At 36.6% G+C, this 72089-nt stretch overlaps 3 protein-coding genes and 1 long non-coding RNA gene across 4 annotated transcripts; 2 read left to right on the forward strand and 2 right to left on the reverse strand.

The window, feature by feature from the left end:
* Window positions 1–920: 920 nt before the first annotated feature.
* si:dkey-239i20.4 lies at window positions 921–12024 on the reverse strand. The gene is made up of 9 exons (XM_059513110.1): window positions 11855–12024; window positions 11459–11626; window positions 10534–10722; window positions 10068–10233; window positions 9760–9902; window positions 2902–3101; window positions 1789–2144; window positions 1583–1655; window positions 921–1508 (listed from the first exon to the last, which is right to left on the reverse strand). Exons 2-9 carry the CDS (start codon window positions 11603–11605, stop codon window positions 1136–1138), a joined length of 1647 nt encoding a protein of 548 aa, XP_059369093.1. The 5' UTR covers window positions 11606–11626; window positions 11855–12024; the 3' UTR covers window positions 921–1135.
* A 4357-nt stretch (window positions 12025–16381) lies between these two features.
* On the reverse strand, window positions 16382–21916 carry LOC132106989 (polyisoprenoid diphosphate/phosphate phosphohydrolase PLPP6). Its single transcript, XM_059513112.1, has 2 exons — window positions 21264–21916; window positions 16382–18170 (listed from the first exon to the last, which is right to left on the reverse strand). Exons 1-2 carry the CDS (start codon window positions 21742–21744, stop codon window positions 17803–17805), a joined length of 849 nt encoding a protein of 282 aa, XP_059369095.1. The 5' UTR covers window positions 21745–21916; the 3' UTR covers window positions 16382–17802.
* Window positions 21917–26691: 4775 nt separating this feature from the next.
* prdx6 (peroxiredoxin 6) lies at window positions 26692–32118 on the forward strand. Its single transcript, XM_059513549.1, has 5 exons — window positions 26692–26851; window positions 28615–28771; window positions 29970–30116; window positions 31512–31658; window positions 31801–32118. The coding sequence occupies exons 1-5, from the start codon at window positions 26760–26762 to the stop codon at window positions 31924–31926; spliced, it is 669 nt and encodes a 222-aa protein (XP_059369532.1). The 5' UTR covers window positions 26692–26759; the 3' UTR covers window positions 31927–32118.
* Window positions 32119–38180: 6062 nt separating this feature from the next.
* Window positions 38181–39859, forward strand: LOC132107312 (uncharacterized). The gene is made up of 2 exons (XR_009424269.1): window positions 38181–39526; window positions 39659–39859. It is a non-coding gene; the product is annotated as an uncharacterized LOC132107312 (long non-coding RNA).
* The last annotated feature ends 32230 nt before the right edge of the window (window positions 39860–72089 follow it).

Below are 72089 nucleotides of genomic sequence, written 5' to 3' on the forward strand. Positions count from 1 at the left end.
CAGGTTTGAAACCTTGTAAATGGTGATCTGAAAACTGGTGTGCGAATGTGTGAAGAAAAGTTTTGAAACTCTGAAAGCAGAGCTTTGCAGGCTTGCAAAGTGGTAAAAAAAATTAAATCTCTTCAAACATAATTTTATTTTTGAGTTTTCCTTCTTCAGAAGTGCAACACTCTTTTTAATGGTGTTATGCAATCATTTTTTCAGAGTTTCGAATTTGTCACTGTTCTCCCAGTATACTATAGTTTGTTTTCAAGATTTGAAACCTTGTAAATAGTGATCTGAAAACTGGTGTACGAATAGATGAAAAATAGTTTTGAAACTCTTTTTTTCGAACACTTAGTTTCAACCTTTCAGACCTTTATTTTCAGTTTTGAATCATGGCAGGATTTAAATCCCATAGAGATCATAGTCGTCACTCGCTTTGCAGTAAAGTTGAATTAGTTGAAATATTATAAAAAATGTCAGCAAAGTCCTGTTTTATTTCGCCGCCTACGTCCCAATGCTTAATTTTTATTAAAGTTTTTTTCTTTTTGATTTATGAAGGTCAAGGTCACATTAAAACCGTCTTAGAAAAGTGTTAAAAAAGTGTAAAATGTAGGCCTACTCTGTCCCAGACTTCTGTCCCTGTCTCACAAGCTTAAACTGAAATCTATTATAATAAATAGTATTATTTTACAGCTATTATGTGGAAATCCTGAGAAATATTGATTGAAATATTGTTTCCACTACGATAATTTTATTTTCATAGTCATATTTAAGTCTCTAATTATTTAAATCTAAATTATATGTAGGCATGGTAATAATCATCATCTCATCTCACAATCACAAAATACCAGCCCTGACAGACTCAGGCTTCTTCAATGACTTTTTTTATTTAAAAATACATAGAATTATGAAAAAAATGCTGACTCTTTACTTCGGTGATGATTGTCAAAAGACATACTATATAACCTGGTTGAAAACCAAAACAAAACACACACACAAAATACACTTGTTTGACGATAATTTAAAATATAACTTACATGGATTATAAAAGATAATGAACTCCAAGAATTAGATTAATAAAAACAATTAGGTAAAAGTCTAAACGTAAAGCAGAGGTACCCAAAAATTGAGTGTTGGATATCTATGGAATCTAATCAATATTCAGAAACAGCGGGATCTTCTTTTGCATTGCCATTAAAGCAAAAATCACTGCAGCCCCTCCTGATAGGCCAAGCCAAAAAAACAAACTGAAGGATGAAGATTCTGGAATGGGACGTGTCTTCATGGGTTTGGCCACACGATCCCACTGGGTAAGGATGGCCTGACGGGCACCACACCAGTGCCCCGGTCCGCTCAGTCGAAACTGGTAGGGAGTACAGGGCCCGAAGAAAACCCTCAAACCAACAGCTGGGTCCCTCAGGAGCAGCCAAGCAATGTTAGGACAGACGCCCACTTCCTTTGCTATTGTGTCTAGGTAAGGGATGTAGTCCACCTGAAGGGCAGCCAGTTTGGGACAGGGGTAACTGTGGAGAGATAGCAGATTAACTGTCAAAATAAAATCTATTTGAAATTAACATCCAGGTGAATGAACAATTACCTCTTTAAATAGGCTTTTATGTCTTTCTCAATTATTTTATTCATTTTCTCAGCTGGAGGAAGATGGTTTAGTCCTTGAAGAACAGGAAAATTACTTTTTTTTACCCATAATCACAATATGTTTCATATAGTTCTCTATATTTATTTCACCGTCAAAAAACAAAATTATTATTTTTTTTTTTATGGCTTATTATGGTTACTCATTACCTGCAATGACTCTGGTGGCCCAGCGTGCCTGTAGCTCTACAGCTGGCATGATCGGACCTTTGGTCTGCAGCAGGCCCATGATGGCCAGTGTTGGATGCTCAAGAGATGGAGGGAAGACTCTTCTGTAGAGTTTCATATCTCCATCAGAACCAGATATTAAGGAGGCTGGGAGGAAGGGGAATTTATAATCATATCCTGTGCATAAGATCACTGCATCAATCTTCTCTTCAACAGTCCCATCATCAAAGACAACCGTTGAGCCTTGAAACTTCTGCACATTTGGCTTCATCACCAGTTGTCCTACCAGAATACGACCTGGAATGTCATCGTTTATAATGATACGCTGATCGAGGATCCTGGAATCACAAAACATGGAGATTAATGGTTACAATTTATGTTTAACTCGGTTCCCGAAAATTATAATCCACATGTAAAACTATGTGCAGTGCATTTTGCTGAGGACAGCTTGCTGAGGACCGCTTTCTCAATCTCAATCAGTTTAATGGCGAATTCGCACAAAGATTATTCCTGAAAGATGGAGCAGTTCCCTCTTTGTCTGGAGAAGGCGTTGTTTATGGACCACAACCGGTAAGTGTATTTTATTATTTAAATTGGTGCGTTTAACAGTTTCTGTAACTTATTACAAAAAGGGCAACGCTGTTTAGCTTTGTTAACTAGATGTTAGGTCTGTGCAAAAAAATTTAATACGATTTTCATGCGCATCTCGTCAGTAAAAACGCTCCTGTGATTATAAGTACATCTCCAGCACATGCTCCTACCCACTTGCTTCTCAAAACTAGTCCAAAACTAGCCCAATCGCGTTTACAGGAGGGCAGCGTGAGCTAAGCTGGTGTCGAATCACAACACAGGAACCGCTGGCACAATCAGAACTCGTAACGTATTTCTGAAGTAGGGGCTTTATAGAACAAGGAAGTCATCATCCCGTTTTTATGACAGTGAAAACAGCAGTAGATAGGTGAATTGTGTGAAAAATACTGTGTTTTTTTTACACGCGAAACATGAACACATGTTATATTGCACACTGTGAACACAATCAAAGCTTCAAAAAAGCACAAAAACGGGACCTTTAAGGAGAATATTTTGACCCTTCACCTGTGAGCAGGCTGTAGTCCATACAGCTTGTGGTCGTGTCTCTGATTGAGGCTTCTCTCCCCAAACCAGTTGAGCAGAGCTCGAGGCAGGAGGCTGTAAATCAGATCTCGAACTCGCCTGACCATCGTCATATCTAGAGGAAGCCCTCTACCAACCATGCGACCTATGACCCAAGCACCTTTCCGGGTACTCAGGAATGTCTAAGAGAATGGGGAATAGGAAGAACAAAGCAATTTTAGATATGGAAACAGAATTAGTAGATAGACATGAGAGAATGAAAGCTTGTCAAATAGGAGAATATTAAGGAAAAACAATAGAGTAACCACATATTCAGAACTAATGTGGTAAAATGGAGTTAATCATCAGCCATATGGACACAGAGTTTAGATGGGGGTAGATCTACACTGAACAAAATTATAAAAACAAGTCAGTATCTGGTGTGACCACCATTTGCCTCACGCAGTGCAATACATCTCCTTTGATCAGATTGTTGATTGTGGTCTGTGGGATGATGGTCCACTCCTCTTCAATGGCTGGATATTGGCATGAACTGGAACACGCTGTCGTATACGCAGATCCAAAGCATCCCAAACATGCTCAGTGGGTGACATGTCCGGTGAGTATGCTAGCCATACAAGAACTGGGATGTTTTCAGCGTCCAGGAATTGTGTACAGATCCTTGCAACAATTGGCTGGGCATCATCATTCTGCAACATGAGGTGATGGTCGTGGATGAATGGCACAACAATGGGCCTCAGGATCTCGTCACGGTATCTCTGTGCATTCAAAATGGCATCAATAAAATGCACCTGCGTTCATTATCCATAACATACGCCTGCCCATACCATAACCCCACTGCCACCATGGGTCACTCGATCCACAACGTTGACATCAGTAAACCACTCAACCACACGACGCCATACACGCTGTCTGCCATCTGCCCTGTACAGTTAAAACTGGGATTCATCCGTGAAGAGAACACCTCTCCAAAGTGCCAGATACCATCCAATTTGAGCATTTGCCCACTCAAGTCGGTTACGACGACAAACTGCAGTCAGGTCAAGACCCCGATGAGCATGCAGATGAGCTTCCCTGAGACGGTTTCTGACAGTTTGTGCAGAAATTCTTTGGTTATGCAAAACGATTGTTGCAGCAGCAGGTTATTGTAGATGTTGTTGCAAGGAGGAGGGTAAGTTATTTTGATGCAATATTACAAGGGGATATGAATTAAAAAATAACTATTATGTGCACATATACATTATAACAAACTGCATTACATAAAAAAATTATTTCATTGGAAGTTTAGTGTACATAATTTATATACATAGTATTTCGTTTAAATTTATATTACTTTCCTTTGCTATATTACCCCCCAAATTTTTTACCATTTACAATTATTCATAAAAAAGTCAAATATCTATAGTATAATGAGGACGAATTTTATAATTTTTCTTGTTAGATAGCTAGTTAGTATGCTAAATTAATTAGTCATATACTTATTTTAGTATCATGTTAATATATGCTAATTATGACATTAAGGCCCGGTTTCATAGACGGGGCTTAGCCTAAACCAGGATTAGGCCATAGTTCAATTAGGACATTTAAGTAATTTTTATAAACATTTCTTCGAAAAAAGTATTACTGGTGTGCATCTTAAGACAAAATAAAAGCACTGACATGTTTTAAGATCAGTCGGTGCAAGTTTATTTTCGATAAAACAGCTCAGATTTACATTTTAGTCTAGGACTAGGCTTAAGCCTTGTCTGTGAAACCGGGGATAAATGGATTAATAGTGTCAACAGTAAGTGGTTACATGTTGTACCTTGAAATTCTACCATAATCCATTACTTTGGAAAAGTATTGATTTATTTAGCTGTCGGAAGTTTGCAATTTGATTTCATATTTAATTATTTAATTAAAAAAATAATCAGTTGGATCCTGTCACACCATTATCCTGTTTGGACTATGTTCATTGATCTAGGTTCTGTCTCCCCTTGATTGCCTTAGTTCACCTGTGTCTTGTTAATTTAGTCATTATCTTTGTTTGGTCTGGTATATAAAGAGGACATATGATGTTGCTAAAAAGAACATTATTTTGTATAATGAAATGTTTATGCGGTTTAAGGTTTAAAAAACATCATTTTCCACATATTGTACATTATTGTTTCTAATGTGTTGCATCGAGTTGGGACATAATTACTGATTATAATGACTTATACTGTGTGTTTACATGGTGCGTTTCATTGCGCCTCGTAACAAAAAGGCATGTCTGCATTTGTGATCAGAGAAATGACAAAAAACAAGCTCTACTCTACACTGCTCAAAACTCAGGTTTGAATCATCAGTGGCAAATTCTTTACATATGTAAACGTATTTACGGACTGTGAGTCAGAACAGCCTGCAGTGTAGTCTACTCTCCCAGGAAACAGTCATCCATAAAATGTGCTGCACACATCTGAATATTTGTGTTAAACTTTTCCGGAACAGTGTTCTAAATACAACTTAACCACTAATTTCTAGTTGTCTTTATGCAACAAGAGCTTATCACACTCCAAAGAGAAAGGAAAACTTGAAATCGCATCATATGACCCTTTCAAACGAGGCATTTTAGGAGGCCATGGATGATTCTTAACTTTTATAAAGAATATCTTTTTGGGTTTGAGACTTTAGTATTTGCGACTTTACAGATCTTCTTTACACACCAATATTTTGCCTGTCTCACCGGGCATCACACAGTATGTTAAGAAACAAGGCATCACAGATGTTAAGGGGCGTAACATTTCCGTCACACACTTGAGGTATTCAGCCAATGACAACACACTTGATAGCTGACCAATCAGCATACACCTAGCTTTTCAGAACAATGAGCTTTGTAAAAATCGACACTTTTCAGAAAGGTGGGGCATAGAGGATAGGGGTGCTCCGATCATGATCGGCCGATTGTTAATGTGCATCTCGTCAGTAAAGCCGCACTGTAAAATATTTCCAGGATTTCACAATATATAACTGTAATATTTCACAGGTAATTACATTATTACCACTTCACAGGCTTTAACTGTGATATTTCACAATATAATACCGTATTTAGACTTTTACTGTGAAAATAATGCAGGCGCGGGGCTTTTACAAGAAACTACTGTGAATTCCGTCATTTTCGCGCTGCAACTGCGTCATCTGAGCTCCCCCGGAGCTCCCTGGCCTGATCTCCTCCATGGTCTCACTCGACGGATTCAGAGCGGTAAGTGTTTAATTTCAAACTTTGTCAATTTGATGACTGTTTTTAATATAAAATTTCATGTTATTTAAAAGTATGAACCAAATTAGCGTTAGTTAAGTTCTGTTTCATGTTTTTGTAACTTAGCTGGAGCAGACTCGCGTCTAGGTTTGAGCGCGCAAATTTGAATGATCATACGTTGGTTGTGTTAATAAGTGTATAGCTAGTAGTACCGTATTAAGTTATTAACTGTGAGGCTTCACGTTAACTACACCATCAAAATTGAACTTTAGCTTTGCTTAATGCTTTTCTTAGTTAACGTTCGTTACTCTAACAGCGCTCTCTCTTTTCCCACAGCATTTTTCTACCACCGGGAAATAAAGTTATAAGGTAGGCTGTGGCCTTAATGTGTGTATTATGACAGTTATGATCAACTAGATACATTATAGTGTTGTGGATTTGTGCAAAGGTGGAATAAATTAATCTCAAATTATGTTAGCTAGCTGGGCGTCGTCCATATTTTTCTGTCGTGTGTGTGAAACGGAGCAGCCGTTGTCTGTCTCGTCAACAGAAATAAATAAGTGCATTTTATTATAAAAAAGATATAGGAAAATAAATGTGTTTATCACTGAATTAGTGGAGCTTCGTTAGCTGTGCTAGTAAAACAGGTCGACATCTGGAGATATTAGGAGCCACTTTGTCTGTGAACGGGTAATAATTCTAGGAGGAAGAGTGCAAGCAGAAACAGCCACATGGAGATGGACTGGCAACAGGCTCTTCCTCCATCCTCTGCAAACAGTACGTGTAAATGATGTAAATTGTTGTGTGCAAATGCATTGCCTGGGTAAATCACACACATCTAACTTACTTTGTTGCAGGACTATTCTTGACTGTGTGTTTGTGATGTAAATGTTTTTCAGTTGCTGTTAAGTTATTTAAATGGTTGCTGTTTAATTGAATCCAAGTAATGTCACCTTGTTAAAACTGAGCTAACTTTAGTTTTGCTCAGTACTGCAACAGCAGTGACCCACTGAAGGTGATGACTGGGAACTGAAACCTTTTTAATCCCACTTGAATTAAACTAACATCTTTCTTCTCTGTCTTTTTGTTTATATGTGCTTCTTGGGCATCAACCCAGAGACAGATACAAAATCAAAGAGGCAGAGAGGACACATAAACCAGCAAGTCTGTACACTGATCAGGAAGCTCATTGACTTTGAATGGATGTCAGTCTAATGTAAGTTGTGTTCCAACTTCAGAACAGACTAACGAAACACTGTCTTTGTTTTAAGCTAGAATTAGTTATGCAGTAAGATGTTTACTTAAGCTATTAAAGGGTTAGTTCACTCAAAAATGTAAAGCCTCTCATTGATTACACTCCCTCATGATGTTCCAAACAATTTTGTTCAACACAAATTAAGATAATTTTAAGAAGTCCGAGAGCTTTCTGATCCCGCTTATAGACTGCAATGTTATAACCGCTTTCAAGCCCCAGAAAGGTAGTAAAAACATTGTTAAAATAGTCCATGTGACTACAGTGGTTCAACCTTATTGCTATGATGCGACGAGAATACTTTTTGTGCGTTCCGCACTATTAAGTATTTTTGCTTCATAACATTAAGGTTGAACCACTGTAGTCACATGGACTATTTTAACAATCTTCACTACCTTTCCGGGCCTTGAAAGTGGTAATAAAATTGCTGTCCATGGAGGAGTCAGAAAATGTCTTAATTTGTGTTCCAAAGATGAATGAAGGGCTAACGTGTTTGGAATGAGGGTGGGTTTTTGGGTAAACTATCCCTTTAATCTGTTCTACGAGTTTAGACAGGCTGCAAAATGTGTAAAATTCATTGTTCTTACGTTTATTTGAATTAAACATGCCTTTTCAATGTTATAGGTTATTGATATGTTAGAATAAAAACGTCAAATTTACAGACGTACTTTACAATAGTTTTAAGTGTAAATTTACATCACATTACTGGCTTAATGAGTTGCATTACTATGTACGCATGTCATGTAATTATTGCTTAACCTCAATCATGTTACTTTCAGAGTCCTCTGGTTTGTTGATTTAATATTAATTGATATAGTACTATTCACATGATTTATCTGATTTATCATGAGTTTTACAATTGTAATTTCTTAAATTGTACACATTTTAGGATTAGTTTTACAATGCGAGTACCATACTTGCAGGTACTTGCACCACAAAGTAACTTAAACTTTTTGTCTTTCTTATCTTTTGTAGATAGTGGACAGAACCCATACTATGCAGGTGCCTGCTGCAAGGGAAGGAGTGAGACACCTGCAACCCTCTCTTTTCCCACCTTTTTGTCTTTTCTTCCCTCTCTCACTCTCTCTTCTCGCTCTCCTTCTTTCTCTTTTCAGCTCCTACGTTGTGAAGTACCATTATCACATAGTAAACACATGCACAGTGCACACACATAGACACACATTCCTGTTACCCAGTGTTTATTCCTGTTATTAAATTGTATTTTTCAAGTACCATTATCACATAATGGTAAACACAGTAAACACATTCACACACATATTGACAGACATTCATGTTACCCAGTGTTCATTCATGTTACACAGTGTTTATTCCTGTTATTAAAATGTATTTTTCTTCAAAAAAGAAAAAAAGTTAAACCATTGTTTTTATCAGTTTTGTTTGGTCCATCATTTATGCTAAATCACATTATAGACATGGTTAAATACAGTAATTCTACAGCAGCTTACTGTTAAATTACAGTAATATAATAGACTAACTGTAATTGCACAGTAAAATACTGTAATTATACAGCAGCTTACTGCTAAATCACAGTAATATGACGACATAGTTATTGTGAAGTCACAGTAAACAGCTGTCATTTCACAATTATTTACTGTAAAAATGATACGGTAACTTGCTGTGAAAGTCATGCAATTATTAACCTGCAATTTATTGTAAATTTACAGTGAAATAATTAACAGTGCGGTTCTCTAATCAGAGGTTAATTCCATCAGGTGCGTGATTTCACATAGAGCAGCTGTTACTACACATAGCCGTTGTTAACTGAGAAGGTGTGCAAATAAACGCTGAAAATGAAGTGGATTTGCGCATCTTCTCAGTTAACAATGGCTCTGTGTAGTAACAGCTGCTCTATGTGAAATCACGCACCTGATGGAATTTACCGCTGATTAGAGAACCGCCTTTTCTGACGAGATGCGCATAACGATCGGCAGATCGTGATCGGAGCGCCCCTAATAGAGGAGCAACAATAACGTACAGTATGTGGAAAATAATGTGTTTTTTAAACCTTAAACTGCATAAACCCATTGCATTACACCAAATACACAACATAATGTTCTTTTTAGCAACATCTTAAGAACGTGTTTCTACGTTCTGCTGTTTGTGGACTACCTGTTCTTCAGTTTTTGTGGAATAAATACCCTATTTGGATTTATCTTCTTCTTCGTGCACACTTTACCTTCATCTCGCTGCATAAAAAATGACACCTATCACTCAGTTGCTATTTGTCTATTACTAAGATGCATCCCCCTTCACATCTCCACATGATTTTGACCCTGCTGAGAACTTAAACAAATCTGTACAAAAATATCAGACCTATATATTAGATATTAAACTATTAAATCTCGCTTGCCTTCTCATATGTTCTGCTGAGCTCAACAGCAATGTCTCCACCAGAATTCCCAATCCCAACGACAACAACTCTCTTCCCAAGGTAGGAATCAGGGTCCTTATATTCCCAACTATGAATTATTGTCCCAGGGAATGTGTCAATACCTGCAGAACATAAAATTACAGTTAAAATGATTTAATATACTGATGTTTCCGTATACATATTAAATCCATTATACAGAGTCATGCAGGGAATTATCCTACACACAGTGCTGAATGCTGTACAGTCTGGATATATGATTACAGAGTGCTGTAATATCAGATGAGCACCTGGGAAGTCTGAGAGGGGTTTGATGGGTTGTGTGTAGTGTCCTGCACACACTAGCACACCGTCAAATACATGTGTCTCCTCTTGTCCATCTCTGTCCATGGTCACCAGCTCCCACTGACCAGAGTCAGAGAAATCAGGCCTTTGTCTCACACGGCGAACTGTGGTCTGAAATATACCCAAACACACAGAGCCTGACTGCTCCCTGTCATCTTTACACAGAGAATGCTGTTTCAAACACTCAAAAAATATGATAGATCCTGAAAAAACACAATTATCTGAGAATAATTTTCCCGACCAAGATGTGTTCCTGGAACATCACTGCTGTCAAATAGTCCTAATCCCAAACTCAAACCATAAAATCTGATTAGTTGAAAGGTATATTTGCCGGTACCAATGAGGATGTAAAGCCAGAATATTTCCTACTACGCGAAATCTCAGCAGATGTGATGTCATGGTGTTAATTACCTGAAAGTGAATATGTTTGAGCAGGTTGAAGTGCTCAGCATAGAGTTTGAAGTACTGCATGATCATAGAGTTGTGCATGAAGTTGGGGTAATGATCCGGCACAGGGAAATCACTGTAGCACATCATCTCTTTAGAGGTGTTCACTATGACAGAACGATAAATGCTGCAACGGTCTGCTTCAGGTCTTTCCTGTGAATAAACAGGGATACGGTCAATGACTTCGAAAGGATTAGCTTTGTAGCTTTGTAAAGTTTTGTTTAAAGATAACGCGTGTTATATTGTTTATTGTTAAAATACTATCCCATCATAATATGCAGCAAAAACAAAAAGTTAGCCAACTGAAGGATTATTGTCCCCAAAAGTGTAAACAAAAACCAACTACTGTACTTTAATTCTGATCAAAAGTGACAGTAAAGAGCTGTAAGTTTAAAAAAGATTTATGTTTTAAATAAATGCTGTTATTTGGAACTTTCTATCCATCAAATAATCATGAAAAAATGTACTTGGTTTCCACGGCATGAATATCAGCATGACATGGAAGAGTGGAGTAATGGCTGCTGAAAATTCAGCTTTTCTTTCACAATAACACTTCACAATATTACTATTTTTACTGTATTTTTGATCTAATAAATGCAGCTTTGGTGAGCACAAGAGACTTCTTTCAAAAACATTATCTACCCCAAACTTTTGAATGTTATTGTATTAAAATGGCAGTGTATAAATTAAGGCATGGGCTTTAGGCACCTGATCTTGTATTGCTTAGATTACAATGAGCTAAAAATCATTCTTGTCAATTATCATTATATTAGTAATTTTCCAAATCATTTTGGTACCACTGATGGCACAGAAATTACACACTTCCCCTTTATTGTTCAGCGGTTCAAACTCGAAACATTAAATGTTCAAAACAGAATAAATTTTCAACCTTAAACCTCCAGAGTCCTCCAATATCATCACTGCTCTCAAAGCACACAGGCTCCAGCCTTTCATCCAAGCAGCATTTGATGGAGGTCAGTCCAGAGCTGCCTGCTCCAATCACAGCCACACGCTTAGCCATGCTGCCAGTCTGCATATAGGAGACACGGATCAATCACTTGAAGAAAACAAATGGTGATAATGCACACGTTTATGAAAAACATACTGTTACACTAGTGTCTCTTCAGTTTTGTACCTTTGATGAGGCATTCCAGGATTCATTCACACTGTTTGGCATGGATGTGCATCATTTATTCATTAATCATTAAACCATACACACACACACTCACTCACAAGACAGACACCAGTCTAAAAATATGCTGCAAGTTTAACATATAAATCTTACCTTTAAACTGAAGATGGTGTCAAGCCCTCAGCATTCAAAAATGCCAAAACGATGTTTTTCTGTTCCAAATAGTTAGAGCAGCTTTCCCTGGCAGCCGTGTTATTGAGATCAGCCTGTAAACAATTGAGTGTTTCTGAAGTCTGAAAGAAGAGGGTGGTCTCAGCTGCCACTAGTTTAAGGTGGATCAAACCGGAAATTAAACATTATGGGAAAAACATGTTCAAACACTATCACAGACATGCAAGTCTTTATCTTTGGGTGTTGTCATAAATGTTATCAGAATACCAAAGATGAGTCCACTGGTTTTTTGCAATAGTCTAAAACCTGTAGTTAATGATACAACAAACATTTTATTTGCAGAGGTCGCGTATATTAAAATAACATTAAAAATACATATGTTTTGTCTTTGGTCAATAACGACATGCATCACGTGTTTGTGTTTGTTCACAAGCTAAACTAAAGCTGAAAGCCCATGAGGAATAAGGTGAAAGGGCTTTAGAAGGTGGGGTGATATGTGTCCCAGAGTTAACCCTTTACATCAGTCATATGACTGAAGAAACAAAGCAGTGTTTAACATTGAATATCAGATGTGTGCCAACTGACTAGATTTTTTTATTTCATTTTTTTATTCAATAATTGAGATACTATAACCCGAGATCACATCTAAATGCCTGAAAACCTGAAAGTCATGGAAAAGAACATACGTTATGTTAGTATTATGTAACTTGGAGGAAGTTGCCTCAGTTTTCTCTCTGAGAGTCTCTTTGTGGTAAGAGAAGAAATAATAATAGTAGATAAATTTCGTCATCATCATCATCAAAATCACTGTGGTTTATTTAATTTCATGAGAAATGTTTGTGAAATTGTAAAGGGATAGTTCATAATTTATTTACTCATGTTGCTCCAAACCTGTATGATTTCTGTTGAACATGAAGTGTGCATAAAATGTCAGTGGCCACTATACTTTGATTAAAGTAAGTCATACAGGTTGTCCTTTAATGTGAACAAAGCTATACAATTATTTTACTAATGTTTACTAATAATTGGCAGTGTAATCCTCATCATTTCCAGCAGAGGTCATTGTAGCATTACAGTTTTGTGAACGAAAAACAACATCTTTCAGTTTAGTACTTGTAGCTATCAGTTTAATTAGTAGCAAACAATGTAAGATACATATTTCAAATAATCCTGGTTGCTTTAAAAGATATGTAACAGTAATAAACATTATTAATTACAGTAACTACAGTTGCCACCTTAGAAAGTACACTTAAATTACGTAAATGACTTGATACTGGCTTAAATTCCATAATGTTCATAATCATATCTTTCCGTTATGTTATCAAAAGTTGTGATCATGACAAGTGGACAAACTGAAACCACTAAGCGATGAAGAAGAATTAGTAGATAACTACTGTTAGCACATCTAGTGGTGATCATGTGAAGCTACAGGTTTAAAACTCAAGACTGCCTCAAAGATTTATATTATTTTGTTGTGGCTCGATCCAGAGATTGGCATAAATACACATTTTCAGTATATGATTTTAATAAAGCATGCACAAAAACTGCCTGCCATTGTGTAAGTGTGAATTTAAATAAAAAACAACCACCTTTTAGCTATCAAAACTGATTGGTTAACGCTATTTTCCCTCTTGTTGGTGCGCTATGTTCTTTCAACTTAAGGCAGATATGAATGATGCTTTAATCAACAAGTGCAATTGACCATGACATCCACACCTTTTCTTGTTCCAGAAAAGTGTTTCACCCAATGCCTAATGGAGTTGTACATGAATGTTTGGCTTGGGGTTGAGGGGAGGGGTCATGTGTGAACTAGTTGATGCACAAAATCAGCACCCCAGAGATTAAGAGGTTGTCTGGCACCAGGGCAGTCCTTAGGTGGGGGCAACTGGAGTTGACCCTCTGTCTTGTCACTGTTTAGACAAAAAAAGTGTCAACTTTCTAGACATCTATTTTTAATCACAGATATACTCACAGAAAGGACACAGCCACAATAACCTCAGGTTTTGAATGTATATAACATCTGTGGTGACATCTGTGTTAAAGTAAAAGTTGATACCAAGTAAAAGTTGACCAAGAGGATAGATGTAAATGCTAAAAGGGCCCATAACTGAGCCTTGAGGAACACCAGATTGCACAACACCAATATCAGACCTGCAGCACCGACAGCTACAAACTGCTTTCGATCTAAGAGATAGGACTTAAACCAGCTTACTGCAGTACCAGAAACACCAAAGACAGACTCTAAGTGAGTAAGTAAATTTGAATGATCAACAGTGTCGAAAGCAGCACTGAGATCAAGAAGAATCAAAATAGAAAGGCAGCCAGAATCAGAAGTGATAAACAAATCATTAGTGACCTTAAAATGCTGTTTCAGTGCTGTGGAGTTTCTGAAAACCCGGTTGAAGACTAATCAATTACCAAACATCAGATATCAGCTATTGAGTGTCAATGCTCTGATATGTCTGATATTTATGCTTACACAATAGATCAAATAAGTAGTAAGCTAGCAAATATGAACACTTTTTTTTCTTTTTACTAGTAAAACAATTACAAAGAAACAGCAGGCAACACATTGAAGTGAATATGAAATATGGAAGTATAGAAAAGTTAAATAGTGTGTGAAATAGTGTTTTTTTCTTATCTTTAAAACCTAATATGTTGTTTTATTTACAACTTCTAAAAAATGTTTTGTGTGTATGTGTAATCAGTCCTTTCCTCCTGTACTCAAATGCACCTTCCCATTTACAGTGTGGGCTGATATGTCATAAGTGTCTGATAAACACTTAGGAATATAATTCCAGATACCAAAAAATTTAAAAGAATCATTCTTTAATAAATTAATTTACTCTGTTCAGACCTTAAGACTCATTTTCTGAATTATTCGTTCGCCACAGAGACAGTTTTCTGGTGATAACGTCTAATGCTATAACTGCTTTCAAATTTAATCTTATTGCATAAAGTGTTAAAATTTTTCGAGCTCCTTATTATTGTAAAATGAACAGACCTACTGTATCATTTATCATTTATTCTGCAGGGTGATTTACACCAACACAACTCAAAAGTGTTACGGAAAGCCTTGAAAACCTGAAGTGCACTTCTGTTGGCCAGTCTTTCAAATATTTTCCCATGAACACACTCTGTTATTTGATATGGGACCTGTCAAAGAAATGATGTATGCACTAAAATACAAGGGCAGAAAATAAATATTTTGGTACAAGCTTGAACAAAGTCTCAAAGTAAGGGTTGACAGTTTATATTGAAACATGACAAAAATACATTCTTCAATGGTTTTCCTTATATTTAAATGTCTCAAAACCTGTTAACACTACACAATAGAACAAGATTATGTGTTTTGTTATTTGTTCTAAAACGGGTTTCTTTATTAACCTTTCCCACACCTCCGTATGGAAAAACTTACAGCAATAAAACATCACAGGCTGCAAGTGGTGCAAGATATTGCTGAGCTTCTTATCTTCTGAGACAGAGCTTACTGTAAAACACATATAACGCTGGAGTTTCCTGCTTTAGAGTGTCAAAGATTTACTCACGAGATAAGATGTTCAAAGAAAAAATTATTCAAAGACACAAAGATTAGATGTCTTCATATTTATTTAGAAAATACAATCACATTATGATGGATGTAGAGTATATTTTACATCACACATATAATCAACAATCATAGCAGGCACCACAATAAGCTTATGAATATCCCTTGTTAATTTGACTTTGGTGAATGTAAATTGCCACTTGTCACTGCAAGACTACACAACAATCAAATGTCAGATTGTGAAATAGCTGGTGAAACCATTTAAAATGAATGTACACCCAAAACACCTGAATTAATTAAAAATGTCTTCCTAAAGAAAAAAAATAACATGCATGGTACCTAGCAAACAACCATCACTAAAACAATACCAAGTTATTGCAATTTAAAAATAACATTATTGGTTGCCATATGTCAATTGTGATATTGCACAAAGGATCAAAGAATTCACTTTGAAGAAATAACACAGTTATTGCGAAGGAAAAATATGCATATGGCTCTCTTAAAACAGTCAAAATGTCCACAACCTTCACCAGAAATGTATTACTGTGAATCATTCTGAGTGTGTGTGCTATCAGAAAAGAAATATTTCATATCAAAGAAAGAAGAAAAATCTTTTGATTTTGGGGTGGATTAGTCAAAATATCTTTGATGCCACAGTACTTTAAAAGAGGAAGACTTATGACTGGATAAAGCCGACAGTCAGCTTGACAGTGTTTCAAAAGTCTCTTTCAACTGTTCAACCAGCCTGAAAGGGTTAAACAGAATGTTAGAAATTCTCATTAAAAATACATGCAGACATTCACATGCTGATAAAAATAAAAACCAACCAAAACAAATGGAAATTACAGAATTGACACCTGCCTGAAAAAAAAGTGGAATGAAAATGAAATGGAAAAAAATACACTATTATTATCATCACATTTACAGTATAATGCATAATATGGAGAGACCCTGTAAATCTTTATTTTTCCTATTCAGTTTTTCTGCATAACCAGTGGAATGTGACAACAAGATGTACTATATCTAAAAATATGTAGACACTTAGAAATAATGGGTTTGGCTATTCCAGACATTTCTGCGAGAGCAAATGTTAATTTTCCACAAACTGTTGCTGCAATGTTGGAAGCCAGTTCTCTTTAATGTCAGTGCATGTGTAGTATTAAGACTGTGCTCAGTGGAATTAAAGGAACTGCCAAACCTGGTTATAAGACCATACATACTGTATATTTTTGGCCATATAAACATACATGAAGTAGTAGTAGAGTGACAGTTATTTTCAATTGTCAACAACTAAGTCTATAAATTTTAAAAAGTTCATGCAAAAACGCAAATGGGAAAGTCACCCCCCCCCCCCACTGTCTTATTAAGATAATTATTTGAAAATTTCTTCATCCACAAACACAAAATTGTTGGTGCAATTTACAGCTGCTTAATGCAACCAAATGGTCATTATGACAGGTTCTCCTGTGATATATGGCAACAATTTGCAGCATATCACGTGATTTATGGCTCTGTGGCTTTAACCCAATTAAAAAACAGCTAATTTGAATTATATAGCAAAATACAGCAAACCTCTATAGAATAATAAGATTGACTCAAGTGCAATAAAATTTAACAGTGGTTAACACGGTCACAATAAAAGCACAGAAAAATAAACAATTTCACTCTTTTGAGACACAAACACAGAACAGAGCTTTAAAAACACACACAAAAGACTTTTTCAGAGGATTGATATCAGTGTAATGAACTCTTCAGAGATAACAGAACTACTCCCCTGTGAATGTCTATTGAGGACGCCGCATACCCTAAAGGTATTAGATCTGCGCAAAAATTTACCCCCATTTCAAATCCTCTTCCTTTGTTTAATGAAATATTCATTCATGAAGACCTTTTCATATTAATTAGAGATCTGGCTGGTTTTTAATTAAAATGGAAGCAAAATCTTCAAGATGATGCCTAGTGTTGCAGGTGTTATGAAAATGTAGTATCACAATGCTGAGGTTTTATTCTGTAAACAAGAACACTGATGTTAGAAGCCAGAGGTCGCCCCAACCATCCTCCGTTGATAAGGACCAATCCTCAAAAGAGCAGAACAGGATGGCAGCTGATTCATTAAGACTGACAGTACTGACAGAAGTAGAGAAACAGCTTCTGAAACCGGTTTACACTTCTCTAACTTAAACTCATTTATCTGTTCAATATGATCTAATGTGAACCTAAAACCTTGGATATTACTGGCAGATGATATGTGACTTTACATTCAAGAAAACAAGATAAGCTCAAATAAAGAAACTTGACAGACATTATGGAATTATTACCGGCTTACTGGCAGCAAACGAATGTGTCAAGATCCTCAAATAATGGGGACCTCAGTCTTAGCTTTTCACTGAAGCTGTCCAATCGCGCTTTGCAACACGACTGGAGACAACCAGAGCATCTCAACCAAATTATATTGCCAATAGCCCATGAGGAAACCAAACGCGACGTCCGTCACGTGATGCCGTCCGAGTAGGACTCTAGAAAAACCAACAAATGTGGCCCAGAGCAGGACAAGAACGCGGAGTGGGGCCGCCAGCACCAGATGGGCCAATAGAAAGCGGGCACACATTGCAGCACGTGTGGCATGGCCTGATGGGAAGGAATAGCCATCCACAGAGAACGTGGCAAACATGTCCATACGGTTATGGGCAGGACGTCGCCGCCGTACTATAGCTTTCATCGCGCCGACCAGGACCAGGTCCAGAACCAAGGCTGAAAAATAAATTATGAAAACGTAAGTCAGGCCAACTTGTACCCAACCTAAATATAAAAGGTATAGTTCACCCAAAAATTTTAATTACCCCATGATGTAGTCACCCTCCAGCTAGTGTACATGACTTTTTTCTTTCAGACAAATATAATTGAATTTATATTTAAAAAAAATGTCCTGGCTCATCCAAGCTTTGTAATGGCAGTGAATGGTAGTCAAGATTTTGAAGCAAAATAAAGTGCATTAATCTATTATAAAAAGTGCTCCACACGGCTCTGGGGACTTAATCAAAGCTTTCTGAAGTGAATTGATGTGTTTGTGTAAGAAAACTATCCATATTTATAACTTTATAAACTTTAATGTCTAGCTTTCGCTAACTGTCGTACACATGTTCACAAGAGAGTGAATCTTCAGTGGATAACATAGGACCATAGACTGTAAAAACACATGGACATAGTGTCTGTGACGTCATCCGTAGGTTTCCAAAAAGCATTTCTGAAGCGCGTCACTCCTGGATAATCGAAAATGGGTAAAAAGGTGGGAGCTGGTTTCTGAAACCATGCCCACCTAACTTGATGGCGGTGACAGCAGCGGCAATCCACCTGTCCCTCAAGTGGCCACGCACTTAATTATGCAGAACTTTAAGGCTTAATATAATTTAAATGGATGAGTTAGAAAAAAATGCACCACCCTAACAGTTATCATGAAGAGCAAAATTAGCTATATAGACTAAAATATTTTTTTGGACCAGGCTGTAAACATGTTTTGTTTGGTGTAAAGATGGGCATTTTAACATGGGGAGTCTATGGGATTGACTCCCTTTTACAGGCAGTCTCTAGCGGCCAGTCGATGAATTACAGTTTAAGTCACTTCCATGTTAGTCTCAACCTCAGACGTCACGCCCGCAGATCATTGGCTAAACGTCTGATGCAGATGGGACACAAAAGTGGAAACACTTCAGTAGTGTCGAAGTCTTCATCGGATTGGTTGAATTCTACAGGATTTCCGGGAGACGTGTGTTTTGCGTTCTTTAATGTTCCGCCTGGAAACGAAGATATCGTGGAACCAAACCCCCTCACGAAAGAAGAAAGCCGTAGTGTTTACAACCGTGATAATGAGCGCTTATCAGGATCAGCTAAACAATGTCGGTCAAATGGCCTCATGGGCGGGCCTTGACCAATAAAAGCTGCCATGAATTCCAGACCTTCAGCCATCAGTCTGAAGGTCTGGCTATGCAAGACTACTTCTGTATTGGCTTTACGAGAGAGAGCGGGAAGTGGCTGCTTGTGTCGGACGTAGGTAAGAAGTGACGAATGCAGAGCAAAACAAAACACTGGTCACGAATTCAAAGTACAAAACGAGGATTTGTAAAGGAAAATGTTGGATGATTTTGAAATAAACCAAGAGAAGACAACAACAAAACAAAACTTGGTTCTCGCAATACTAGCTTATGCCACTCTCTCGTGAATGTGCGTAGAACTGTTGGCAGAAGCTAGAGATTACGGTTTATAAAGTTTTAAATAAGGATATTTCTCTTACACAAATGCATCGATTCACTTCAGAAGGCATTTATTAACCCCCTGCAGCCGTGTGGAGCACTTTTTATGATGGATGTATGAACTTTCTTTTGTTTCAAAATCTCGGCTCCTATTCAGTGCCATTATAAAGCTTGAAGAGCTAGGAAATTTTTTAATTACAACTTTGCATTCATCTGAAAGAAGAAAGTCATATCTATAATGGCTTGAGGGTGAGTAAATCATGGGGTAATTTTTATTTTTGGGTGAACGATCCGTTTAAGGCCAGTTTACATTTACACTGCATTGAAAGACACAGACCTATCCAAGAGTCATTAGATTGCAACCAGAAAAAACAAATGCAGATCAACGGCTACAGGCGTTAAAAGAAGCAATGTACTGATCGGAAAAAACCTGATGAACATGTTTGTTGCCGATTGTCTCCATCTGTCATGCAATGTGAACTGGCCTTTATATGATGCCATAAAACGTGTTTGAAAATGTGTTTGTAGAAATGTCACATACATTTGCATAAAGTCCACTTAATAGCTGCTTTGGTCTGTCCTCAAAGAATATTTGGGTAAGCATTGTATGAACCTTCAATACTAATGCCATAGTTAGCATATATAATCCTGTTTACAGCTGTTCATGAAGCCGTGGGAACTGAAACCCGATAATGGTAAGGAACATTACATTTTCTACACACATTCTGAGTGGCTGACCAATCACAATACCAGCTGACCAACCAGAGCAGACTGGGCTTTTCACAAAGGTGGGCTTTAAAGAGACCAAAAGCATTTCAGGCAGTGGGAATATGTCTGGATCTCTCTTCAGCAACAAACAAGAAGCCTGTTGCATTTTAAACAGGTTGCCAATAAGCCACATCGATAATGGAAAGCTAAACTGAATGGAAACATGATTCACCTGCAGGAACACCAGGCACTGAAAACATCTGATTAAAGAGAGGTCTAAAAGAAAAAGTCATATGGAAAGTGGGAGGAGATGAAGGTGGCTATGATATGAGTCTTGCATCATTGAAGAGAATGAGCCTGAACTAGAGCCAGAAAGAGTGGAGAAAATATATAAGAAAACTAAATATGAAGCTAGCCTATAAGTTTGATATAAGTTGACTAAACAAAAGGGCTGATGGAGATTTATGGACAGCAGTGACATAGCTTTAAAGAAATGGTCCAGGTCCTCTTACAAGGGGCCGCAAGAGAGTGCAACGGGTTCTGTGTAAAAATCAATGTTACCAGAAAAAAAAAACCCTTTTTATTTACTACTTTTAATACATCTAACGGTGACATTTTCTACTATTTTACTATGTAACGCAATCAAGACTAAATATTTTATAAATAATATTTTACAATAATGTATTATATATGAAATGTTCAGGTTAATAATAATAATAATAATAATAATAATAATAATATAGCCTTTTACGTTTTAGTATGATGCCTCACATGAAGATGATCGTATTTCGGGCGTCCGTGACATCAACAGATCGACCACCTCTGTTCTATGGTAAACTCATTTGGATGTCGACCAATTCATTAGTAAGCAGCAGTTAAAGCGCATTACCCATGAGCAGGTTCAGCATGACCTCCTGACCGGCGGCGCTGTCGCTTTTGTACAGGGAGTATGCGGCACCGGCCAGCCACGGGATCCCGTGTCCGGAGATCTCGACGAGCTTCATGAGCGGCCGCACGCTGCCGCAGGACGCGTCCTCACATGCGCACACCCCGAGGCGCTTCGACAGCCACAGGTCGATGGCCAGCAGAGAGCTGAGCGCGATCCCAATGATGGACGGGTTCAGTTTCATACAGTCTTCCTCCGGTAACTGCTGCCCGCCGGTGGAGGAGCTGGACGACCCCGAGCCGCGTCGCCGGCTGGGGCTCTCGGAGGCTCGGAGCCGGGCCGCGGTGGGATCAGAGCCCTGCCTCTGCAGCAGGTGCGGCGGGGGAGTCCGGCTCAGAGAGATGAACTCGTAGCGCCCGTTTCCACCGGCGCACGGAACACTGCCGCTGCGCGCCGCGCCGCTCCGCGCTTTAGGAGAAGGCATTTCACTCCACTAACGCTAAGACGGGCTTGTCCGAGAATATTGGAATGTCTTCTGTGTTATAATATAGCTTTTGGATCTATCTTTTTCAGGTCATTGTTTTACAGATGACAACAGAGAACTGGTCTTACTGGACTATCGTGCAGCGCCATCTTTAAAAAAACAGCTCTCTGCGCAATGCACACTGGGGGAAAAATGGTATTCTTTAGCCTAGTGACTATATTACAAAATAGTGGGAATTTCGAGGCTGGTATATCCTGCTCTGTCGTTGTATGTCAATCCTAAAATATGTTCTGATATTAATAGGGCTTTATTTAAGTTTATTTGGAAGAATAGAACTCAATATTTGAAAAGAAAAACTATTGTTAGAACTTTTTCAGAGGGTGGGCTTAATGTCCTTGATTTTAGCACTCTTAATCTTATTTTTAAAATCAATTGGATTAAACATTGTTTGGCCCAGAGTAAATCTATATGGTTTTATATCCCCAATTTGTTTTTTGAAAAGTGTGGTGGATTACGTTTTCTACTATCGTGTGACTTCAAATACAGTAAACTTCCCATAAAATTATCTAACTTTCATAAGTAATCATTAGAAGCATGGAAAATAGCCTTTAAGCATAATTTTTCTCCACATACTTGCATCCTTTGGAATAACCAATTTGTATTGGCTAAAAACAAGAGCATATTTAAAAAAGAATGGTTTGATAAGGGAATTATATTTATTTCAGACTTATTAAATATTGATGGTGAGATTTGTTTCTTTTTCAGGGATTGAATCTTCCTGTAGAGATTATAATTTGGTTGTGAAAAGCATTTCCCCTAAATTGCTTTACCTTGTGAAAGTACATCTCAGGTATAATTCAGCTGTCCGACAAATTCCAAATCTTGTTATTGGAGGTATTAATATTATGGATATTAAGTGTAATAACTCACATATTAGGAAATGTCTTACTCGTGATGTCAGCTGTTACCAAAAAGCACTCATAAAGTGCAAACAATCTTTTTTTATACCTTCCACTGAGAAAATATGGTTGGCTACTAATACATTTTTACTGCCAAAAAAGGCAAAGGAAGTAAATTTTAAGATACTGCATAGGTACTATCCTTGTAACACATTTATTAACAAGTTTAGAAAGATGTCTCACCAAAATGTTCTTTTTGTAATTTAGAAAATGAAACACTTACACATTTATTTTGTAACTGTAAATATTCTGAAGACTTTTGGAAACAGGTATCTAGGCTGGTTTTTGATATATTTTATAAAATAATTAAAATAGTCGAATCTATTATCCTTTTTTTAAATTGTAATACTGGATCAGATGTAGCTGATAACACTTTGAAGGTGATAATTATTTTTTGGGAAGTTTCATGTACATAAAGCAAGAATAATGTCCATTACTAGTCAAATGTCAAAAGTATTATAATAAACGCAAGGTAAAAATCAACATGATGGAAGCTGTCTGATATTTTAACTAAACTATATATATATATATATATATTGGATTAATAAATAAACTGATATGCAGATGGCGAGATTTGTCATTGCTAAGGTTCTACTACATAAGTAGTGGTTTCTGTCATATGCAATGAATATTTAATAAAGCAGAAAACACATAATTGCATTTGTCTACATTCTTTTGACTAAAAAGTCTTGAAGAAAAATGCAGTTGCCTCTTATCTGCTCAATGCAATATTTTATTAATGATGTCGAAACAATAATAGTAAAACATTTATTTAAAAAAACGCAGTTTTCTCAAGTTCCGAGATATATGGTAACCTAACATGTCTATATGGCGATTATAAGAGATAAAATACGTAAACTGAATGAAGAAGATAAATTCTTAATTGATGATGAGTTGACTTTAGAAGAAATGGATGTAGCTTTAAAACAGATGAATAATAATAAATCACCAGGTATAGATGGATTAACTACTGAATTCTTAAAACATTTTTGGAAAGATATTCGGAAATTATTATATAATGCATTTTTAGAATGCATTCAGGAAGGAAGCTTATCACCTACTATGAAAACAGGTTTGATAACCTTACCTAAACCCAATAAACCTTTGATATTATTAGATAATTGGAGACCAATAACTTTATGGGAAGTCGTGGCCTAATGGTTAGAGAGTCGGACTCCCAATCGAAAGGTTGTGAGTTCGAGTCCCGGGCCGGCAGGAATTGTGGGTGGGGGGAGTGGATGTACAGTGCTCTCTCCACCCTCAATACCATGACTTAGGTGCCCTTGAGCAAGGCATCGAACCCCCAACTGCTCCCCGGGCGCCGCAGCATAAATGGCTGCTCACTGCTCCGGGTGTGTGTGTGTTCACTGCTCTGTGTGTGTGCACTTCGGATGGGTTAAATGCAGAGCACGAATTCTGAGTATGGGTCACCATACTTGGCTGAATGTCACGTCACTTATTATGTACAGATTATAAATTACTTGCCCTTGTGTATGCTAATCGTCTCAAACAGGTTATTGGGAAACTGGTAGGAGTATCAATCAGCATTCATTAAAGGAAGATATATTCAAAACCATATTAGACTAATCCTGGATATGATCGACTATCAATCATTGATACAATCAGAGAGCTTAATTTTATTTATAGATTTTTTTAAAGCATTCGATACGGTGGAGCATGAATTTATATTTACAACACTTAGAATGTTTGGGTTTGGGGAAGGGTTTTGCAAGGTTATTAAAATGTTTTATATAAATATTTTTAGTTATATATCCCTTAATCCAGGTATGACACCCAGAATTGAAATTCTGCGTGGAATTAGACAAGGATGTCCTATCTCTCCAAAATTGTTTATATTGTGCACTCAAATATTAGCTTATTTAGTTGTCAACCATCCCCAGTTAAAAGGAATAACCATTTCTGATTACGAATATCGAATTAGTCAATTTGCTGATGACACAGTAATATTTTTAAAAGATAAATCTATAGTTAAAAAAGCCCTGAACATTATTTCAGTATTGTCAAGAGCTTCAGGCTTATGCCTAAATTAAAAAAAAAAAGTGAACTTTTTCCTTTGTTTTCATGTAATGAAGATAATATAGAATCCATTCCTGTTAAATCTGAAGTGAAATACTTAGGTTTAATAATGTCTAAGGAAATACAAACGCGAGAATTAGTAAACATTGATGAGAGAATTGACAGTATGAAAAATCCCTTAATCATTGGCTTATGAGAGATCTGTCTATTATGGGCAGAATCCTCTTGACTAAAGCAGAAGGCATATCTAAACTAATTTACCCATGCTACTCCCTTTATGTTTCTCCTCAACTGATAAAAAAGGATAACTCTATTGTGTTTAATTTTATATGGAAAAACAAAACTCATTATATTAAAAAATCTCAGATGATTAAAGAATATAAAAACGAAGGGTCTAAAAGCCACTCAATTTGAATCAACGGTTGGAGTTCTTAAAATGAATTGGATTAAAATGTATTTAGCACAGCCAAACTCAATGTGGTTTCAGATACCAAAGTATGTATTCAAGGAAATTGGAGGGTTAGAATTTTTGTTGAAATGTGATTTTGAGGTTTCCAAATGGCCAATTAAACTTTCAAAATTCCCCAAACAGGTTTTGTTTTATTGGAAAATGTTATTCACACAAAATTTTACTCCGCATGGTTCTACCTTGTGGAATAACAGAACCATTACAATAAATAGAAAGACAGTATTCAAACAAGAGTGGTATGAGAAAAATGTTTTATATGTTATAGACCTTTTAGATGGAACTGGGCAAATTATTCAACATAATTCATTCATGGAGAAGTTTGAAATAAAATGTTCCTTTAGAGAATTTAATACTTTGTGTAAAGCCATCCCTCTTGCTTTAAAACAATTAATACAAAACACTCTTACGTATTCAAGTGTGTCTGTTAAATTGCCTGAGTTAAAGATTGGAGACTTATATATTGGGGACAAAAACTGTAAGAACAAAGTAATAGGGAATGTATTCAAATGTAAATTATTTTCAGACTTCAATACACCTTCAAAATTAAAACAATTTGAAAATGAAATATTTAAAAACAAATTCAGTAATTATCTTAAATGGCCAGTTCTACCTAAAATGAAGGATATTCAGTTTAGGATTATTAATAATGTGTATCCAGCAGCTGAAATATTACGGAAAAGATTCCGTTTTGAGGTAGATCCTTGTGTTTTTTGTTTAAGAGCGTGAAACCATTGAACATTTATTTTTTCTCTTGTCCAGTCACATTAAAGTTCTGGCAGGAACTTTACAGCTGGCTAAATATTAATATCAACACTGGCATTCTATCAATAAATTTGTTTCAGGTTTTGGTTTTTGCCGATGTAGATGGTCTTTCGAAAAATACGTCATTGATGTTGAACATTATTATCACAATGGGTAAATATCATATACATAAAAGTAAGTGGAATAACAGTAAACCCTCTTTAAACTGCTTTAAAAATGAATGTCATAAATACTTAGAATCTTTGAAACTCTTATCCAAAGATAATCAATCCCATGAAGATCTGTATTAAACCATGTATGAGTCTCTTTCCTTTTAAGACTGGTAAAAAATTTGCCTTTTTTTTCTTCTTTTTTTTTTGCAACCCCCTGAAATGTTTAAAGTATTTTTGTTTTGTTTATTGTTATTGTATGTAGTGATATATCTATCTATCTATCTATCTATCTATATATATATATATATATATATATCTGTATATACACAGACATTTATGTATGATGGAGATGTGACTGTAATAGTGTATATTTTGTCATATGCAAGTTATTGTTCCCCATTTGAGTTTGTAAATTGATATTGTTCTAATAAAAAAACAAAACAAAAATAAACATGTCTATATGATGGATACTATTGCAAGTTCCTCGTTTAATCTTTGAGCTCTTGAGAGTTGACAGCGTTTCGTCCAATCAGAAGCATCGCCCCGCCCACTTCTGTCTTCCTGATATATATATAAACCACATCCCTTGTTCACACGTGCCGACTATAACACAAGTCAGTATAAAGGAAAACAGTCATGCCTGGGATTCTGTTGGGAGACGTGCTACCTAACTTTGAAGCAGAGACTACAATCGGCAAGATCAAATTTCATGAATTCTTGGGAAATTCGTAAGTCGCTAAATAGATGAATTTTGTTTCTGAGCGAGCAGGCCTAATCGAACACGATCTATCTGCTTTTATTGCGGTTTGACACATTTACGCATGATTAGGTGGCTGATGTGCGACATAAACATGACCCGATACTTTATTAATACAACTGGTTATGATGTGGCATATGGCGGCTTACATCCGCTTTTCTATGTCGAGCGTTAAACCGAATGCACTCGTCAATCTTATTAGCAATAGTATAAATAACTTATACATATGACTTCTTATTGCAGCAGAGTTAGCTTAAAGGGAGTCTGAAAGACCCTTAATGTCAAGTTTAAGCAATAAAGAATCTGCAGTCAGGAAGCTTTAGGAGTCTATGATAGTGTAAACCCTGGCTTTATTGCATGGACTGACATTGCTGCAGAGGAATGCACTTATTAGCACAAACAAACAAACTGTTGTAGAAGTCTAACTAGTGCAGTATGTTAATGCAACTATTTTAAAAAGGGTTCCACATATGAGGTCAAATCAAGAACCTTAAACAAATTAACAAACAGCAAATTTCTCAAAGTGATGTCAGTGTTCTCTTTAAACCAGCTTTAATGTGTTTACAAAGTGTTTGGGATGGGGTGTAAAATGTGCCTGGTCATCGGCTGCAAGATTAACAAGGTTGGTATTGTTCAGATTTTGGCAAAGTGTTTGGACGTCCACTCATACTGTGCCAACATATTCGGTTTCATTTCATTACATTACATCCAAGCAGCATGAGTTGCTTATTTTCATAGCAGAGTGGAAGAGTTTTGCTAAGCAGACTGAGGTCAATGAACTGACCTGAACAAGTCGCTTTCTTAATATTCAGATTGTGTAACTGTCCTCATTTGTCCCTTAATGTATTATTTAACAGAAGAGCGCCAGAGTCTGGTCCTCATTTCAAACCAAGCGTCCTCCACCATGTGTTTAGGAGGTTGTTCCTTCAGCCGAAGATGCTGAAATTGAAAGCGTGTAGCAGATGTCGTGATGAATAAGAGGGGGTTTGGCAAACCTTCATTCTGCGTTTCCCAACTGTGTAAAAACGGGTTTCCCGAAACCTTCTTGTTTTTGACCATTTTAAATGTCACCTTTTGAACTTCGAATGTTGTGAAGAGTTTGCAAGTGTTTGAGTTTCCTTTCAATGTGGCGATCATGTGACGTGATATCCAAAGAGTTTGGCCTTGTGGCTTTAACAGCAGTCAAAACAGCCGTTGGCCTTTGAATAAGAAGTGCTGCTCTGTGCATTTCTACTAAACAATACTGAAAGTCTGAAATGGAGATAACATTATCTTTATCTAGCTAATGGGAGAGTCCCAGAACTTCCCAGATAGAAAGAGTGTTTTCAGACGTGCTTTAATTCATGTCTCCAGGGAGTGAATGATTCTTTTCTTTATAACTTGAAAAACATGTGACATGGTTACACACTATGACTAACTGTCTCTACAGCCAGATGGTTTCCTGGCACAACTGTTTTGTAATCTGCCACTTGTTACTTTTTATCTAGTATAAAAACAAGCATGAATTTGTAATCGATAACCATTTAATCTGAATCTTCCATTATCTATTGCATTTCTCATTAAATTGCCAATTTAGTGCTGGCAAGAGTCTGCTTTTTATCTGGTGATGCCAGATAAAAAGAAAAAGGGCTGTGCGGTTCCTTTTTGCCTAAAAGGTTGAAAGTCTGTTAACTGTCTGTGAGGTGGGATGCAAAACAGCAGAATTGTGATCTGAGATATATTTTTCTTCTTCAGATGGGGAATCTTGTTCTCACACCCACGTGACTTCACTCCAGTGTGTACGACTGAGCTAGCCCGTGCTGCGAAGCTTCACGATGAGTTTAAGAAACGTGACGTGAAGATGATCGCACTGTCCATTGACAGCGTGGAGGACCACCGCAAATGGAGTGAGGTCTGCAGACTACACACATGCATCCTAAAAAAGAAATCTTGAACCATTACTATAATATTGACAGTTTATTTTATTTGTAAATCTTATTTTTTTCCCCCTAGTATTTTAATATTATTAAAAATTATTAAAATACTATTTAATTAAATTGCAGAAAGCGTCTCAATTTTTATTACTTCATTAGTATTATTATTTTATTTTTTTTATATCCTAACCTCAATTCCATATGCACTACTGCTGGAAAGTTTGAGGTTTGGAATAAAAAAAAAGAAAGAAATGTAACTTTGAAATTAATGGCTGCATTCATTAAGGATGCATGACATTGTTTAACAGTGATAGTAATATATTTAAAATATTTCAAATGTAAGCTTTTCTTTTGAACCTTCTATTCTTCAAAGAATCCGGAATAAAATACATCACTCTTTTCACAAAAATATCAAGCCGCTCAACTGATTTCAATGTTTGAAATGTCTTAAATGGCAAATCATCATATTAGAATGATTTCTGAAGTATCATGTGACAATGAAGACTGGAGTAATGATACTGAAAATTCAGCTTTGCAACAAAGGAATAGATTTTGAAATTAAATTAAATCACTAAATTACATTTAATTTGTAATCCCAATACCATCCCTGAAATTCTCACTGAACAGTTTAACAAAAGGGCTGATTACGTTACAAGACATCTGGCTTTCCAAGGGTCTGAACTTGGCCAAACGTTTCATCAGAACTCTAGAAAATGCATTAAGAACTAGTTTGTGAAGCATTGAGGCACATTATTTTATGGTTGACCGTTTTAACACGAACTCTTGTACTGGATATAAAGACATGCAGTACTTTTACACCCTCATGTGCCTTTGGCTGAACTCTTGTTTAATTCATGTGAATGTTGCATACACCCGGTTCCCACAAGACAATGGGTTTTGTGTGATGTTAGTCACTGGTAAACCATAACACCCTTTACTCATATACGAATATCCAGATGTGTGTATATGCTGTAATGCTATTAATTGTAAAACATTAAAATAAACCAATATTTTAAATTTTTATATATGGCTTTGAATTTAAGGAGTTTTTTGATTTCCTAAAAAAATTTTATTTACCGTTTCGTCCAACAACGCTTTACACGTAAGGATGACTGACTGAAATCTGCAAAAACAGTGAATATGACTTCATAGTTCTGTATCTCTTGTTCTCTCTAGGACATAATGTCGTTTAACCAAGACAAAGCCTGCTGTGCCGTGCCTTTCCCCATCATCGCAGATGACAAGAGGGAGTTATCGGTCTTACTGGGGATGCTGGACCCTGATGAGAGGGATAAAGATGGGATGCCCCTCACTGCCCGCTGTGTGAGTTTCCATCGCAACCATGCTTTAATTGTTCTCAACAGGGTTTTAGACATTAACAAAGACTTAAACCGTTTTTTTTTTTTTTGTTACTTCAAATTAAATTAAAATCTAAAATGTAACTAATTTTATTTCAGCTAATTGCCAAAGCAGCACTTGTAATTTTCATTTAATTGTATACTAAAATAACTAAAAATAAATAATTTATCTAGATATTTTAAAACCAATGTAAATGCATGCAAAAATAAATAACAAAGTGCTGACACATAATCTGCTTGATTTATTTGTAAAGAATTTCAATAAATGTTACATTTTATAATGTTTTTATTTAATATTATTTTAAGGGGATGTATCAAAATTGCTGAAATATTTATTTGCTTTACTTATACTAATAATTTCTTTACCAAAATCTCATATGCACTACTGTTCAAAAATGAGTTAATGTTGTTGAAATGAGAGGGAAAAAAAAGTGAACTGAAATTTTATTTTGGCTAGTTGCCAAAGCAGCATTTCTTATTTCCATGAGGTAGTGTACTAGAATAACTAAAAAAAAAAACCCAAAAAACTAACTATAAAAAGAACAATGTAGACATTTTAAAACTATTAATAATGAAACATTTTCACAACAAAATGACTTTAAAAATGCTTAAAGTAAAAATGGAAAATAAAATAATTAAAAATACAATTCTAGAGCTGTAACAGATCCCAAAGATCCTCAGTGATCCCAAAATAACACTGGCTATTAATAAGGGGGTCCCAATAAGTATTAATGATTTATTTTAATATATTAACTAGTGGTGGGCATAGATTATTTTTTTTTTAATCTAGATAAATCTCACTGTGATCTTGGAATTAATATAGATTAAAATGGCTCATTTGAATTCTGCAAAAGGCATTCAGAATATATGTGCTACATGTTAATTAATCTTTAAATCTAAAGTTTTTTTTTTAAACCATATGGTTTAAAAGGTACTTTATGAGGTACAAGTCTGCTTATAAATGACGTCTAAGTGGGTTTTGGAGTCAAAAAGTTTGCGAACCATTGCTTTAAATGTCTCGGTCGAGGCCAATGCCTGAACAGGACAGGTGATTGTGAAACTGTTGATGTTCTGCTGCATGTAACGCTTCCATTGCTCCATGTGCCCGCAGAAGTAATCTGGTTTTTGCTACAACATGTACTTTAGCAGCTTAACAACAAAAGTTGTCAATACCAGAAAACTAAGAAACCTGCTAAAAGAAAACAGATCTATATCAGTACATCAAGATATTCGATGCTGTTGTTTATACTGTTATACGGTCACTGAATAGGATTAGTATGGTGTTTTTTTCATTAAGCCACCAATTATGAAACTAAAAGTTTTATTTCTATCTGCACTTACCATCTTCATTATATTTCAGGTGTTTGTCGTTGGCCCTGATAAGAGGCTGAAGCTGTCCATTCTCTATCCAGCCACTACAGGGCGCAATTTCGATGAGATTCTCCGTGTCATAGACTCTCTACAGCTGACTGCAACAAAGAAGGTGGCCACACCTGTGGACTGGAAGGTAAGATGCAGCCTTTCTTCCTTTACTGTATGTAAGAGTCCCTAATTTCATTTTTTTTTTCTTATGTGGTCAGAGAAAAAAAATTAGTAAAGTGAAACTTATTTGTATTTTTTTTTTTCTCCTGTATCTCTTTTTGTTTAAGCCTGGTCAAGAAGTCATGGTCATCCCTTCTTTGTCAGATGAAGAAGCCAACAAACTTTTCCCAGCAGGTTTTACCCTCAAAGAGGTGCCTTCTGGGAAGAAATACATACGCTACACTAAACCGTAACTGATATATTGGGGAAATACTGTAGAAATAGCCTTTACCAGTAGCCTAGAGTTTGACTACATGACCCATCACCTGCTACAATCCAGAGAGAGAAATCAATAGAAATTTGAATCTTAAGGTCACTGCATACAATTTAAGTACTGTACTGTGCCTTAATCTCAATAAAACTATGGTCCTTTTATAATTTAAAAAGATGTTGATGAGTATTCATTTGGACTGTTATTTTGAGATGGATATGAATAATGTATTTTCATTTTAGTTATAACATGGTTTATGATGGATTTATTGCAAATGCAATTTAAACATATATTTGGTTTGACCTAAACTGGTTGTGTGAGCTCCTTTATGTGACAAAGCTGAATTTTCAGCAGCAATCACTCAAGACTTCTTAAATTTATTTTTTTTAAGGATCATTTGATACTGCAGACTAGAGTAATGACTGCTGAATGTTCACATTTGCAGCAGAAACAAGTTTACATAATATAGTATTAACATTTAGTAATTTAGCAGACACTTTTATCCAAAGCGAGGACAATGGAAGCTATCAAAATCAACTAAAGAGCAGTGATCTGCAAGTGCTATAACAAGTCTCCGTTAGCTTAATGCAGTACATGTAGCAAGTTTTTTTAAATTATATAATTAAAAAAAGATAGAATAAGAAAAGAGCAAGCTATTGTTGGAGGCCTTTTTTGATTTGTTAATTGTAGTAATAAATTTATATTAGTGCTGTCAATCGATTAAAAACTTTAACTAGATTAATCACACTTTTTCTGGAATTAATCGCAATAAAAAAAGAAATGTTTTTAATATATTTTTTAATGTAGTAATTTCACAGTTAAATTTAAATACTTGTTTAAATGACATCTTTTTATGAATGAAGGCCAGTATTACTGATATTAATACAGCTACTGAATTTTTTTTATTTTTTATTTTTTTTACATTTAGTAAAAGTAAACATAAACCCATAATAAATGTCATGTTTACTCCTGCCCTTCCTGTCTTAACAGTTAGGAAATATACAAAAATTTAATAAAGTTATCAAAGTTATATGCAGTCTGCACTGCATAAACTAAATTAAATAGTTAATCCTTATTAAAGCTACAAAAGTTATTTAGTCAAGAGCAGAGAGTCATTTTCTCTGTTCCCTTTGTTCTTTAACTTTACTGACAGGAAGCTTTATTGGCTGCTGTCCCTTTAAGAGCAGACAGACACGCGGATCTCACCGTTTATACACTGTCTATGGATCTCGCCTCATTCTCTCACAACTCTTTTTGTTCATTTTAGACTTTATATAAATCATTTAAGATTGCTCTTATGAGGATAATCGACAAAACTGGCACTTTGGGATGTTTATTGTTAGTTCAAGCGCTTAAGAGAACTGGATTCTGGCGCCCTGTCTATGCATTGTGTGTGTGTACGTGTGTATGTGTCACATAAGGGCATTCACCAGAGATGGGACCAAGTCACACATGTGCAAGTCTCAAGTAAGTCTCAAGTCTTAACCTTCAAGTCTCAAGTAAGTCCCAAGTATTTTTTTTCTTGGGCAAGTCAAGTCCTGTAGTAAGTCAAGTCAAGTCCAAGTCAAGTCACCTTAATATTGTTATTTTACCTGCAGAATCTGATCTTAATAAAGTTAAAAGACAAGATATAAGTAACTGTCAGTAAATTAAAATAATTTGGATTTGCATTGTAAATACTCATGTTCAGTAAAATACATCATGGAATCAAACAAAATTGTAACTTCATAAAATTATTTATTTTTCACTTCTGCCAACAGTGTTTGAAAGGTTTTACATTTTCAACATTGAGTCCATAAAACAAATAACAGCTAAACATCCAACAGACTCCTCTCTGAACACCTCTCTCTCTCTCTCTCTCTCTCTCTCTCTCAAACACAGTTTACTTTGTTACATTTCTCCTCTCTCTCTCACACACACACACTCTCTCTCTCAAAGTATAGAATATGAATATGACGTTTTTTTCAGTTGTTTCACACTTTTGTTATGTACAGTACAGAGCGAAAGTTTGGACACACCTTCTCATTCAAAGAGTTTCCTTTATTTTCATGACTATGAAAATTGTAGATTCACACTGAAGGCATCAAAACTATGAATTAACACACATGGAATTATATACATCATAAAAAAGTGTGAAACAACTAAAAAAAATGTCATATTCTAGGTTCTTCAAAGTAGCCACCTTTTGCTTTGATTACTGCTTTGCACACTCTTGGCATTCTCTTGATGAGCTTCAAGAGGTAGTCACCTGAAATGGTCTTCCGACAGTCTTGAAGGAGTTCCCCGAGAGATGCTTAGCACTTGTTGGCCCTTTTGCCTTCTGTCTGCGGTCCAGCTCACCCCTAAACCATCTCGATTTGGGTTCAGGTCCGGTGACTGTGGAGGCCAGGTCATCTGGCGCAGCACCCCATCACTCTCCTTCTTGGTCAAATAGCCCTTGATGCCTTCAGTGTGACTCTACAATTTTCATAGTCATGAAAATAAAGAAAACTCTTTGAATGAGAAGGTGTGTCCAAACTTTTGGTCTGTACTATATATATATATATATATATATATATATATATATATATATATATATATATATATATATATATATATATATATATAAAACTGTAATATGCACTTCTCATGATTAGGTAATCGCGGCAGCTGTAGTCTTATTCACATTTGTTTTTCTGATTAATTGTTTTGCTCTATGAGAAAGACAAGGTAACAAAATATTCTGGGCTTAAGCCCCCTTAGCCCAGCCCTAGCGCCGCCCCTGGAATGCATTTTTTTGACGGCCTGCTAGCGGATCATTAGGGGCCGTTCACACATCTCGTCTTTTGCGCGCGCTTTGGAAAGGAGAAAGCGGCGCGCCTAGCGTTTTCCACGCATTTTTAGGCGCGAACTATTGAAGACAAAAGCGATGACCCTCAGTACCCCTCAGGCTGATGTTGATGTGATGTGATATCTGATCTAAGTGGGCGTGGTGTGCGTAAGGTAGAGAGGGCATGACATGATAGTGTCCTGATCCAGTCAAGACAATGCTATTCCTATGCGCTATTTTCAGCCTGCGCTCCAGCTGAGTAATCAACTTTATTTTTACAAATAATTTATATATTTTATATTCAAACTGAAAACATGATGTGATTAACACTCAAGTCATTCAAGTCATCGTGTCTCAAGTCAAGTCAAGTCCCGAGTCTTTAACTTCAAAGTCCGAGTCAAGTCTCAAGTATTTTATTTTTTGTCAAGTCACAAGTCATAAAAATAGCGACTTGAGTCGACTCGAGTCCAAGTCACCAAGTCACAAGTCCCCATGTCTGGCATTCACAGACAGCGCATTCTCTTTTGTCTTGCCGCGCTTGAAATGTTTAAAAGCATTTAAATGAATAAGAGCGCGATCATATAATGTAAAGCTAGCCAACGGATGGCAGAAAATACGGATGCTGCGTTAATTGCGTTAAATATTTTGACACGTTAAACCAGACAAAAATTAATCGCATGCGTTAACGTTGACAGCACTAATTTATATAAAACAAAACCTAGCTAGAATACAAAAAGATGAAAGAAACTAGGGAATTTTTTTTTTAACAAGCTGTTAGTAAAAAAATAGTGGAAGTCTTAAAGGGGCATGCTTTTTTTAAATGAATAGAGTTAGAATAGAGTGTGCTAGAGTTAGTGGGTCAAAAAAAGGAAGATATGTGTTTTAAGCCGATTCTTGAAGATGGCTAAGGACTCAGCTGCTCGGATTGAGTTGTGCAGGTCATTCCACCAGTAGGGAACATTTAATTTAAAAGTCTTTGAAAGTGACTTTGAGCTTTTTTGGGATGGCACAATAAAGCAACATTCATTTGAAGAAGCTTCTAGAGGGCACATAAGTCTGAAGTAATGAAGTAAGGTGAAGGGATGCAGAGCCAGTGGTAGTTTAGTTGGCAAACTAATGCCTTTAATTTTATGCGAGCAGCTATGTGTAGCCAGTGCAAATTGATAAACGGATGAGTGAATTGCATTCTTTTTGGTTCATTAAAAATTAATCTTGCTGCTACGTTCTGGATTAATTGTAAAGGTTTGATTAAAAATAGCTGGAGTACCTGCCAAGAGAGCATTGCAGTAATCCAGCCTGGACAGAACAAGAGCAGAACAAGGAGTTGTGCAGCATGTTCCGAAAGAAAGGGCCTGATCTTTGTGATTTGTTGAATAAAGCAAATCTACAGGACCAGACAGTTTTAGCAATGTGGTCTGAGACAGTCAGCTGATCATCAATCATAACCCCAAGGTTTCTGGCTGTTTTTGAAGGAGTTATGGTTGCTGTGCCTAACTGGATGGTGAAATCGTGATGAAACATTGGGTCTGATGGAAACACAAGCAGCTCTGTCTTAGCAAGGTTGAGTTGAAGGTGATAGTCCTTCATCCAGTAAGAAATGTCTGTTAGACAAGCTAAGATGCTCGTAGTTATTGTTGGATCATCAGGATTGAATGAGAGGTAAAATTAAGTTTCATGAGCATAGCTGTGATATGAAAAGCCATGTTTCTGAATGCCAGAACCTAGTGATGCCTTGTAGACAGAGAAGAGAAGTGGTCCAAGAACTGAGCCCTGAGGCACCCCAGTAGTTAATGTTTGCCACTTGGACACCTCACCTCTCCAAGATACTTTGAAGAACCTATCTGAGAGATAAGACTCAAACCACTGGAGTGTGGTTCCTGAGATTCCCTTTGCCAATAGGGTTGATAGGAGGATCTGGTGGTTAACATGTCAAAAGCAGCGGACCGATCCAGCAAGAGAAGTATTGAAGATTTGGAATGCGCTCCTGCCAGTCTTAGGGCCTCAACAACTCCGAGCAAGGCAGTTTCGGATGAATGTCCACTTCTGAAACCAGACTGGTTGCTGTCAAGGAGGTTGTTCTGTCTGAGAAATGCAGAGACTTGGTCGAACACGGCTCATTCAAGTGTTTTTGCAATGAAAGGAAGAAGGGAAACCAGTCTGTAGTTCTCTAAAAGAGATGGGTTAAGGGTGGGTTTCGTAAGTAGTAGGGTTATACGAGCCTGTCTAAATGTTGAGAGAAACACCAGTGAGAATGGATGCGTACAACTGCAGGAGAAATGGCTTGAAGGAGATGAGATGGAATAGGATCAAGTGGATAAGTATTAGGATGAGTTTAGAGACTTCTGCCTCAGAGAGTGAAGAGAAGGATGTGAACGAGTATATGTTTGATGGTAAGATTTGCTTGACTGATTGTGGTGTGGAAAATTGTGCACTGATGGTTTTAAATTAATGAAGAACATGCCAGTGTCATCAGCTGTTAGTGTTGATGAAGGAGGGAGATGAGGAAAACCTAGGAGGAGGAAAATATTTTGAGCATGCGAGTGTTGGACAAATTAATTTTCTTATGATAGTATGTCCTTTTAGCAGTGGAGACATTATCAGAGAAGGAAGAGAGAAGTGACTGATACACATTAAGGTCAGTAATATTTTTGGATTTTCGCCACATCCTTTCAGCAGCCCTGAGCTTAGAACGATGTTTGCGAAGAACATCAGATAACCAAGGAGCAGAAGAGGTGGTACGGGCTGGCCTGGAAGACAAGGGGCAACCAGTGTCTAAACAAGATGTAAGAGTGGAGCAGAAGTATCAGTAGCACTGTTAGCATTAAGAGATCAAGAGATGCTAACTGTTTAAGGTGAGGAAGCGAAGATGAAACAATGGCAGATAGCCGGGAGGGTGAAAGTGTGCGTAGGTTACATCGAAAGATGATGTGGAGGGGTATGTGTTGTGTCAGGAACCATGTTGAGGTTAAGAGTGAGGAGGAAGTGATCCGAAGTGTGCAGTAGAGTAACCAGTACATGATCAGTAGAGCAGTGTCGTGTGTAAATAAGGTCCAGTTTGTTGCCTGATTTGTGAGTAGCTGTAGTAAACACTCTTGATATCAAAAGAGTGTGGATGTCTGCAGCCTGAGGGTTATCTAACTGGATGTTAAAGTCTCCAAGCATAACTAGGGGAATACAATCCTCAGGAAAGGTTGAGAGCAGCACATCTTATCCATCCAAGAAGTTACCTTGTGGTCCTGGGAGTTGATTAACAGATACAAAATAGATTTTAAAAGGGTGGGTAATAGTGACTGAATGTGATTCTAACGAGCTGTTAATGCCCAGAAAAGGTAGAGGAATAAATTTCCAGTCATTAGAGAGAAGCAGACCAGAAAATATTGGAGATTGCTGCTGGTGTAACAGTGTGAGTGACTAGTAATAGATGCAGACTGACAATTCCAGAGACCAATAGAAAAAGAAAGTAGCGTATTAGCAGACATGGGCAAAGTGCGCAGGTTGTTATTGCATTGCCTTTAGTGTGTGATGCATGGTTTGTGAGTGGTAGTAATAGTATGGATATGGAAACGCATAGTAAGAGTTGGTCATTAAAACTGAAACCGAACTGAAGCAAGGTGTAGAAAAGAGGATGACTAAAAATCGATCCCTTGCCACTGTCCTTGAACGGTATAATGTTCTAAAAATATTTAAAGGTTAAATACAAATGTATACATCAGTTATAAATAATTGAACCAAAATAAGTGGATTGAATTGATCCATTTCAGATATCATAAGGGCTGGGTTTTTCTGTAAATTTCAGCACAGGCTGCCAGTGATTATCTCTTGATTTATTAAAGTGCAGTGCTATTTTTAAAAATGAATGGCAGGTAAAGATGTGTGGCATGTTCAGGAATCATTAGGATGAATGTTACATGGGGTGACTTTATTAGTCTTAAGTAAAATTAGCAGTTACCTAAAATGACCCTGAAAATAGTATTGTAAACCGTTATCCGATATTCCCTTGCACCACCTGTAATATCCAATAGGTGGCGGTATAAGATCTCTGCTCGAATCTCTCAAACTAGAGCAAAGGGTCAAAGTTTTATTTGACAAGTTTTACAAGTCAAGCATGAAGATGACAAATTACATGTCCGTCATGTTGGTATGTTGCTGAACTTTCAAACCTTGTTGAACAACCCCAAAAGCTACAAGGAATTCTCCAACTGTGACGACAAACATCAATGCTGGGTGTCAATGAGGCATGAAAGGACGCCTTGTTATCACAAGCATTCAGTTTGTCCATTAAACTGCGAAAAATGTTCCCACGCAGGCATTTAGCGGAGTAAATCATTGACACACAATCCTCATTCCTAGGTTACCAGCAGGAAACGCTCTCCTTGGCTTTGGCCCTGGGCTCTGAAGAGCAGGTGAGAGCTGAAGAGATGAGAGCGCAGAAACTAGCATGGGGTTTGGGTTACCACAACTATTCGGCAGACGTTACTGCGGCTCGTATCGTAGGGTGAAGGTCATGGAAGCTATGCGGCTCGACAGCGAGGGCCAGATGCTCTTTTACTTCAGAGTAGAGGACAGATTTCCTATCTTTCTCCCTCCCTCCCCAAGAATGTCATGAAAACAGACAGGGATTCCCCTCGTTGTCCGTGAAGGACGGTAAAATGCAGATGGCATGGGTGATCGGAACGCCACGTTTCCTGGATACAAGCCGGACGAGCCAATGTCAGTGTCTGTTGCCTTCTCATTACCCCAGTCAACTCTTGGCCCTCAGAGACATTTTCCAACAGTAAGTTTCAAATAATACTTTGAGAGAACAAGCAACCACTAGATGGCAGTAGCAGTTTGTTGAAGGTTTTCTGCACTACATAAGTCTCAATATTAATCTTAGAATCAATCTAGTGACTTTAACTCTGTTTAGCATGATGCCACTCAAGGATGGATCATGAATCAAGTCAGGACCATCAAGCATGGATTATACGGCCTCACAATTTCAGGGACCTTCAGCTGAGGGGCCCGAAACTTGGAGATAAACTTCTGCAGATGTAAAATTCAAATCAATTGCTTGATTATATGCTTGTGGCAATTACCATAATGTGAAATAAACAAAGAAATGAGAAAACTGATCTCTTCCTTTGATGTGGTAACCTTCTAAAATGGTTAAAGTGTGTATATTCTATTCAAAGAGTCCTGTTAAAAACAAACAAAAACCTGGAAAAACAGGAAACCAAATTTGTTCCATAAATATATTAAGCTTGTTGGTCTGTACACTGCTCAACATTAATACTTTTTATACCATTTTTTTTGTTGGGGTGTCCATAGTGATAAATTATTATATCTGTATGGGGGGTGTATTTATATAATAACTTAAACTCACTTAATCAATGTCATGCTTCATTTTAAAAGTTGATCTTCACGGATAATAAGCTATGATTGATGGACTGAGTGATCTACCACTGGACTTTCTGTTCGTTGTAAGCTGTGGCCACACTAGACTTCATGCTCCATTCGCTTCCATTCATATGGACATAAACGTGGGAGACCAGAAACGCTCATGTGAAAAGGTATTATCTTCCATCGCGCACCATGGTTCACGTTTGGTGACCTCTGGCAAGTGGATTTACATAATGAGTAGTCATTTAACCCATATTTGACCTACATTTGAGCATCTAAATGTCGCAGATTTACCTTGTGGCTAATTTCAACACACAGATTTAAAAGCGATGTGGTTTGTAAGTTATATCGGATAATTAAAGTCTAATGTGACCACAGAGTTCAGGTTACATCTGAATATAGATAAATAATCTTTGCAAATAGTATTATAATGTTACCTTTGCTAAGAATTTAATGGTGTTTGATCAATATCAATACAAGTTAAACTTGGCTGACAGCATGTTGATGAAAAATAAAATAATAAAAAAAAAAAAATCTAGATGAGGTACTTCGAATGAAAGTGAATGAGGTAAATTATTGGGAAGATTTAAAATAAATGTGATTGCATAATTTATGAAAATCAATTAATCTTTCTGTTAAATGTATTTTTTTTTTCTGTATTTGTTTGTTTTTATTTTACACAAAAATGGTTAACGTGTATTGTTGGTGTTTTGGGGCTATAATATTGAAACAGTATTTTTACATTTTGCCCCCATTCACTTCCAAATGCAAGTACCTCAACGTAAACCCAGATTTTTGCTTTTTTTAAAACTCAAAAATAAGATTTTGTGCTGTTGATATAGCTTACCTTCCACAGAACGAGGAATATTCCTTTAAACAAAGTTTCCAGCAAACCACATATTCAGTCCAGTGCCTTTCTGTGTTCATGTGATACCAAAATCTTATGTTTGTGATTCATGCGATAACCGAAGACCTTCAACAATAAGCAGCCATGGTGTTAAAGTGGGGATGTGAGGGGTTAAAGAGGGGTTTCTTACAGTCACATGCGCTCACACTTCATATCACATACACCAACGAGTTGAGATGTCACTTCTACGGATCAAACCCATTTCTCACATACCAGACCACAATGGCAAGTGTCAGAATATTGCGAGTGACAGATGTAACCTCTTCTTTGTCACCGAACTCTGTCTCGCACACACCAAAGAGAGTCAGACCGACGGTCTCCATAGTGTAACTCCTTCGGGGGTGCTCCACTCTCCCCAGAATAACCACCGTCTAGCCAGTCTGCATGAGGACGAGGGCTGTGTGTGTGTGTGTCGGTGGTGCCAGCAGGCCAGACTACGGGCCTAGTGGGACCTGTGCTTATGAGAGCGCATCTAGTGGTGATCTGTGAGTAGTAACGCTCTTAAAGCGTGTATGTGTTTCAGTGCTGTGGGGACGCCAATCTGACATGGTGCCAGATGTCAGCTGGTATCACATATCAGTCAACAACAGAGAGTCCGCTCCCTAAAGACCTCGCCGTGCTTTCCACCTACTGTTTATCTGCTGCTGAACAAAGAACAGTGAAAAAGGATTTGATTTCATTACTATATACTACCTTCGTTAAACGAGCTTCCGTTTTTGGGCTTGTGAGGCAATCCGACGGCTTCCCAAATTGTTTTGTTGCAGCTGTCATTAAATACTGAGGGTCAGCCTAGATCTTGAACTATTTCATATTGGCTGTGTATTTTGTCATCATATCATAGTGAGGAGATCTGCAGACCTTTAATGACTTTGTAAAGGTCAATAAGTCTTCTAAAATATCAGATAATGAAACCCTTTAATGACCAGCCAAAATGAGTTCAGCCTGTAACATGATGTTTATGAAGTAATGATTTGTGATATTTTTGACTATCTATTTAAATTAACATTTAAAACCATTGAAAATAAGTCCAATCATATTCAAAGTTGACTGAAAAAGAGAGAACACACACACACACATACATACATACATGAAGGCATGTATATATATATATATATATATATATATATATATATATATATACATGAATGCATGAATATATATATATATATATATATATTATTAGTAGTCAACATTTGAAGTGGATCAAAAAAGTTAAAGTAGTCCTAGTCCAGAATGCTCTTAAGGTTGTAGGTATAGTTTATAAATAATATTAAAATAACTTGCTCAGAGGTACACTGATATCTTCTAAAACTACTTCAGGAACAGAAATGTCCAGGGAGATCTGAGGAAGAGAAACTCAAACGTGTACATGGTTATTAGACACTTTAGCAGAGCACTTGTATGTCTTTGATTTGATTTGGTCACGTCACTTGTGTAAAAACAGTGAGGGTCAAATATCATTCTTGCCATTTAAACTGTGCACTATGTTGCACTTCTTAATAACATTGTCAGCCAAATGGCCAGCAATGTATATAAAAAAGGTCCTTTTTACCAGTTACAACAATTTTAGGAATGATGTCTCAAGCGCTCAAAAGGGTGATTGCTGATTACTGCACAGTCGACAACAACAACAAAAAAATACATTAATCATCATGGCAATGGTGATATTAATGCATAGCATGAAAAGTAGACTCCTTAGAGGGAGATATTAGCCATAATTACATTCATAACAATATCAATAGTTAAAACCATTCATTTTTTTTGTCATATTCGTATACTCAAACAATGCTGGCCCCATTGGGGGTGCTTTAGCTCCTCTGAGAGCTCCCAGTCTCCATCCATGACCTCAGAGAGACACCGGGTTTGGTAGTTTCCAGATCAGTCCAGTGGTAGAAAAAGGCCTCAGGCTGTCAGCTTTGTGCTAATGTGATTATGTTTGGTGGCCTTGATCATTTTATTTTCCTCCTATCTGGCAAATCGCTTGCGGCTTATGAGTTTGACCTGGGTAGAAATAACAGGCCATGGCTTGGGCTTGGAAAACAGAGTGGCTGTTATTTGGGTAAATTGTGATGCTCATATATGCAGGTTTTCTCCCACATGCCATATTTCTTAATGCTTATGAATTTCAATACCACCAAAAAAAATGACTGTAACAAATCACTCCATCTGCTTGGCAAGAGGAATTTCGTTTCAATAGCCATATGGTTTCTTCATCCAGCATTTGTGGTTTATAGACTCTGCTGCTGTTGCTTCATGAGAGAGAGATTTTTAGGGGTTTTCTGTAGTTTAATTGCTCTATACTGTACTAAAATCTGCAGTTGAGTTGTCCTAAAGTCTAATGCTGGTCATGATCCATGCTGAGAGGTTTGCAGATGGAAATTAGGTCACTCTTACAGTTTCTGATGGTTTACTGTGTTAAATCTATCTAACGAGTGCCACTGACAGAATGAACACGAAAGGATACTGAAAATGTGCTGTTTATGGAATTCATGGGCATCTTAAGTTCATTGGTTGACCGATTTGATATTAAAGAAACCGGTTACCCAAAATTGTAAAAACATTTTTTACTGTTATTTTAAATTAATAATATAATAATGATTTGGTACTGATTTTACTGTATTTGTCTTTACATAAATACAGCTTTGGTGGGCACTGGAGACTTCTTTCAAAAACATTAAAAAAATCGTACTGTCCTCAAACATTTGAACGTTGATGTATATGAGTTTAGGCACTGCATTGTCTAAGTATTTGCCATAAAGTGACAACATGCTGTGCATGTTAGAAAAAACTAAAAAGCCTTCATAAAGGTAAGAAATGCCCTGGAAAATTAATTTCTGGGATCAGAAACCCCTTAATAGACAAAGGGGTAAATTCTGGCACTGTTGTGGGATTTGTGCACCTGTAGATGTTTTCTAATCCATGAATTTGAGTTCAGCCTGAGCCAGGTGTCTCCAGATCTTCAAAGCAAAGAGCTCTTTACAGCAGACTCGCAATCACCCTCCTCTTCTTCTGTTACTCTCTCTACCTTTACAACACCCCACACGGCTCATTACTCTCCTTCTCATGCTTTTTCACTCCTTCTCATACTATGTGACCTTTTGGGTGCACATATACACCCTATTTCGACTGTTAAAGGAATAGTTCACGTCATCGTTTTGTCCTTTTGCATCTTGACAGCTTTGATTCCAATTTACTTCTATGAAAAAAATAAAATAAATAAAAGGCGAGAACATACTCCAATATTTCTTAAACTGTTTTTCACCAAAGAAAGTCTTTCATACGAGATTTGGGAGGACACGAGGGTGAGTAAATGATCATAGAATTGCCATTTTTGGCTGAATAATCCTTTTAAGACCCATACTTCCATCATAATTGAAGTGTTCTGGAAATTTCTACACAGAGTTCCCTGCAAAAACACAAAAGCAGACTTACAGAATGAGAGATTGATAACGGTGAGTAATACTCTGGATCATGTGAGATGTTTTACTTTTCAAAGGTACAGTAGAGAGCTGTGAATCTGTAGAGAAAGCATAAATCATGATATGAAACACATTCGCACACATACTGTGTAAGGCTCTTCGGCTGTTACTGTCTCGAGCTTATTTCTTTTCCAAAATAAATCCGCCGCCCATTGCATATAACTGGAGTAATGAAAGTAGTCATGACAAATTAAAAAAATCGTTCTTTCCCAGACCGCACACACACATCGACGTCACACACCACCACAACCCATTTCTCAGGCTGATCGCAAATGGCACACATCTATAATCATGACAAAGAAACCCTGCCATTAAATGCAGACTTCAAACGGGAACATTAGCGTAGAGAAAGGCGTCCCTCTCCAGAGAGAGTCGAGAGTGCCTGGAAAGGATCTTCATTATGCACCCTTCATTATATATCACAGCCAGATTTTCTGAACAGAGAAAATCAGGCTGATATTTAATGAAAAACACCACTGGTTTGGAGGCACTTTAGGGCTGATTAAATACAATAAGTGCAATGAATTAATCTGACATAAAAAGTCAAATCTATAAATCCCTGCCAAACAGAGGGTACCACCACACTGTGTTTGAAACGTAATCCATACCACTAACATAACTTTTAGCTGTTATTCTACAGTGTCCTACATTTTGTACTAAACTGCACGCATACAAAATCTTGATGGTTTGTGTCATGAGACTGACTTCACTGCAAGTTTAATGAAGTGCCTTGAACACTGGCTAAAAAGCAACATGTTAATTTTGTATAAGGCTATTTTTAGTAATAGTCACTCAAGTGTATGACTGGTCATGTGGTCATATGGTCAGCTGGTCATGTGATGTCAACATAGTGGCAAACAAATGATAAAACAGATTTTTCTAGAAATAAACTGTCGAAAGTCTTATCGTAGTGGGAGTGAACCTAATTTGAACAAAACTTCTCAATGTTATTTAATTTGCAAAAACAAACAAACAAAAAACGACTTACTTTTACTTTCAAGTATGTACAAGTTAGTGTGTTTTAAGTGCTATACCAAGCATTTATGTCGGTTTGTTATTTTGGTCTTATTTATATACTTTTATAATATTAATTAATATTTTGTATTAGCTTTTGCTTTTATATTTTCGGTTTTATTTTTCGGTTTCATTAATTATGTAATTTTTAGTACTTTTTAATATTTCTATTTGGCTGTAATTATTTTAAATTTCAGTTTAATTTTAGGTATTTTAGTACTTATTTCAGGTACTTGCCAAGGCAACATGCTTTTTTATTGATTTGATTTGATTTCAGTGACCATTTTTTACATTATTTTATTTTTAGATAATAATAACAATAATACTGGCAGTTGCATAAAACATGTTTCTAGCATACAACTCAAAATTTCTCCTATTTAAAAATAACCAAGTAATCAAATAACCAAGATTGTTCAATTCGAAGGCATGAAATAAAGGCAACTAAAGCAACGTTCTATTGGTTATTTTCAAGCGTATTGAGATTGGAAGTGGGAAATTTCAACAAAAGTTTTCCTCGGCAACTGGAACATGGTATTAAACCATTCATAGTTACAGTATCACTGAACGTAGTAATGGACACAGTGTATTTCCAATAGTGCAAGGTCAGTATCCAATGCATTTGGTTTTGCATATGAAAATGGATGATGTAAGAGTGAGTTTGTGTGTTCTGTGTTTGGGCACCTAAAGTAGTTTGTCACTGTGGCCATTTGCCCAACAATACATTTTTAAGGTCAGAGAAAATATATGAAGTCACTCCGATGAGTGAGTCCATGTGCTGTGTGTGTGTGTGTGTGTGTACAGGGGGCATGCAAAAGAATTCCCACAAAAACAGGTTGCTATGGTTTCTGTTTGGGGCTTGGATCAGGTTCCTGACCACAGCAGAGCGATTTGGGCAATAAAACACAGGGTTCTAATGAAAACAGCATGCTCCTCCTGGCACTGCGTGTGTATGTGTGTGTGCTTGAGGAAGAGAGATGGCTGGAAAAGCATGAGAATGAGGAGGCTGAGAGAACATTTGGTTCTGCTCTTGAGTACTCACAAGTGTTGTTATTTGCACACATCTGCAGTGTTTGTGTGCTGCAGGCATGCACACGTGTGTGTGTGTTTGTGTTGTTTCCTGGCCGGTGTCCATAAAGTCACATGACATGGCAGTGTTTGGTGCGGTTTTAGTAGGAGGAGATGCAAGCACATGTTTTACTTTATTAGTTGTTTATGTCCTCGGAGTGATTTTGGGCAGACTCACAGGGAGCAATCAATTATTGTCGAGATCATAAAGCCAGCGGTGATAAAAGAAACTCGCACATTTCACAAAGAGAGAAAATAAGAGAGGGTGTGGTGTTGCCAGTGGGGTAGTGAGGAATTCTTTTGCAAGATTATTCAGGAAAATGCAGAGGAAAGGAACATTTCTAATCGTTTTAACATGAGACTGAGCTGTGGAAACGTGATCTAGGAATTACAAGTACACATATTACAAACTTAGGGAAGATGAGTCATTTTTAAGTCTTAACCAGTGTATGAAAAGCTACTTAAAATGTTGCTTGTCAAGCTAAAAACTACCTATAGCTTTTATAGTTATGAAAAAGGACATTGCAGACTACAGTACTTACAAAATGTAGCTAATTACATTGAAACTAAATAAATGCGATGATAATTTTATCAGGCAATGAGTGTGACAGCATTAAACCTAAACTAGAATACACACAACTATACTGGTGGAAAACAGTGTTATATTAGTATTATTTAAAAATATATATATTCATATTTTAATATTTTTAGCTTTAATTTTATAGTTTCAGTTTTTATGTAATTTGTTTTAGTTTTATTATTTCAGACTTTTTTCTACTATATAATTTCAGTCAGTTGCAAAGGCACAATTTCCAATTTTAATGAGCTTTTAAAGTAAATATTTAATTTAATTTTATTTATGAAAAAAAGGATAACTTTACAGTAAGGTCCAATTAGTTTGTTTGATAACGCATTATCTATCAAATACCTAACATTGAGCAATACAGTTGTTACAGTATTTGTTTATTTGTTAGTAATAGTTTAAAAAATAAAAATAATAGTCTCTATAGTTAATAACTCAGGTCTGTTTACTGATATTAAAATATACAACTTTTGATTTTAATTATGCATTAGTTCACTTTGGAATCAACACTTAAGAATAATTAGAAGTATGTTTTAATTGTTCATGTTAACTAGTTAACTGATGTTAAAAGATTGAGCATTACTGTAAAGTGTTACCCAATTTTTCATAGTTTTAAAGTTTTAGTATGACTTAACAACAATGGTCAAAAATAGTATTTAACTTTAGTTAAGTTAATAGCATTGCTTCTTTTATTTAGTTACTCTTCAACACTGATAACAACAAGCATTTACAGTAAATCCGATTTTACGGTTTTACAGATTGTTGTGACTGATTCTTGATTCCCTTTCAACAAACCTAAATTTAAACTCTCACCTGGTTTAGTTATTAGCATAACTAGTGTTAGAAATCATTGAATCACTACACGACTAATTTATTGGACCCTAGCTGGGATCTCCAAGAATTTGTTTAAGTGCAATAAGGGTATTTGTATGCATGTAAGTGTATATTTTTATAAGAAGGTTAGTACAATTACGGCAATGTATGTGATTTGCTCTTTACCTTGAATGAAGTCCAATGGGCAGCATCTGCTCGAAGGCAATATGCAGACCACTGAAATTCAGGAGTTGACCATGAAACCCACTTAAGTGTTTATTTAGATTGAACTGCTTATTTATTGAACTTCTAGCCATTTTTTAGTCAAACAAAGCGTCTTTCCCTTTCCAGTTCTCTTTTCCCATCAGAAACACACATGACTCAGTGTCTGGGGAAGGTTTTATCTGAGCAGGAATGTCTCACTCCATCACGACACAAACCAACGCATCAGATTTTGCCCACAACCAATCTCACACTTAAAGTTGAAGGTCAAGGGTTCAGGTGATTTAGGGCTCACACACACACACACACACACACACACACACACACACACACACACACACACACACACACACACACACACACACACACACACACACACACACACACACACACACACACACACACACACACACACACACACACACACACACACACACACACACACACACACACACTCACTCTTGCCAATTTTGCAACCAGCCAAAAAAGTGAAAAAAAATAAATAAAACAAGGAAAGGCTAAATGTCACCCCTGGTTGCTGGCAAATTCATAAATTTTCAGCTTCTATTTTTAAAATCTTTGTTTGATTGGTTGTTATAGTATCGAGGCTAAGAATGAGTGTGCTGGCTTGTGTTGATCAGGTCGGGACTGAGCAAGAGCTGTGCCAAAAACCTTTCCCACCATTCCTGCAGAGTTCCCAACAATGCCAGGATTTCAGAAAGTGGAAGACTGAAAGAACAGAGGATAAAAGAGATACAAAAAAAGATACAAACCATGGAGAACAAAAGCCTGACATCACAAATGAAAATTCTTCCATTTAATTTTTTCCCCCTGAATTAATTAACACTTAAAAAAAGAAAAACTTAAATAGTATTGTAAAATGCTCCAGTAAGTTTGTGTAATTTACAACGTTTGTTTACCTTAATTGTTTAACATTATGATAACCAAGGCTGAGCAAAATACAGAAAAAAAACTGTTATATTGTGAAATTTTATAACCGTTTAAAATAACTGTTGTATTTTAATATATTTTAAAATATAATTTATCCCTGTAATGGCAAACTAAATTTTCGCCATCATTACTCCAGTCTTCAGTGTCACATGACCTTTCAGGAACCTTAAATGCTGAATTGCTGCTCAAGAAACATTCAGAGTTATTATTAATGTTGAAATAAGTTGTGCTGCTTAATATTTTTATGGAAACCATTTAGTATTGACTGATAAATGGAAAGTTCAAAAAAAGAGCATTTATTTGAAATTAAATGTTTTTAACAATGTAAAAGTCTTTCCTGGTATTTTTGATCAATTTAAAAACCTTTGCAGACTTTTCAAAAGTAGTGTATCTTTGTTTTAAGTCATACACATCCTAAAATGTTTATTTCCAGTTTTAAATTAGACTTTAAATGTCAGATTGTCAGTGCTCTCTCAGACTTTTGTATCCCGCTGTATTTTAAATCGATGTCAGGGTCATGAACCACTGCGATGGGCCAAAAGGGTGGATAAGAGCTTTGGGGAACAACACACAAGAATGCTAATCACAAACATACTGTAGGTTGAGAACAGAACATGAGGAACTACATGCTTTTCTGAAGCAGTATAAAGTATGCTACAGGATTATGCTTTTATTTAGTGACATTAATAAATGGGTACATTAGAAAATACAACTCAGTTCTCAGAATACACAGTAGATATTTGTACATGCACATTTACACACACTTGGAAGGCAAAGCTATAATGACTTGTAATGGAAGGCTGTAATTGCAATGATTGCTGAATAACTAGTGGGGCTCGTTAATGCGCACAAGCCTCAGCTGGGATCCCTACCGTGTGTGTATGTGTGTGTGTGTGTGTGTGTGTGTGCACGTGCATTTATAGCAAACTACTGTTATAAAAACAATGTTTCTAACAGACTTTAACAAGCAGTAATGAACTTGGACAACATCATCATGTTCCTGTCTCAAAATGGTTAGCACAAAGTCATCACATTCCAGTATTTTGTGTACGGTTTCAGCTGAGGGATTCCCCCGGCCTAAACTCTGGGCCCTATCATACTATACATACGGAAAATGCGGCGCAAGTGTTTTTGCTAGTTTCAGCCTGACGCAAATTGTTTAAATAGCAAATGCATTTGTGCGCCCGTGGGTTTGCTGACCTATTGTTGGCGCATTGCTATTTTGAGGCTCTGTAAATAGACTGCGCCTTCGTCCAACTCAAACCTTATCTAAAGGCAATGGCGCAATTTTTTTTTAATTTATGTTATTTAAAAAGAGCAGAAAATGCACCTCTAGACGGGTCAGAGGGATGCGCAGCCGCACACAAACATGCCAAATATTAAAAATGAAAGGATTACAGTGTAAAATAATATTATTTTGTAGGCTACATAAATATGAATATGTCATAATGGATAGTCATTGCATGTATCAGAATTAGCCTTCCCAGTTGCTCGCGCACGAGCAGATCCATTTAATCTCTGGAGACATGTTCAGTCTGTATGCTTTAATATTCCACTGTTTAAATAGCGAATCCGCCATGATGTGAGCACAACCCACTCTTAAAGGGAATGGGAGATGACACTCTAATTGGCTTATTGCACTTTATTCCCCAAACCACACACATTACTCATTAAGAGAACAGGGAAAACCCTTTTAGACCATGTGCGCCTACTGTTTTTCCCGTCAGGGATTGAGAAACACCCTGAGTGCATCTGCGCCATGCGCTTTAAACCATGTGCTTAGATCATTAAAATAGGGCCCTCTATTTTATACTTTACACACACTAGACTTTGTGCTCCAATCAGTTTAATGTTTTTTAATAGAAATCTTTTCTTCTCACCAAGCCTGCATTTATTTGATCCAAAGTACAGCAAAAACAGTACATTTTTAAAATCTTTTTACTATTTAAAATAACTGTTTTCTATTTGAATATATTTATGCATTTATTCCTGTGATTTCAAAGCTGAATTTTTAGCATCGTTACTCCAGTCACATGATCCTTAAAAAATCATTATAATATTCTGATTTGCTGCTCAAAAAAAAACAAAAACATTCATTATATTATTATTATTTTGAAAACAGTTTAGTAGATTTTCAAGTTTATTTGATGAATAGAAAGTTCATAAGTACAGCATTTATCTGAAACAAATATTTTGTAATGTCATCAATGTCTTTATAGCATCACTTTTGATCAACTTAAAGCATCCTTGCTAAATAAAAGTATTAATTTCTATAACCCCCTCCACCAAAAAGAAAATAAAATGACTCCAAGTTTTTGGATGGTATAGTGTTACGTTACGAAAGCTTTTTATTTCAGATAAATGCTAATCTTTGGGTGGAATCCTGAAAAAAAGTACTCCATTGTATTAGATATTGATAACTATAATACAAAATGTTTCTTGTACAGCAAATCAGCATATTAGAATGATTTCTGAAGGATCATGTGACACTGAAGACTGGAGTGATGATGCTGAAAATGTAGCTTTGATCACAGGAATAAATTACATTTTAAAATATATTCAAATAGAAAGCAGTTATTTAAAATTTTTACTGCTTTTGCTGAAGTTTGGATTAAAAATAATTGCAGGCTTGGTGAGCAGAAGAGACTTAAAAATCTTTAAAAAAAAAACATTAAAAATCTTACTGTTCAAAAACTTTTGACTGGTAGTGTACGTCAAACTAAAACATTTTAGGAGAGATCTTTTTTATGAGAGATAAATAAGTGTGATTAATCGCATTCAAAATAAAAGTTTTTGTTTACATAATATATATGTGTGTGTGTACTGTGCATATTTATTATGTATATATATAAATACAAACATATGCATGTATATATTTAAGAAAAATATGTAACATTTATATAGAATTTATATGAATATAAATATATATACACATAAAAACATGCAAATATTTTCAAAATATGTACTGTATGTGTGTTTATAATATACATCATAAATATACACAGTACACACACATATATTATGTAAACAAAACTTTTAACGATTAATCGTTTGAAAGCACTAGTATAAATAATAAAACAATATTATTAAAAACAAGACTACTTTGAGCAAATGTTCTATTAATGTTACTGGAAGAATGTTTGTTCATAACTTTGAGAGGACATTTCCAGAATTTTACCTAAAGTTTTGTGAACGATCCCTGAATTTAATCATTTCAGGGTTTTTCAGCATATTTATTTTAGAATTTTTAATATTATATTTTATTTATAATTTTATGTTTTTTTTTTAAATAGCTCTAAACCAAACCAACACAGCTCTAGCAATGGCAAAGTGGTAGGTTCAGGCAATACACATACTGTACTAGTAAAATTGATCCAAAACAACTTAAATTAGACTCAGGGTATACAAGTAAAATATTTTAGTTCATAATTGTGTAAAAAAAAAAAAATGTCTCGGTTACGTATGGTAACCCTCGTTCCCTGAAGGAGGGAACGGAGACGCCATGTAGGTGACCGACGCAAAATGGGATATCACTTCGATAGACCAATCTACTTTGAGTGTAAACTGAACGAGCCAATGCACATTGGCATGCAATTATTGCATCCAGCTGCCGCTGATCACTGCGTGAGTAGAAGGCAGCAGGTGCAATGCATTCCAGTTTTTCGCTGAGGAGCTGAGCCAGGGACCGGCAGCTCAGCAGTGGTTCAGCAACCATGGCAACGGGACGTGGTGTCTATGTTCCCTCCTTCAGGGAACGAGGGTTACCATACGTAACCGAGACGTTCCCTTTCAGTCGTAAGGGAATATGGGATCCCTATCAAAGCGCCATGGGTGCTGCCCCTTCCAGTGCCCTGTGCGAGCCGCCTGCGCCCCTATTAGGTGTAGGCCAGGGCTCAAAACAAGTAGCTCCACTCACCGTTGTCTAAGCACTACCTCACTGGGTGAGATTGGATAACACTGGGAAAACGTCCCCGGTCCGCTTGGAACCGGGACGCTGCGGAAGCCCCATCCTTCCGGAAGGAGGTCTCGGAGGCAAATACACATATAGCATCCATTTAGGAGTATATGGAGAAATTTGAGGTGATTAAAAACCCTCTTGGGAAGGCAGAAGTCTGCCGGGGAAACACGGGCTCTAAGGCTATACCGTGGACTACACATACGAGTACTGCTTAGGTCTCAATATGGAACCCACCCTTCCATGGTTCTCACGGATTCATCATGAAGGTCTGGCACTGGACGTTCCACCGCGTCCAGCTGCTTAGGGTGATGGAGGATCTCAACAGGGTCTACAGTACGGACACTCTGGAGCAGTTTAAGCAAGCTGACACTAACCGGGGCCTCTCAGTGCCACTACCCATTTGAGGTGAGAACACAGGAGGATACCGACTCTACACGAAGGCTATAGAACCTAGCGAATGTGTTAGGGGTCGCCCAGCCCGCGGCTCTACAAATATCTGTCAGCGAGGCGCCACGAGCCAGCGCCCAGGAGGATGCAACACTTCTAGTTGCAACACTTCTATATATATATATATATATATATATATATATATATAAATATAAATATAAATATAAATATGGATAGTCATCGCATGTATCAGAATTAGGCTATTTATTTGCTCGCACACGAGCAGCTCCGTTTCATCTTGGAGACGCGTTCTGTCTTTGTGCTTGCCAAGTTCCGCCGTGTAAATAGCAAATCCGTCATGACACGAGTGCAACTGATGAGATGAGCAAGATGAGACTCTGATTGGTTTATTGCACGTTATGCCCAAAAAACACCCATTATTCACTAAGAGGATAGGGACAACCCGTTTAGACCATGCACCCGGGTGCGCCAACAGTTTTTCCGTCGTTAAAATCGCAAAAGTAGATTTGGACATGCCCTGAGTGCACCTGCGCCATGCGCTTTACACTTTGCATTTAGATCATTAAAATAAGGCCCAAATTGTATAATATTTTATAGTAAAATAACATAATGAAGTGATGTGATGTTAAACCATTTACATTAGTTTTTCAACTAAGGTAACTTTCAGATAATCAGTTAACAGGTTTTTACTGTATTGTAGGCTTTTATGTAAAAATTGCGCATTGTACAAAAAAAAAAGAAAAGTCAGAAGATTTGTCATCAGCTGTGTAAATGCACATGTTCATGCATTATATTCTGTAGCTGTCTTTACATTGTAAAATTGGCGCAAATGACAACATATATATACACTGTTTTTATATTAAGATACAGAAAACGTAACTGAATAACTCTACCCTTAAAAGAAAACTTTTGCATTTATTGAATAAAAAAAAATCATGTTTACCTTTGAAAACAACCCCAAATGTCCCCACAGGCAGGTTTTGTGTGATAAGTAAAGCCCAACACACATAAACACTGCCTCGTTTTACTGTGTGTGGGTTCACTACATTAATCGTGCTCAAAAATAGACTCTAAAATCCTCTTAAAGTGCCATTCCATACCAGATTCACAACAAACACACACTTACTCTACCCACACACTCTCTCCTTGCAGTAAATCTGGAGTCTATTGTACGGTGCGTGAGAACGTAAATCAGCATCACATTTTCACAGCACAATAATTGTGTGCGATGTTATTTTTAGGTCGTTTTTGACAACGCAGGGGCATTTTAGGCCATGTGCCACTCGGATCTGACACACTTAGCAACTGTCACCTTAGCACAAGGGTAACCCGGTGAAATCATTTGGGGTTTTGGTGTGTGTATGCCACTGACACCCATACGGAGTTGCTGGAAAGGTGGGGAACACATGGTGGGATTTCCCATGTGTCTGTCAGTCAGCATCCCTCATCTAAATTTAGGAGTTTGAACCTATGAGGGTGATTCCCAGCATACCAGAGCCTCAATTCCTATCACACACACCTTACTTGTAAATAATCTGTCGCCTCCTGTACTGAATTTCAGTCTGACCTGCTGTCGTATGTTTTGAGCTCATTATTGCCATCATGCCTCGATGACATCAGCGCCATGTGTTACCCCCGCTGAGCTGGTAGGGTGGTTTTGGGGGATTTTAGATTGGCTTTTTTTACAAAGCCGGTTCCACATGCCACACATGCCGTAATCCTATCAACAAACCTTCACATTTACACCGTCTGGATTAGAACTGGGGCAAATTTGTGTAGTCTGGCTTTCCATCCAAAGAAAACTTGGCTTTGCTTTTCATCAAGTAGCATTACAGAGTTATAATTAGAACTTCTGCATTAGAATACGCATTATTCCAAGAATATACAGTATGTGACCTTTCAGTTTGAATCCGTTTGATCCAGAAAGATTTATACACTGAATAAAACTAGACTTTCTAATGATGTACACTATTAGATAAATGTTTGGTATCATAAGGTTTTTGAAAAAGAGGTCTCTTAAACCATGGCTGCATTTATTTGATCAAAAACATACAGTAAAACAGTAATATTCTAAAATAAGATTACAATGTTAACAGTTTTCTGTTTTAATATATTTAAAAATGTAATTTATTTGTGTGATGGTAAAGCTGAATTTTTAGCATCATTACTCCAGTCTTCAGATTCAAGTTACCATTGCTGCTCAAGAAGCATTTCTTGAAAATATTTTTTTTTTTGCTTTTTAATATTTTTTACAATTGTTTTTAATCATTTAATATTTGGTAAGAACAAGAGACATCACAGTATCTTACTGATTCCAAACATTTGACTTGTAGTGTTATTACATTCGCCCAACTGCTATAAAGAAATAATAGTTTTAAATCAGAAAGAAAATAGGATTTTAGCAATATGCTCTTCTCTAATGAGCTGTGGACATTGAGCGGTTTTCTTGAGGCAATTGTAACATCAGGTTTTTATATTTTCAGTTTTCATTTTAATTGTAGTTCATGTTTTAGTAATTTCGTTATGTGCTTTTGTCATGTTTGTAAATATTTCTATTAACTTAAATTTTTATTGTAAGTTTAGTTTATATTTTATAATTAGTTTATAGTAGTAATTGTATATATTTCAAATTAACGCTTATTTCGGTTAGTCGACAAAGCAACATTTCTATTTTCATTCCAAGTTTAATTGAAGTTTTTCATCCTTTGATTGTATTTTATTTCAGCATTTTATTTGATTTAGATTAGATTAGATTCAATTTTATTGTCATTATGCAGAGTACAAGTACAGAGCTAATGAAATGCAGTTAGCATCTAACCAGAAGTGCAAGAATATAGTTTTTTATATAAATATAATATATAAAAGTGCATAGTAAGTAAAGCTATGATATACAGAATGTACAGTGGAGTTGCTATATACAATATTGATCAGAGTATATACAGAATATAAATATGAATGCAATGTAGGGATTGTATGTACATTATGAACAGAGCAATTAAGGATTATATATACATTATGAATGCAGGAACGTGAGAACAGTGATAATAAATACAGTTGGATGAGTGTGCAAAAATATTGTTAAACAATGTATTCTATTCAAAATAACAGTAGTGCAATGATATTTTTTATAGAAATAGTTTACTGTGCTTGTACAGTAACAACTTTAGACAGTTTATAGTGTAATAGCTTTAACCATGTGCAGTCTGTGCAAAATATGAATAGTGCAAACACATGTATGTAAAGTACTGTGACCAGTGCAGTAAAAGAGCAGGTGCAGGTTAGATTGGTGGTGTGGAGTTCAGAAGTGTCACAGCCTTGGGGAAGAAGCTCTTCCTGAGCCTGCTAGTGCGAGAGCGTAGGCTCCTGAGACGCCTGCCAGATGGAAGGAGGGTGAAAAGTCCATGGTGAGAGGGTGAGAGGCATCCTTGATGATGTTTCTTGCCCTGCCCAGAAAGCGCTTGTGATAAATGTTCTCGATGGAATTTAACTGGGTGCCGGTGATCCGTTGAGCAGTAAAGGCACTGCTGTGCCTTTTTGACCAGGGTGGAGGTGTTTAGGGACCAGGTGAGGTCAGAGATGTGGATGCCAAGGAACTTGAAACTCGATACACGCTCCACTACAGCTCCGTTGATGTAGATGGGTGTGTGTGCATGATTCCTAGTCCGCTGAAGTCCACAATGATCTCCTTTGTCTTCTGGGTGTTTTTTGATTGATGGTGTTGGAGCCATAAACAGGAACACAGTCATGGGTGAATAGGGAGTACAGGAGAGGGCTCAGTACGCAGCCTTGTGGCACTCCGGTGTTCAGAGTGATGATGGAGGAGGACCCTCACACTTACATAAACTATTGTAATATTTTTAGTTAACAATAAGCTGTTTTATTGATAACCTCTGTCTATGGTTGGATGTTGCGGTTGAATCAGCATTTATTCTTTGAATTTTGCAGTAGAATGCACATTATTCGAAATATGAGCGATTTTATTAATAATCGTAGATAAATTTTAATAACAACAGGCAAAATTTCAGTTTTTGCATATTATCATGTTTCACCATAAATTGTGACTTCTGTCTCAAGATAATAAAGCATACATTTCATATCTACATCAACCACACAAATGTAGCATCTAACTTCTTCCTACCATCCAGAAGAAATGAAGCCCTGTTAGCTAATCTACCCAAACTCAGGAACATTCTCCATCAAAAAATACAAAAAAGTTATGTGGATTTTATTTTCGATAAGGCAATGCAAGGACATATTTATAGCCATCTGCCATGCTAAATATTTTGGAATTCAGCAGAATGCTTCCTGCCATAATAATAATTTATGCTTGGTGTGCACACACACACACACACACACAAACACACACACTCATCTGGCACAAGGCGTATGTTGGTCCTTCAGCGTTGCCTATATTTAAAAGACCACTGGGACTCTCTAGTTCTCCAGTCCTCTATTAATGTGGCCTATTGAGATTAGAGCGACCGTTACCATTAATACCTGCATGTTTAGAGCTGCCAGTAACAGCAGGTCCCTCTCATTATCCAGACACACTCATTAGAGTCACTCACACAGCGTCCTTTGTGGCTGCTGAGAGGCCATAGTAACTCCTCACCTGAGATCTGCAATGGCAATGTATTGTATCAGTAAACAAACTGTATAAAGAAACAAGAAATATTTAAACCACTTAATTTAAAGCAGTCATGTTGTGAAGAATCAAAGTTGACTGAAAATGGTCATGAAAACTACATTTCCACTGTTTTTGGTGCAAGAACTTTATAGAAATATATATATATAGAAATAAATATATTCCTTGAGTCTATAAATAGACTCAAGGAAAGAACTAAATGATATTGCCACTTTGAATATCATTTAACATCAACATTTTGGAAAAGTTAATAGTCTTTCGTTGCTGTAGGATTCAGTATAAGTTTATGAATGCAGTTTGCTGAACACGGAAACCAAATCTTGTAGATAAGGAGTCAATCACAGAGAAATGTCTAAGGTGTGTACGTGAAACACAGTGATACCTTTGTGCTAAAATTGTGTTAGATAGCATCTTCTCTTCATGTTGGAGCCTCGGGTGATCAGATAGCAGGAAGATTGTATCTAACAGTGAAGCTTTAACTATGATTTGGTTAATCAGTGAATGGGGACACAGAGGCAAGTGTGTTCGTTTTTGGAGAAGAAAAAAAAAAACAGTACAGAGATTGTGAGGGCGAGTGTGTTTGCAAGATTGTACATTTGTAAGCATGATGACCCCAGTGAACTGAAGCTGAAATGTATAAAATAAACTTACATTAAAAAACGGTAATACAAATAATGATAAAATACATTTAAAATAAACAATACATTTAAAACAAAGGATATGTTAATACACAAATAATATCACAAAACAAAGTAAAGTAGTGTCCTTTAACACATGCACTTCTATTTAAAAGTTTGGGGTCAGTAAGATTTCCTTTTATATACTTTTATTCAGCAACGATGAAATTCGTCAAAATAGATCATTAAGTAAATGCTGTCATTTAAATGTTGTTCACTTTTTATTCATCAAAGAATCCTGAAAAAAGTATCAGATTCTACAAAAATATTAAGCTGTACCACTGTTTTCAACACTGATAACAATAATACATTTTCTTAAGCACCAAATCATTTGAATGATTTCTAAAGGATCAAGTTACACTAAAGACTGGAGTAATGTTGCTGAAAATTCAGCTTTACCATCACAAGAATAAATTAACATTTAAAATATATTAAAATAAAAAACAGATATTGTTAATTGTAATATTATTTCACAATAATTTTTATTTGTATTATTTTATTATTTAAAAAAAAAAGTTTTATTTTTTATCAAATAAATGCAGCCTTGTAAACTTTTTTCAAAAACATTAAAAGATATCTTGGTGACTTGATGACTGGTTAGGTAAATGACAAGTTGTCTGCAACTGATAAACGGCTGTGTAAAGCAAGGCCTTTCTATCTCTATCTTTATTCATCTTTCGTATACAGTGTTCCCTCTTTCAGACTCCAGATGGTGAGATAAAAGGAGACAACAGAGGTTTGTGTGCAGTGGGTTTCTGTAAATGTGTGCTTGTTAGAGAGACGGAAAGGACACAAGACATGGGGATTTTACAATGTTCATTTATCTTTATGGGCTTGGGGCAGGACATTTCCTTCTAGGTCTCTCATTTTCTTCCAGAAAAGTGATATCTCAGGGTCACTGTCCTGTGCTCAGTGTACAACAACAGAACACACATGCCCTTCACTTACTACACTTAAAACTGTAAGTGTATGTTAATGACAGGCTGTGATCCACACAGTGATGAATAGCACTCAGCATGAGTCAGATGGAGAAGTTGTTTTTTGTCCAAAACAGGTAGTCAGAAGCCCAGAGAGGCTGAGTGCTGTTTGCACCGCTGCCAGTTTCCTTTAGAGCAACATCTTGACTTTGCAGAGACTGACTCACTATTCTGCTGTATTCGTTTTAGAAAAAAAGTGGTTTATGTTATGGCCAAGAAAAGGTGGAAAAAGATAATCCAGCCCTTATGAAATAGAAGTACACTTTAGTATACTTTTTACAAGGGTACTTATTATGGAAATAATATACTTGAAAAAGTGTGAACTAAATGTTGTGTTAACGAACACTTAATTGCATGTTATTTACAACCGAATTAAATTACAGTTTAAAATTATATTAAATGCAATTAGCTGAATTTTAACATGTTTTAACCACTTAAGTACATCTACATGTAATTTCATAATTACGTTGTATTTAGAATATGAATAAATTGTACTGCTGAATATTCAGACAAACATTTATACTAATATAAACTAAAATATACTTTCATGTAATTTCTATTGAAAAATGTATGTCATGTATTTAAATATATTTGCAATTACATATTTGCAGTAAAGAAGTTACAACTTAGTACATTTACAATACATTAATTTTATCTAATAACACATTATGCTTACAATTATGATCAAGTACTTTACATGTATTTTACTGTGTTAGTCAACACACCACAATAAGTGCACTTCTTCTTCAAAACATGGCAAAATGATTTCAAAGGTAAATAAAACATTGAATTTGGCATTATAACAAAGTGAACATTTTAAAAGAGAGCTTAAGTGTAGTCATAAGTCTACTTTCTTTAAATGCACTTAAGTAGCCTTTTATTTCTTTAATGTTATATTATCTGCAAGTACAGTTTTTTTTAATATACTTGATTTGAAGTTCACAACACATGCAAATTCAGACTAATTTTATTAGTAGCATTAAGTATTGAATGCAATCTATTTATAATTTTGCATTTTTCTGATGCTAAGCATGGAATGAGTAAAATAACACGTTATCTACGTTATCTAAATAACATTGGTAAGAGGTTTAGATTCAACGGTCAAAAGGTTTAGGGGCTTTTATAGGTAAGGCTGGAATGTTCCCTTCACAACCCCATTCATTGTTGTATATCGTCATTATCATACCTCTCTCTCTTTTCCTTTTAGTCTCTGCCAAACCACAACAGAGGACTGACCCTGAAATTGACTCAGTGATGATATAACACTGCGTTTGATGTGTGTGTACTCTGTTTTAACTGGTATGGTATAACACCAGCCCTGAGATCAAAGGCGCTGCCGTTCCATTCCTGTCCTCTCATTATCACCACCTGGGTCAGGACAGACTGGTACTCTGTGCCCATAAAGTCAATGCCAGGCGAGCCAGGTTTGTTTTCATGCCAGGTTTTATCCTTAATGTGCATGATGTGACACTGCTTTTGATCGATCAGTCATTCTGTAAAGTGTCATGGATTTCGATCGTTTATTTTCTTGATCTACATCCAGTGAGACTCTAGGATCCTCACTTTTTGATGCTTTGGTGTTTCGCAGACACAGAGGTAGTGTTTCAAAAACACACTATCAGCTATCTGTCGTCTTTACTCCAAAGCATCAGCGTGGACCACCTGGATGCTGTGTCTCATCCTTACAAACGCCTTTGATCACAATTCATAAGGTAGATGCTATAACATACTATAAAGTAAGATAACAGGCCACTGTCAGTACTTTTAGGATCAGCCAACAGTCACACAAATGCTCATATCCAATAACTCAGTATGAAAATATAGTGGGCCTCATCCAAATGGTTCTCAAAATGTATAATGAAAAAACCTTACCCTATTCTGTTTCTAAGGCTAACAGGAGTGTCATTTTTGAGTATTTCTTTTTTTTTTTTAGTTGGTTCAAAAATATATCCCAACAACTTTTTGATGTGTCTTGATTTCAAAAAGAAGATTTGACATGCAGTACATCTTAAATTTGATTGTTTGTTGTCTTTTACTGTCACATAATTCTGCATTTGTAAGACACTGCTAAAACCTGTCAAAAACCTCACAATAACTTGAGGATAAAAAAACAACATCTTTAAACATTATCATCATCAGTAGTTGTATATTTTTATTTATTATAGAGTTTGTAGTCAAGTCTTGTCTGCGTTGTTGTTGTGATTGCGTGTGATCATTTCTTTGGTGCGCATCTTGACTCAACTCATTACATCTACCTCTCGTCATTACATCTCATTCAGGTTCTGAAACCCATTTCAGACTCTCAAGCAGACCACTTTATGCTTAGAGAGGCTTCACAGCAGTGACTTTCAGGTGCGGTTGGTGTTTGCATATGAAACATGCTCGTCAGTGGGCATGAGGGGATGCCAGTTTCAGAGAAATGTGCAGGAGTGTATGGTATGTAAGAAACACACACATAGACATAGAAAACCACATCCCTACAAGCTCTGTTCCAAAACCTAGTTGCTGTTTGCTGCTAAACCTGCTTGCTAAGGAAACACTGATGCCTACAGGCTGATTTAATGTAGACTGTATACAAATCATTCAATGACTTTTTTCAACTTCACACATCACTCAAATAGCACTCCTCACATGAAGAGCACAGGAGTTTGACATTAGCATGTTGCTAAGCTAACAATGTAAACAATGCATCTAAAATTGCATACTCTTTGAGCAGCTACATTTATGATTGTGTGTAATATAGAAGAAATCTGAATGTACATCTGTGGTGGATGTAATATGTGACTTACGTTATCAGTTGTGTTGCTTCACTGATATTCACAACTCCTTTTCTGTGGTCTCATGGGATAGTATTCATCAGATGCACACCTGATTAAGAATCAGGTACTTTTGTGTACTAAGTTATAAGACAGATGTACAGTATCAACCCCTCCTTTGTCAACGGTCTCCTCTGTGTCAATCCATATCACCATGCTGCGTGTGCTCTTCTGTGTTCTCCACGCCACAATAAGACACAGAAGAGCACACGCAGCACGGTGATATGGAGTGAGACAGAGACTGTTGACAAAGGAATTATTGAATATTATTGAAGTCATTATTTTAGTTTTCTTAGCCTACAAAAAGAGTTCCCGTTGCTTCATATAACCCAGATTGCACGTCTGATGGCAGATGGAGTATTCTGACGATGACTTTTCATACCTTTTATGGACCTTGACACTGTTATTTACTTGGCAGTCTATGGGACAAGCCTCCCAGTTTTAATCCAAAATATCTTAAATTGTGTTCCGAAGACAAACTGAGTTTTTATGGGTTTGGAATGTCATGGGGGTAAGTGATTAATGACAAAATTTTCATTTTGGGGTGGAGTGATTTTGTGGTCCGGGGTCACATTTAGTACATCAAGAACCAACTCAGACAGCATAATGTTGCTGGCCAACTTTTTAAAACAGATTTTGCCAATGCCTATAATGCCTTCTAGGTGTCTGTCTAGGTAGCCAGCACAAAACAGAGTAAAAATCTCTCTCCTTCCCACACCATCCTACATCTCCACCCAAAAATTGTCTATCAGTCAATGGTGTCGTTGTTTTGTCCACAGCACTTAGACAGATTTTGTTCTCATCACTCCTCTTTGATGTGATATCCTGTGAGGTTTAAACTCCTTCTCTTAATAGATTCTCCCTTATTTGTCTTTCTCTTGTTCATTTTCATTCACAGCTTAAGCACCCACGTACAGTGTATCTCATAATTCCAAGCAGTAATTGTCCATAAGCTAAACTAATCTGTCTGGCGTCTGTGTTGTTTTGTAGATGTGTGGGAGTACAGTCTCTCAGGGTGTGGAGGTGTGTTTTAGGGTGTGACTAATGCAGACTGTTCCTGCAGGGAACAGATCGATTGACCTAGACTTACTGGAAAAAATGTCAAAAATAAATAAATAGATAAATATTTGTACATACAGGTGCTTCTCAATAAATTAGAATGTCGAGGAAAAGTTCATTTATTTCAGTAATTTAACTCATTGTGAAACTCATGTATTACATTAATTCAGTGCACACAGACTAAAGTAGTCTAAGTATTTAGTTCTTTTAATTGTGATGATTTTGGCTCACATTAACAAAACCAAACAATTCACAATCTCAACAAATTAGAATATGGTGACATGGAAATCAGCTAATCAACTCAAAACTCCTGCAGACGTTTCCAGAGCTTTCAAAATGGTCTCTGACAATCATTGACACCCTTCACAAGGAATGTAAGTCACAAAAATTAATTGCCAATAAGCTGGCTGTTCACAGAGTGCTGTATCCAAGCATGTTAACAGAAAGTTGAGTGGAATGAAAAAGTATGGAAGAAAAAGATGCACAACCAACAACCAACTGAGAGAACCACAGCCTTATGAGGATTGTCAAGCAAACTGGATTCAAGAATTTGAGTGAACTTCACAAGGAATGGACTGAGGCTGGGGTCAAGGCATCAAGAGCCACCACACACAGAAGTGTCAAGGAATTTGGCTACAGTTGTCATATTCCTCTTGTTAAGCCACTCCTGTGCCACAGACAATGTCAGAGGCATCTTACCTGGGCTAAGGTGAAGAAAAAAATGGACTGTTCCCATTGGTCCAAAGTCCTTTTTTCAGATGATAGCAAGTTTTGTATTTCATTTGGAAACCAAGGTCCTAGAGTCTGGAGGAAGGGTGGAGAAGCTCATAGCCCAAGATGCTTGAAGTCCAGTGTTAAATTTCCACAGTCTGTGATGATTTGGGGTGCAATATCATCTGCTGGTTTTGGTCCATTGTCTTTTTTGAAAACCAAAGTCACTGGACCCGTTTACCAAGAAATCTTGGAGCACTTCATGCTTCCTTCTGCTGACCAGCTTTTTGAAGATGCTGATTTCATTTTCCAGCAGGATTTGGCACCTGTCCACACTGCCAAAAGCACCAAAAGTTGGTTAAATGGCCATGGTGTTGGTGTGCTTGACTGGCCAGCAAACTCACCAGACCTGAAAACCATAGGGAATCTATGGGCTATTGTCAAAAGGAAAATGAGGAACAAGAGACTAAAAAAATGTAGATGAGCTGAAGGCAACTGTCAAAGAAACCTGGGCTTCCATACCACTTAAGCAGTGCCACAAACTGAACACCTCCATGCCACACCGAATTGAGGCAGTAATTAAAGCAAAAGGAGCCCCTTCTAAGTATTGAATTCATGTACAGTAAATTAACATACTATCCAGAAGGCCAGCAATTCACTAAATGTTTTTTTTTAAACATTTTTTATTAGTTTTATGAAGTATTCAAATTTTTTGAGATCGTGAATTGGTGGGATTTTGTTAAATGTGATCCAAAATCATCACAATTAAAAGAACCAAAGACTTAAACCACTTCCTCGACATTCTCATTTATTGAGAAGCACCAGTATAATTCACTGCAGTTTCCATATGATATGAACACTAGTGTCAGTAAAACTCCAACTATTTTTCTTCCTTTCACACAATTTATTATTACAGGCCAGATTTTCAGACTGTTTCTTGCATAGTACTATGTTATGACCTGAAAAGACCTCATATGAATGGCTTTTTTACTAGGACTGTGTATTGCCAAGAATCTGGCGATACAATACGTATCACAAACAGGGGTTGCCATACGATATTTTGTGATACATTGCGATACTGTCAGCAAGGCGATATATTGGGATATTTCTTATTTTAGAAATAGGTTATATATTTAGGAAAGCTGTCATTAAGAACACTATTCAGTTCAAGTTTATTTGTATAGAGCTTTTTACAATACAAACAGTTGGAAAGCAACTTTACAGAAAATTATGTTTCTAAAATTTTTTGTGGTCTCTTACCAGTGGTGACTGTCAGTTTATGAACATATGGCAGAAATGTTTAGAAAAATCAATTAAAGACGTAATCAAACAGACAATGAACACAATTATGCAATCAAACTTATAGCAAAATTTGGTAGTTCTGAATGTTGTAAGAACACACCACCATATGCAAACCTTAGCAATAAAGAAATAAAACATTTATTTAACCAGAACACAGTGGGATCTGCAATTGCAATAATCAGTCCCTGTACCCTTCAATGTTATTGAACCAACTTTAGTGCAGTACGAGTAAAGGGTGGGGGTGTTGGGAATTAAAGTGCTTGCAGGATCCTTTAGTTAAATGTATAATATGTATAAAATTTATTTTATAAAAAGACCATATATATGTATATATATATATATATATATATATATATATATATGTATATGTGTATATATATATATATGTGTATATATATATATATATATATATATATGTATATGTGTATATATATGTATATGTGTATATATATATATATATATATATATATATGTATATGTGTATATATATGTATATGTGTATATATATGTATATGTGTATATATATATATATATGTATATATATATATATATATATATATATATATATATATATGTGTGTATATATATGTATATATATATGTATAAATATATGTATATATAAGTATATATGTATTAGGGGTGTAACGATACGCGTATTCGTATTGAACCGTTCGGTACGAGGCTTTCGGTTCGGTACGCGGTATGCATTATGGACCGAACGGTTTGTTGGACTAATTAATTATATTTGGAAAATAAAAAAAATGTGAAATATAATGATATGCGTTCAACAAGGTAGCCCAATAACCCAAACGACGTAACAGGCAACGCCCCTGACACCCCCGAAGAAGAAAAAAACACCAACTTATATGTTTATGTTAGGCTACTCAGTCAGGCGCTCGCTCACTCAGCAATACAGGCTGAAGGCGCGTTGCAAAATGGCCAATGCGTTTAACAGGGAATCCAAAGTGCACCCAAACACCAGACCTGTTGGTTATTGGAGGATCTTCTATTTCTGGTCTGTTAAACGCATAAGCCATTTTGCAACGAGCCTTCAGTGCGTACTGAGTGAGCGAGCGCCTTACTCTGTAGTGCAGTGATCCTCACTATTTTTTTCACAAGAGCCACATTGGCAGAGCAAAATCAAAAGGCGACTTTTACGACAACATACTAAGTCACCTTTGCAAATGTGCATTTCTACATATAAATTGGACATCCCACAAAAAAGAAATAACACGGCCAATACATTTTCGTTTAAAGGAGCATTTCACCCGTGGGAACATTGATCTTCATTGAAAGTGGGTCATATATGTAGTCGAAATCTATTAAAATTTTCGAATTTAGTGCCTTTTTGACTGAGTTATTACAGAAAGTAACTTTAGGGCTCATTTGTATGGAAAACCACAACTCCCACAATGCAACACATTTGCACAGCTCCACAAGCCACTCCCACTCCCAAGACATTGAGGACACAGTTAGCGATAATAAAAACACTTACTTTACAGTTAGACGTCCATTTGTCCCTGCAGGCTTCGGCTGGCGTTTCCAGTTTACCTTCGGAATTCTGAAGTATGTCTCCAGGACGCCTCTGTCCATATGCGGGGCGAAACTAGGATGGTTCACAACGCAAACATCCGTGTCCTTGTCTGCCTCGGACATTTCTTCGAGGAGAAATTGGCATCTTTGAAATTCTTGGCAGCAGACGGACTCTAGCTCTGTGTCCGTAGGCGCACAACGAGAGCACAGGCACCACCAGTCCGCGCCAGCTCGAGCACGCCCGGGCTCCTCGGACGCAACAGGCAGGTCTCCGGCCTCGGCTGCAGCCGCCGCCTCCTGTTCCTCCTCTGCACTATATTGTGGCTCGTCAAGATAGCCACGAACATCTGTTTCGAGCAACAGACTTTGAAAATCCTCTTCTTCCATATCATGAGTTGTTCCTCCAGCCATTCTCGTAAATCTGACTCCATAAGCGCTTGTTAGCTTAGCTACATAGCTTCCAAACAAGATGGCGGATTTTCATTTTCGTTTCTGTAAGTTTAGTCCCACCCACTGATCTGTAATAGGCCTGTAGGGTGAGTGGGTCCCACCCCCTGGAATAATAAGCTAGTGTCTGTAGTCTATACACTTTTCAATGAATTTTGACTTCCTGCTTATTATGACGCAAAATGACGATTTTTACGTCATAATAAGCAGGAAGTAAAACACTTAAATCCTTATTTCTCCCATCTCAGGGAAAAATAAAGGAAAAATCCATGATCATTATAATATATGACTGGGTTTCTAACAATACAAAGCTAAATGCAAATGGGTGAAGTGTTCCTTTAAGAACAGATTTACTTTAATAGTGGGATGAGCGAAAGCTGGCATGCATGTCAAACAAAATGCCCCCAAAAGAAAAAAAAATCTCTATGTTTTCAGTGCTGATGCATACATGTAACATTTAAGGGCACCTAAAAGCTGTCACAACGAACCGGCAAAATTAATGATTATGAATATGTAAAATATAGCAGAAGACATTTAATTTTTTTTATGTCTGTCGGCTAGAAAGATGCTGACTCGTGATCTTCGCAGTAGTGAACGCGCCTGAGAGAAATGCACATTTCATACGGGAGGAAGAGCAGTCTGTTTTCTTTCGTTTTGAATTGTTTCGTTTAAAAGTAGACATTTCAAGCTTTATATATAGCCTATGTGTCGGGTCTGTGAGGCAAGTAGGCTATACGCTGAGTTTCGGTTCATTCATGAGACAAACTCCAGGTTCACACCATCTCCTTCGTATCGTGGTTATCTATTTTCTATTTACTTCTTATTAAATCCAGACAATTGGTTGATGAAACCTTGATTAAAATTAAGATACAATTAATACAAAACGAAATCAAATTTAAAGACAGGCTTTGTGCTTTCTGTTTGAGGTCTCTGTGAAAGTTTTAAAGCAGTCTTAGTGCGACTTATATTGATAGGCTACACCTGTATGAATTCTCATTTTACTTTTTGAACCCCATTATTGAGCCGAGTTTTGCTTGAAAATAGTCTACTGTTGATGACTGTGCCAGACTAATGGATTCAGGGTCAGGCTTGAATGAGCATGCTTCAGACTCGTGGTGTGAGCAGAGCGAAATTGGAGCGGGAAATGCGAAGCTCCGTCCACTGTCCTTTTGAAATTGCCGCTCTGCGCTCTGTCCAAGATCCGCCCGCTCGCGCTCCCCGCTCGCTCCCGCCTCACATGCTCTGAAGGCAAGTGGCAGTGTGATACTGTAAGCTACTATGCGAGCCGCCAGTTATGGCTTGACGAGCCGCGCAATGAGTAACTGTGCTGTAGTGGAAAACGTAGGTTTTAAGAACATGCTTAATGTAATTGAGCCCCGTTACAATATTCCTTCACGAGCCCATTTCAGACAGACCGTAATTCATGCTTTGTTCCAAAAAACATAAGCCCTATAGAGAACCAATTGAGTAAAAACACACTCAATATAAAGAGTTATAGAGTTCCATATAAAAAGTTACATCTTTGTATTTGTTCATAACTAATATAACATTTTCATTTTTTTTAATAAGGAGCTGTTTTTGTTTTATACAGTATGCTGCTAAGAAAACACCATAGAAGATGCGTAAAGAATAGCTCCATCATTGTTCAATGTAAAAAAAAAAAACATACTTTGTTAGTTTTAATAAATAAAACATTTTTATAAAAATCAAGGAAATTTATCTGCTAATTTTTTCTTTTTGCTGTATCTAAAACGTACCGAACCGTACCGAACCGTGACACCAGTGTATTGTATCGAACCGAACTGTGAATTTTGTGAACCGTTACACCCCTAATATGTATATATATATGTATATATATGTATATATATATATATATATATATATATATATATATATATATATATATATATATATACAGTACAGACCAAAAGTTTGGCCAACAAGTGCTAAGCTTCTCTCGGGGAACTCCTTCAAGACGGTTGGAAGACCATTTCAGGTGACTACCTCTTGAAGCTCATCAAGAGAATGCCAAGAGTGTGCAAAGCAGTAATCAAAGCAAAAGGTGGCTACTTTGAAGAACCTAGAATATGACATATTTTCAGTTGTTTCACACTTTTTTGTTATGTATATAATTCCATATATAATTCCACATGTGTTAATTCATAGTTTTGATGCCTTCAGTGTGAATCTACAATTTTCATAGTCATGGAAATAAAGAAAACTCTTTGAATGAGAAGGTGTGTCCAAACTATGGGGGGCCATACAAGCCATAATTCATTCTGGCACTCTCACACACATACATTCTCCATTCACATAAATACATTTCTACTCTCACACACATATATTCTCCTTTCACATACATACATTTCTACTCTCACACACAAATATTCTCCATTCACATACATACATTTCTACTCTCACACACATATATTCTCCTTTCACATACATACATTTCTACTCTCACACACAAATATTCTCCATTCACATATGTTACAGGCCCCGTGAAGAAAGCCTTGTTTACAGATTAGAAAGTCCTGTGAAAACAGGAAAAATTGAAGAGACAGGAGCAAACGTGTATGCGTCGCACATAATCTCCAGCAACTGTTTATTCAATGTTTTTTTTCACATTGTTTTCAAATAAAGTGTTTTTTTCTAATTAGTGCATAAGTGTCATTCTTTCATTTTCTCTATTATCACAACAATGCACATTTCACATTCACATTTTCCTTTTTTTTTCCTCCACATAAAATATTATAAAAACATTATAGCTTTTCACATGGCTCCTTTAAATCTACTCAGAATGAGCCAAAGGGTATTTTATGTATACAAAATCAACACATGACTAAACATGTAAGGTCTAGAAACCTGAGAAATATATGTAACCCATACATAAACATTATAATTACTGATTTTAAAATCAGCACTGCCATCACGTTACATTAACATTAGTTTTTACCTCTGAATTGCAGGAAATAGAACAGTATTACATGCGTTTGCACTGAAATGGCTGTTTGACACATTTGGCTGGAGAAATACATTGATATTAACTCTAATAAACCAAAACACAAGTTGAATACAAGTTAACTAATAAATGAACGCTATACTTGGTAACTGGAGCCTGCATGAATCAAATTAAATGCATTACACGAGCACATATTGTTACAGCGTCCACAAAATGGCGGACAATCTACACACATTCACTATTTTCACCAACCAGAACATTTATACACAAAATATTGACAACATAAACATACACATAGATCTCACATGACTTGTATGCATATTGTTTCATTGTTGAGAAAGGCATACCTGTGAAAACAGGAAAAATTGAAGAGACAGGAGCAAACGTGTATGCGTCGCACATAATCTCCAGCAACTGTGAGTGCGCCTGCGCAATACAGCTCCTGTATCAGTTCACTTTTTAGAATAAAAGTCCCAGTCCTCGTTTCACTTTTTAAAATAAAAGTCCCGATCTCACAGACCCAACACAATGCTCTATTAAAATGAGCAAATTAAAGGAAAGAAAATGATTTCAATCAGAACCACAAAATTGACATTTTAGGATGTCACATCCTCCCCGACAAAATGAAAAAGTTCAAAATGAAAAACTCCAGTTACAAAAACTCAAACAATTCAATGCAATATTTTTTTCAAAATACCACTTATTTTGCTCAATATACTGGCACTGTATATGGGAAAGGTGTAAATGTGTTCATTTCAGTGTAAGGTGTAGTCTGAAAGGGGTGTGGTAGGGGATAATGTGTTGCCCACCCAGGTAAGTATGGTAGTGTATATGCTGCTATACTGTGGAGTGCAGGCTGAGTTTGTATCGAGGGTTGACCAAGTGTCTCATATGTGAACATGCTCTTTGGTTTTCTCTCTCTGGCAGATCGTCTCAGTATCATCGGATCTTCTTCTGCTAGATAGTCCCTTGTATCATTTATCCAAAGACTCTCGATTTCACCATCTTCTTCACTCCTTTGTGAGGGTATGGAGCAGTGAGCAGGTTCATCCAATGAACGACTGTTTTGAGTATATCCTTCATGTAGTGACACTTGTATTTGATCTTGCTCTCCACTTGCAGACGCTGGTGTCACCACTTCCACCAGTGGATTCTCCTGACTTGGTTCTGTACTTGGACGGTAAGTATTTTCCCTTCTAGGCTCGGCCCAACTTGAAGGAATCCTCAACCAATACTCTCCAGTGTCGTCCTCGTCTGAATCCGTCTGTTCTCCCCCGTGGTAAGTAAGCTCCTTGCTCTGTCTCTCTCTGTCCTTTTGTCCATTTTGCTTCTGCTTCACAGGTTTCCCAAGATCTGAAGGAGTTTCCACAGGTAAATCATTTACCAACAACAGCAGGTTTCGATGCAAGGTGCGTTCTCCCTTCTTACC

The sequence above is a fragment of the Carassius carassius genome, chromosome 27 (assembly GCF_963082965.1).
Source record: "Carassius carassius chromosome 27, fCarCar2.1, whole genome shotgun sequence".
Lineage (NCBI taxonomy): Eukaryota > Metazoa > Chordata > Actinopteri > Cypriniformes > Cyprinidae > Carassius > Carassius carassius.

Coding starts and splice junctions, on each gene's coding strand:
- si:dkey-239i20.4 (XM_059513110.1), bottom strand. CDS start 11,605: ATGCAGACTGGCAGCATGGCTAAGCGTGTGGCTGTGATTGGAGCAGGC. Junction 10,723..11,458: donor GAGGACTCTGGAGGTTTAAG/GTTGAAAATTTA, acceptor GTTTATTCACAG/GAAAGACCTGAAGCAGACCG. Junction 1,509..1,582: donor ATAAAAGCCTATTTAAAGAG/GTAATTGTTCAT, acceptor ATCTCTCCACAG/TTACCCCTGTCCCAAACTGG.
- LOC132106989 (XM_059513112.1), bottom strand. CDS start 21,744: ATGCCTTCTCCTAAAGCGCGGAGCGGCGCGGCGCGCAGCGGCAGTGTT. Junction 18,171..21,263: donor CATGCTGAACCTGCTCATGG/GTAATGCGCTTT, acceptor TTTATTTTTCAG/CCTTGGTTCTGGACCTGGTC.
- prdx6 (XM_059513549.1), top strand. CDS start 26,760: ATGCCTGGGATTCTGTTGGGAGACGTGCTACCTAACTTTGAAGCAGAG. Junction 26,852..28,614: donor CATGAATTCTTGGGAAATTC/GTAAGTCGCTAA, acceptor TTTCTTCTTCAG/ATGGGGAATCTTGTTCTCAC. Junction 28,772..29,969: donor ACCACCGCAAATGGAGTGAG/GTCTGCAGACTA, acceptor TGTTCTCTCTAG/GACATAATGTCGTTTAACCA.